Source organism: Bidens hawaiensis, unplaced genomic scaffold (assembly GCF_021521415.1).
Source record: "Bidens hawaiensis isolate Kalapana, Puna unplaced genomic scaffold, B.hawaiensis_p1.1 tig00006781_1, whole genome shotgun sequence".
NCBI classification, from domain to species: domain Eukaryota; kingdom Viridiplantae; phylum Streptophyta; class Magnoliopsida; order Asterales; family Asteraceae; genus Bidens; species Bidens hawaiensis.
The window spans coordinates 114,832-186,920 of record NW_027491463.1 but is presented as its reverse complement, the minus strand read 5'-3'; the positions used below and the strand labels follow the sequence as shown (position 1 = coordinate 186,920).

Below are 72,089 nucleotides of genomic sequence, written 5' to 3'. Positions count from 1 at the left end.
TGGCCACAGGTGCATAAACTTCATCGTAATCAAGTCCTTCTCGTTGCCAAAAACCTTGTACGACCAATCAGGCTTTATTTCTAATGATCACCCCTTTGTCATCTTTCTTGTTACGGAACACCCATTTTGTTCCGATTGGTTTCTTGTGATTTGGTTTCTTCACCAGCTTCCAAACGTTTAGCTTCTTGAACTGCAACAGTTCTTCTTGCATTGCTTCAACCTAAAAGTTCTCCTTCAAAGCAACTCTGTAGTCCTTGGGCTCTACCTACGAAATAAAACAGGCAAAAAGATATCTGTTTATGTTACCAGAAGAGCTGCGTGTTTGGATGCCAGCGGATGGATCTCCAGTGATGTTCTCAGTCGGATGTCGGCGATGAATTGGTAAATGTGGAATTTGTTCGACACTCTCGACTGGCGTTGCCTCAAGCTTAATGGTCAGGCTCTCTATGGGAAGAAAGACCGTGGTCACATCGACAGCGGAATTTGGTTGGGGGTCTCTTGCATCTTCTTCTTGATCAACCAAATGTTCCTGAGCGATGGTGCCTTCCCATAGATTGTCGTAGAAATGTGCGAAGCCAGCAGGTACCGATGATGAGTCAGTGGCGCGAGAAGTTCCAACAGGAACGGTGTCATTTTGCACATTCTCTTGAATAGCTTCCTCAGCAGATCCATGAACGTCTTTTTCATAGGAAGGTGTAGGAACTGATTCAACTATACTTGGATCATGAGCTGGGGAAGTTTCTATTTGGTGGGTTTGTTAATCCGCCGCTTGAATGGTCTGGTCATTTCCCACATTGTCAGCTGACATAAATAAGTCGGTGTCTGAATCGTTTGCGTCTTCGACAGCGGGTATTTCGGTAGATTCTGCAGAAGTTTGCACATTGACTTTCGGGACATGTTGATTAACCTAGTGTGGACCATTGAGTGCGGGTGCGGGTGCAGCAATCTGAATATCTGTCAAACCTTTCATAACGGCGTGCATCAAGATTGATTGATCAACAGTTGACGGAGATGGTGCAGAAACAACAGGAGACATCACTGGTGCAGACGGTGGTACATACATTCCTTGAAACTGCCTGAACAAGCCTTCATAATCAAACATCCAATCAGGACCATTGTGTTCATCGGTAGGGTTTAGTTCTTGCCAATCGATGTTGTAGGACTCCAAAATCACTCAGGATTTCTTGTTGAACACACGATAAGCGCTTTTGTTAGCGGAATAACCTACAAAGTAGCACTCATCCGCCTTTTCAGCAAACTTTGAAGTTGTAGCAACATTAGATTGAAGCACTGTGCAAGGACAACCGAATGTCTTGAAGAAATTACCCTTGGTTTGTTTCCATAAAAGACTTCATAAGGTGTCTTATTCAGTCTTTTATTCAGCAACACGTGATTCTGAGTGTAGAACGTAGTGTTAATGGCTTCCCCCCAGAAGAATAAAGGGAGTTTGGAGTATGAAAGCATGGTTCTTGTAGCTTCAACTAGTGTACGATTCCGTCGTTCAGCCACCTTTTGTTCAGGAGTGTAGGGTGCACTGAACTGATGAAGAATCCCCTTGTTGTGACAGAATTCGTTGACAGCCCTATTGCAGAATTCCGTTCCATTGTCACTTCTGATGCACTTTACTCATTTGTCCGTCTGATTCTTAACCAACACAATGAATCTGATAATAAACTGAGATGTCTCATCCTTGTGACTTAGCAGAAAAGTCCAACTGAAACGCGAGTAATCATCAGTAATAACCAGACAATAGGCTTTTCGACCTATTGCCATTGGTTGAACAGGACCAAAAAGATCCATATGCAACAGTTGAAGAGTGGAGTTCATGGAATTGACCATCTTAGGGCGGTGAGGGAGTTTGTGCTGTTTGCACTTAGAGCAAGATAAACATTTTTCAGCACAATGAAATGATTTTACAGGCAAGCCTCTCACATGATCACCTTTAACCAACGTATTCAAGTTCTTAAAGTTTACATGCCCTAGACGTCGATGCCATAAGGATGAGTCGTTTTCTGAGGCCTTGGACATCAAACAAGAAGCAGTACGCATGGAATAATTGCTTCTCATGTCCAGAATGTATGCGTCATTGTGCCTCGGAGTACGTAACATGATCCACTCTTCCGGGACTTTAAAACCTGGTTTAAGAATAAGACATTCATTTTCAGTGAAAAGAGTTGAAAATTTCTTATCGCAGATCTAAGAGACACTGAGTAAGTTGTGATTGAGTTGTTCCACAAGATTGACTTCGTCGAAGGTCAATGTGCCATTGGAGACCTTGCCTTGTTTCATGATTTCTCCTCCTATGTCACCAGCAAAGGAAACATGTCCACCATCGAAGGGCTTTATATCGAACAATAGGGACTCATCTCCTGTCATATGTCGGGTACAGCCGCTGTCCAAGTACCAAATACTGTTGACAGGCCTTCCAGGCTGACCCTACATACATGAGCAGCTAGTTAGTAGAAGGGTCTTGAGACGAACTTGTCTCGGGAAAAACAAACAGAAAATCACCCAATTTTATTTTATGATTCTTAAAAATGTAATCTTTTGGAGAATCCGAATCTGAAGTGCAATCACTCGAGGAACTGGTGTTGGGATTCCCTCGGTTTTTAAAAGATTTTCTTGATTGTCTTTGTTTTGACTTGGGTTTGATTGTCAAATCTTCTTTGTTTGCTTTTGAAAATGGTTTAAAGGGGTTTTTAGAGTTTTCAACTTCTAACCCTTTGGCTAACCGCTCCCTTTCTCTTTATGTAAGCCAAAAAGGTTTCTTGGGTTTGTCGGTTCTTTTAATTGTTGAATCCGTCTTACTGGCTGAGGTACAAGTTTGATTAGACATTTTCTTAGTTTGAACGTTTAACTCAGTAAATGTCTGACCAAACTTGCTTGTGGCGTCTCTTTGTTGCTTATGCCAGTTCTTGCAGTGTCTCGCAAGATGAGACGGATTACCACACACAAAACAACATTTTCTTTTGTTACAATCATAGACATGTTGATCACTGAAATATGTGGGGTAAGGTGATGTGGGAGAGTTAATGGCTTGAAAACCTCTACCTATGAACATATTTGAATGATTCGATGCAAAGTAATTTGACTGCCGAGGTTTATGACCAGTATAGTAGTAGGAGCTATCAAATTGATCATAAGATTGAGAACTATTTCTATTAGTAGTATTATGTGAAAATAAAGTTTTCTTTGAAGGCATATATTTACACGAAGTGCTTGGTTTTTCATTTTTAAAGACAATTTCTTGTTTTTGTAAGTCCTCAAAATCATGATCAGTTGACAGGCAACTAGACCTTGTTTGTTCATTAACTTCAGTCACATTTGATTCATCAAAGATTGTTTTACACTCAGAATCAGATGAAGAACATTCACTTTCATTACATACTTCTTTACAATTTTCTTCACAAGTGGTTTCACAAAATACAGGCTTTGATTCTGACATTAAACAATCCAACATTGATTCACAAACTTTGTTACAGACAGGGTTATTAATGCTTTTGGTTAGACCTACACATGACTCAAAACGTGGTTCTAATCCCCCATGTTGCTTAAGACCCTGATTAACTTTCCCACAATCACCATTGTTTATATTTCCTGCTTCACAAGACATTGACGTTAGTATTATCAAATGATTGAATTGGAGCAACAGTTTGAGATGCTGCGGGAATAAATGTCACAGGTTTTGGTATCCTACCAACACCATATGCCATTTCCTCATCAGGAGAAGTATTATAGCTAAAGTGGGGCAAACTGGTGCAGTTATCATTGAATGGTGGTGGTACAGCCGTGTATTCGTACCCCTACCCCGTTTTAACTTTAGTACTTCTCTGGGCTCCAATAAGATCATCTAATTTCTCAGATGATACCTCAAACCTTTTGACTTGTTTTTCCATTTCTTTCTTATTAGTAACTTCGAGTCTAATTTCTTAATCTCTTCTTTTAAATCATTGATTATGTCCTTATAGTAAGTGACATTATGTTTTTCTGGAAAAATTTCAAGTCTAAGATTAGCGACATCATCGTAATGAGTTTTGATCTTTTCAATGTAGATCTTATCAGCCTTTACATATTCAGTGTTCAGCTGACGAAGTTTTGCATTTTCTTTCAAAACTTCGTCTTGCAAGTATCTATAGTATGTAACTTTGTTGACACATGCTTCTGTGCAAAGATTTCATTTTACCTCATCAAGGTGTGATGCACAAGAATCGGCAGCAGAAGATGAAGAGGGTTCATCGTTTTAAGTGAAAGCCATGCTAGCCATATTTAGAGGATTCTGCAACTCTTGAAACTGTTCGTCCCAATTCATATCGGTGTGGATTTCTGTTTGAGAAATAAGGGCTCTTGAATTTGAGCTTGAGCTGCCCTTGTGTGAACGATTCCCGATCCTTTGAGCTGAGTTGTTTGCCCTTTGATCCTCAGGCCTCTTTCCAGCAACTTTTGCATCCGCTTCTTCAGTTACTTCTGTCACTTGTATATCGTTTGCTGGTTTGGGAGGATTTGTGCATTCTCTAGCAAAATGACCCATCTCTGCACAGTTGTAGCATCGAAGCTTGCTCTTGTCAAAACCAATTCGCTTTTGATCCGAATCATTGAAGCTGTCTTTTCCGTAGGTTTTGATGAAGTTGGTGGCCCTTTGCACAGCCATGGCCATCTGATACTTGATGTCCATTTTCTCAAGATCCTTTTGATTTATGTCTTTCAGATCACCTATTTCAAACTGAGCAGGTAACAAATTCCTTTGCAACAGCTCTTCATGACAAGACAGAAAAGCTTTAACGATTGTCACATTTGAATCATTTAGCATGGGAATTGCTTCACAATAGCTGGATGGCTTGTTTGCTTGAGGTTTTGTTGCAGAAATTCCATGTGCTTTCAGAGCTTGAGCAACTGCACTGTCAACTGCTTTTTGAAATGAACTTGCACTGGATGGGGTTGATGGGTTGCTGGTGGAGATGAAAGCGGTTGATTGTGAAGGGACAGTTGGTGAGTACTTGGGATTGGTCACGGGATATACATTCGGTTGGGGTTTGCTGACAAAGGCTGTTGGCACACTTGAGGATGTAGAACTTACTCCGGCTTGATTTAGAGAATTCATGTGATTGTTCATCCTCATCTGTTCATCCATTTCGAATGATTTGATGGTGGATATTAGTTCACCATTTGTCATCCCATTTAGATTTGTGGTTCTCTTGATAGTTATTGTGTTTACACTCCAGCTGTAAGGCAAAGAGCTCATCAACTTGTGATTTACCTCAGTATTGGGAATGTTAACACCTGCAGCTCTTACTTTGAACATGAGCTTCTCAAACCTTTTCACTAAGTCAAGCACAGCTTCACCTTGACGATGGTTGAACATATTGAATTCTTCCTTCAACAGTGCCTTCTTGTTTTCTCTAATTTTGGCATTTCCTTCAACCATCTCAACAAGAGCTTCCCATAATCCTTTGGCACTTCTGTGTTCTCGTAGTGTTTCTGTGATTTCATTTGACAGACAGACTGTCAACAACAGAATTGCTTTCTTATCTTGTGCTAACTTATCCAAATCATCTTGATCATAATTCTCCGGTGCCTTTGGTTGTTCTCTAGCATCAGTGCGAGTTGTTGGAACATGAGGACCAACTTCAAAACATCTCATTAAAGGTCATGAACCTCCATTTAAAATCAATGAAGTTATCATCTAAGGTCATAAACTTAGGAGGTTTCTGAGGAGTTCCAACTTGATTTTCTAACAGCAAATAACCCTTCAATAATTCTGAATCAGTACTGGCCGTGGGGTAAATCTTCAAAAGAACTTAATCTTCCAAACAGTTAACTTTTTCGCTTAAATAGCTTCAAGCGACGCGAAAGAAACTCAGGCGAAGCGAAAGACACTCAAGCGAAGCAAAAGAAATTCAAGCGAAGCGAAAGACTCTCAAGCGAAGAGAAAGACTCTCAAGCGAAGCGAAAGACTCTCAAGCGAAGCGAAAGAAACTTAAGCGAAGCAAAATTGTGCAGAAAGCAAATCTTCCTTAAGATCTGTTTCACCCACTTTTGTCAGTTCAAGTATGATGTTTGGTACGATGTCTGAGCGAAGCGAAAAAATTTTCTTATCAACCCAACAAACTTGGAATCCGTAAGTACCACCTTATAAAGTTGTTGCCAATTCTTTTTGTATTTTTTTATAATTTTCTTTGTCAAGAACACTTGAACACTTATCTCTTTCTTTTCAAGATCAAAACCCAAGGTTGTGATCCAAAAACCCTCAACTAGTGAGCCGAGGCTCTGATACCAATTGTAGGTCCCAAGTTGGGTGGATCAAAAAACGTCTTTGGATCAACCTAACTTAGTGCTAGCGGAAATCACACAAGCAACCAAGAGGTCTCGGATCTTGAGTTTATTTTCGGTTAAGGAAAGGAGAGGTTAGAGAGAGAGAAAGTAATAGAGATCTTGCAAGAGATTTTCTTATGTATATCAAACTTCAAAAACCAACAACCCCTTTGCTTCTCATGGCATGCTCCCTATTTATAGGGAAGCATGCATGAGAAGTATGATATGTCAATTGCCCAAGGGGCTTCTTTACAACGGACCGTGGCCCAACAATATACAAAATGACCCGTAGGCCCAAACATATAACTTAAACAATACAAAAGACTAAATATACAAAATTGGACTAACAATAACCAAAAATATAGAGTTTTATACATACATGAAGCCGACCACAATCCTCTCTTGATCACAAGTATCGACCTTCCATCTAATACGATAAAATAAATACAGTTATATATGTTATGAACAAGCATATATACCTAATCATATGTATAAAATGGTTTATAGGGTAAAACAATTACTTGATTTTTGATGGCGAGAAATTTAATGGATTGACCCTAGTTTAGACATAGAGATGATTAGAACATAAGTCTATATATAATGTAAATTATGTATGTTAATGTGTCGAACACATACAAAGACATACATATAAATCAATACCAAAATCCGAAAAAAATCAAGTACCAAAATCTTGATTTCAGTTTAAACTTGCAACGATATAGGCATTAATGTAAACTATTAATGAGGATGAGTTGATTATCTATCATGATCCATATAATGCATCAAAAAGTTAGGTGTGCGTTTCATCAACAATTAAAATAGAAAAAAACGTATGAAACCAAATTGATAACCAAGAATGAAGCTCAAAGAAAAGGTTACAATTCAAAAGGATAAAATGAGATAATTACCAGCTCATGATTTCTTATGTAGTTAGCCATGCTTCCACTGTCATTATTCATAGAAGACCAAGTATTTGTATAATAAGATGACAAATTACAATAAAACTAAATGAGATGAAGTCAAACTAAAATGTCCAGCAGAAAGTAAAATGTTCAACGGCTAATGGGCCAAAATATCGACCTGAAAACCAACCAGAAACCCAACTTGTTTAAACTCGACCTGCTTCACCCAAAACCGAACAATCCATTCATAAACGGGTAGTTCTTTAAGTCAAATTCCGTGAAGCGCTAACTCGATTAACCCAACCCAAACATTTTACCGGGATAACACCCCTAATACACATACCAAAATAAGTAATTGAATAGTATAAAAAATAATAAACGAGCCAATCTTATATAATTTCATGACATTTTTAGCCAATGTCACCTCAAAATGTCATGAATTTTCACATCTTAAATTCTTTACGAACATACCATTGTGGTTTTCCTCGATGCACAACCGCATAGCGCCAGCCCCATTTAATTATATCGGTTTTCTTTCTTCCATTTTTGACTCTGCAACTGAAAGATACACACATACATATTAATAATGAACAAACACGTTTCTAACTTTCAAACAAAGTTAGGGCCAAATCACCTCCTAAATCTCGAGTTTTTCAAAGATACTAATCAAACCTATTTTCCAAACAAATTTAGGGCAAAATTACATCCTAAATATCTATTACCAAACATACTAGTCAAACATATAATTAAAACTAAATTATGTCTATAGTTCAAACAAAGATGCACAAATACAACAATTGTGTGATACCAAATTTGTGAATTGAGACTGACGGCGGTAACAGAGTTGGGATACATCGGCAAGTGGCTGCGCCGGCAGAGGTGAAACTAGTGGTGGTGAAGGCCGGCGGAGGTAAAACCAATGGTGGTGAAGGTTATCAACTACTGCGGAGGTGGAACGAGCGATGGTGAAAGATATCGGCGGCTGCAGACCCGGACATGGCAGTGGCACAAAATAAGTTTGGAGTAGTGGATACGAGATTGTGAAACAAACTGAGAAAGAAATTAGAATATAAAGCTGGGACCTATAGCGAGGACATTTCGTCGATATAGGCCGATATTAAAATATTGAAATTTTCATTCACGCGGCTAAATTTCCCTCCATACCGCCAAACTTAGTATCGAAGACATGTCGTCGATATAGGTCAATTTCTTTTTTTATTTATTATTTATTTATCAGTCAGTATTATAAAATAAATGAAAATAATTTATTTTACCTTTAGCGCGGACATTTCGTCACTATAGGCTATTTTTTAATAATTTGTTTCTTTTCTTTATATACATTAATTATATTAATGATAATGACAATTATATTAATAAAGTTGTTCTTTTATTAAAAATAAAATAAAAATTATATGTATAAATATACTTATACACATACATAGACACACAAACCCATCCATACATACATACGAGACATATAGACCATACAAACATACACACACACATGCATACATACATAGACACATACGTGCATGCATACATACATACATACATACATATACAGACACATACAGACATACCTACATACATAGACGCATAAACAGATATATACATACAAACATACATAGACGCATAGACACATATATACATACAAACATACCAATGTATGTACATAGACATATACATACATATATGCATACATACATAGACGCACAGACCCATCCATACATACATACGAGACACATAGACACATACATACAGATAGACAGACACACACACACATACATACATACATACATACATACATACATACATACATACATACATACATACATACATACATACATACGAGACACGTAGACACATACAGACATACCTACATACATACATAGATGCATAGACAGATATATACATACTAACATATGTTGGTACATGTTTGTCAGTAGTTCATAGTCTAACGATTGTAATCGAGTCTGTAATGTAATTATGTTTTTGATTATGTTTATGTTTATGTAACGAGCGAAGTTGTCAACAAGTTCGCTTAGGCGAACTTGTTGAACAAGCGAAGTTGTTAACAAGTTCGCTCAGGCGAACTTGTTGAACAAGCGAAGTTATGGACAACTTCGCCTGAGGCGAAGTTGTCGTGTTTATATAACTGTTCACCGTAACAGTTGTTAGTTAGTTCAAGAGTTGGTGAGTTCTAGGGTTAGCGAGTTACGTGTTTACAAGTCAGTCTGTAATAGTGACCTCGTGTCACGTGTTCATGTTATCAATATAACGTGTTTCGGTTATTGCTCGTGTGTTTGATTTATACGTATTCTACGCTCGTATCTAGCTACGCAGGGATTCCGCACCTGCGCAGATAGCGACATCCCGTGTACGATCCGTCCAGGAACCTACAATTGGTATCAGAGCCATCGGCTCGATTGTGAGGTTCGGGATTTCACGCGGGTGTAGAAAACGTCTCGTTTGACCTATTCACGGGACGAGTTTTTGTTCGTATTGGGTTCTAATCTGTTGGTACAGTCATTTTCAAGCCTTTACAACGACCGGAAACTGCAGATTCGTCGAAAACAGATCTGAATATTTTCAGTGTTCATCGGGCGAAGTTATTGTTCTTCAGCCGAAGTTGCCGTCACTGAAAGTAGGGTTTCGGCGAAGATATAAGGTTCAGCGAAGTTATTCACAACTTCGCCTGCCTCATAAGTTCGCCTTAGCGAAGTTATCCTCAACTTCGCTTACCTGATAAGTTCGCTTACCTTAAGCGAAGTTATTCTCAACTTCGCCGAGTCACACGAATTTAAGAATTTTTCCAGCGAAGTTAACACTTAAGCGAAGTTATTCTTAACTTCGCCTTTAGTACAATTTTGAAAAAATTTTTGAATTTTTCGGGTTTTTGAGAAGATGTCGCAAATTAACATCTCGGAATTGGTGAAAATGGAAGTCGAAGCGGGGTCAGCCACTAAGGCCCCAAGGCTGTTAAAAGGAACCGACTTTGTTGCATGGAAGGATCGGTTTATCCAGTATATTAAATACCAGGATGCAAAGATGTGGGTGTGCATCCAGGATGGATATATCCCACCGACCATGGTGTACGAAGGTCGTGATGTAGTTAAGAAGTACAGCAAGATGGATGAAGAGGAGAAGAAGATGTACGAAGCCGAAAGCAAGGCTCACGCAGCAATCACTATGGCTCTCCCACAGGAGATCCTACATACTTTCAGAAAGTATACATCGGCTCGAGAGCTTTGGGATGCTCTTGAAAATAGATTCGAAGGGAACGTAGGCATTCGTGCCTCGAAGATTAAACTGTTGAAGACTCAGTTCTCTGTCTTCAAACATTTGAAGAACGAATCTCTGGATGATATTATCACTCGATATTATCATCTAATGACAGAGCTAAACAACTATTCGATTGTTTACAGAGAAGAGGAGATAGTTGAAAAGCTTCTCAATGCTCTCCCACCAAAGTGGGAAATGTACACAGTTCTGATGAGGGAAGACAGAGACTTTCCTAATTGTGATTTGGAGACAGCAGTAAACAAGCTCAGAACCTCTGAGCTTAATATGGTACGTAAAGAGACACCAATAGATCAGATTCAAGACCCTGGTATGTATGGTGCCAAACTTAACTTAGGCTCAAGTTCGAAGCCTGAATCTGCTGCTTACTACTCCAAAGGAGAGTCAGGTTCTAACTCTTCTCAGGAAGGAAACGTTTCAGTAAACATGAACGGTGATGTTTGCTTTGCTGCTGGAGGTTCAAGTGCTTCGAAACCTCAAACATCCAACAGTAGTTTCTCTCCAAGTGCCTCAAGCAATAACTATTCCAAGATGCCTATGAGTGTCAAATCTGCTGAAGAGCAGTTTGCAGTCTATGCTTCTTTTATTGCTTCATATGAGAACTACATACAGGGGAAGATTGTGGACCCTGCTGCTTTGGATGAGGATTATGACCAGATCGATGCTGATGATCTGGAGGAGATGGATTTGCAATGGCAAATGGCCATGATAGTGAGGCGAGTCAAGCGTTTCATGAATAAGACGGGGAGAAAGTTTGTTGGTGGTAGGCCCGGATTCGACAAGTCTAAAGTGAGGTGCTATAACTGTCAACAGTATGGGCACTTTGCTAAAGAATGCAGAAACGAGAGAGTAGAACAGGGTCAAGGCCGGTCAGCACAGCCTACTGGGATTAGTAGAGATGTCAATGCCATGTTGTCTAGAGAAGCCGGTGAATACAACTGGATCTTGCATGCGAATGAAACTGGTGAGCAGGCGAATATGGCTAAGGTAGAAAATGAAGATTGTGAGAAGATGACTGGAGAGGAGAAAGCTACTGGTAAGGAGAAAGCTTTCATGGCAGATAACGATGGTCAACCCTCCGAGGTAAGTCCTAAACCTGTTTGTACAAAATGTGAGAATTTGTCTGAGCAACTTGCGACCATAACTGATCAGTATGTTCGTTTAGATGCTGAATTTAAAAATCTTAAAGAAGATCATCATTTTACTAAGGCAAGAGAAAACAGTTTTAAACTTAAAATAAAAGCATGTGAAAAAGATGTCAAAAGCTTAAAAACTAAACTTGCTGAAAAAATTGATGTAATTGACCTAAGCTATGAGGTTTTAGAAGAAAAAACTAAACTTATTGCTGAACGTGAAAAGCAGATTGCTGACCACCAGGTGAAAGTGGTGGAACTGAACCGAAAACTCGAGCAGTTCCGAAATTCCTCAGCTATTCTTAATCACCTTGTTAGTGATCAAGGTACCTCTCCAAAGAGAGGAGGAATTGGTTATCACGAGGTTCCACCACCGTATAACCATAATTACACTTTTAACCCTAGTGTACAGAAATCTGCTGAGTTTGAAGTTCCTCAGACAGTTCCCATCAAGGTTACATTTAAAGAACCAACTGTTAGTAATGGCGAAACGAGTTCGCCTGTTTCTAGTGTAAATATTTCTGTTACGAGTCCAGTCTCATCGGATTCGGATAAGTTGTCCGAATCTGGTAAGGCGAAAGAGAAGGTAGTGTTACCCACCGGTGGAGATAAAAATAAATCTTCTAAAAAGTGTACTCCACTCAACCCGTATGTCCCACCTTATGTGAGACGAACGGCTGGTAACACTGCCTCTACATCCAAACCAACATTTGAAAAGAAAATGGAGAGTAGGTGTTGCTTTAGATGTAATAAATTAGGACATCTTGTTGCAGATTGCCCTCTGACACCGAGATACAGAGGTGTGAGGCCAAATAAAACTGAGAATAAGTATCAATTTGATACTGCGAAAAATGAGAACTTATCAAAATGCCAAAATGTAACTAATTCAAGTTTTCATAAAAACAAACCTCAGTTTTTCAACCAAACCACAAGATATAACACTTTCAATTCACATAAGTTTGGAAGGCATCACACTCAATCTTCAAGGAGATTTCCTAACAGGACTTACAGGAATCATCCTGATGCTAACTTTGGAAAGCCAGGGTACGGGACGTATCGATCCAAGACCAATTGGTCTTGGGTCCCAAGATTCTAATTCTCTGTTTTATTGTGCAGGAACAGTTGAACAGGGCTGCCCACAGTCTTTGGATTGTAGATAGCGGCTGTTCCCGGCACATGACGGGCAACAAACACTTGTTGCAAGACTTAAAACCTGTTCAGGGAGCGAGAGTTAGTTTTGCTGGTGAAAGCAGAGGAAGGATTACTGGTAGAGGTACAGTGTCAAATGGAAGGATGACACTTGAGAATGTGAACTTTGTGGAGGAATTGAAGCACAATCTGCTGAGTGTGTCGCAGATTTATGATAAAGATTACACTGTCCATTTTACGAAGAATGAAGCGATCGTGTTGAAGCCTGGTTTCCATATACCAGACGAGTGGATAGTAATGAAAGCTCCACGTGAAACAAATACATATGTGATGGATATGAGGTATACTGAAATGGCCACGGGAGAATCGTGTTTAATGACAAAGGCAAGCGAATCAGAATCTGAATTGTGGCACAGGAGAATGGGGCACATTCATCTTCGGAAGATGAACTTCATTGTCAAGAATGGGCTTGTGATGGGCGTTCCCTTAAAAAGTTTTAACTTTGAAGACAAATGTATAGCATGCAAGAAGGGAAAGCAACACAAGAAATCCCATCTCACCAAGAAGGTCAACTCTATTGCCGGTACTCTAGAACTACTTCACATGGATCTCTTCGGTCCCGTGAATGTAAAAAGTCTAGGAGGTACTTCTTACTGCTTGGTGATAACTGATGACTACTCGCGATATTCGTGGGTATATTTTCTGAAATCGAAAGATGAGACGGCTCAAATGGTGAAGAATCTAATTACAAAAGTTGAGAACGTCATGAGTAAATCAGTTAAATACATCAGAAGTGACAATGGAACAGAGTTTAAGAACTTTGAAATGGAAATCTTCTGTCTTCAGAAAGGAATTGAACATCAATACAGCGCTCCGTATACTCCGCAACAGAATGGAGTGGCTGAAAGGAAGAACCGAACTTTAATTGAAGGAGCCAGAACTATGCTGGCAGATTCAAAACTTCCTGTGATATTTTGGGCTGAAGCAGTTGCTACAGCCTGCTATGTTCTGAATAGGGTGTTAACCGTTAAGAGACTTGGTAAAACTTGCTACGAGCTTATGCATGGAAGGAAGCCCAACTTGAGCGGTCTTGAACCATTCGGGTCTCCTTGTTCGATTTTGAAGACTAATTCGAAATTTGGTGAAGTAGCCGATGAAGGAATCTTAGTCGGATATGTTGTTGGGACACCCAACAGACGGGTCTTCAATACGTCGACTTGCAAGGTGGAGGTGGTGTGTAACACCGACATTACTAGTTACCAATCGCCAAAACCAAGCAATGGACCTGCTGAGCTTTTCGACTATGTTAAGCTGTTTAAGTCATTTAACATCCCTAATTTGGAAATTTCTGAAGAAGAAGAAAGAATTGCGTCGAAGATGATACTTGATGAGGAAGAGAATCTATTGCATCGACAGCTTATTGAGAAAAGTCAACCTTCCACATCAAACACTTTTGATACCCCTGCTGCCTTACCTGAAGATGAGTTTATCAATCCATTTCACTCTCAGCCAGAAACAACCATTGATGAGATCTCTTCAAATTTGGAAGATAATCTGCATGTCGGTGCTGTGGGTGAACTAACTTTCTTTCTAGGATTGCAGGTTGATCAGAAGAAGGACGGGATGTTCATTCATCAGACGAAGTACGTTCATGATGTGCTCAAGCGATTCAAGATGGAGGACAGTTCTCCATATGACACTCCAATCTGCGTCAATCACAAATTGGGCGCTGAATCAGATGGTGACGCAGATGTGGATCCAACTCTGTATCGGGCGATAATAGGTTCATTAATGTATTTAACTGCTTCTAGGCCTGATATAATGTTTGCTGTTTGTCTTTGTGCACGTTTTCAGGCAAATCCGAAAGAATCTCATTTGAAAGGTGCAAAGAGGATACTACGGTATCTCAAGGGAAAGCCGAAGCTAGGGTTGTGGTACCCGAAGGGAGGAGACGTGGAACTGGTAGCTTATACTGATTCTGATTATGGAGGGTGCAATCAGAGTCGGAAGTCGACAACAGGAGGATGTCAGTTTCTCGGTGGAAGATTAGTTTCCTGGCAGTGCAAGAAACAGACGTCAGTTGCAATCTCAACATGTGAAGCTGAATATATGGCAGCATCCAACTGCTGTTCACAGGTTTTGTGGATTCAGCAACAATTGCGCGACTATGGTCTGAATTTCTTACTCACTCCTATTTTAATTGATAACACTGCAGCCATCTCAGTAATTAACAATCCCGTGAAACATAGTAAAACCAAACATATTGACATTCGTCATCATTTCATACGGGATTGTGCTGAGAAGAAACTGATTAAGATCGAAAAAGTTGATACGCTCGAAAATTTCGCTGATTTATTTACAAAAGCGTTTGATAAATCCAGATTTCAAAACCTAATTGAGCTGAACGGGATGATCAATCCCGAGTAACCATATTTTTGTGTTTATTTAAAAAAAAAAAAAAAAAAAAAACGTCACTATTGCTTAAAATTAGTCGGTTACCTCCGTTTGATGGACATATCCACGGATATGTTTTGGTCCTCGTTTCTACTTAGAAAATGAGGGTCGCCATTAACCAGATGACTGAAAGTGACCGGGGCAGTTATGATGTGTTTTCTTTCTGTCGCTGAAAATTAGTCGGTCATACATAGTTAGAAGGACACATACTTGTATGTGGTCGGTCCAGTTGATCCTTTGGATCTTCAGGATTGCCGTTTACCTGAAGACTTTGACTTGATCGGGGTGACTGAAGTCAAAATATTTTATGGGAAATGAAATTACTTTTCAAGTCTGTTACTTCGTAAGAAGTTCGTTAGCTATGTTAAACGGAAAATTGATCTAACCATGGAAAATGATATATATACTGATTGTGTGTGCTTAACTGGTGAAGTTATTAGGCTTAAAAGGCTTTAGGACAATCATTGTATGTCATGGTAACTTTTTATGGTGCGTAAAAGTAGATGTGATACAAACTAATTTTACTTGATTTTACGTGGAAACTCCTTAAGAGTTTTGCGTGTCTTCATACATATCTTTTCGAATGATAGGCAGAAAAGCGATTACCCAGTCATACACGAGCCCATGTGTGTTCTGATTCCCGTGAAGAAAGCGTTTCAAGACACTGCAGTGATCCAGATTCGGGACTTGCAGTAAAATTCTACTTTGAAGTCTATGTTAAAAAAAAAAATAATAAAAAATAAAAAAATTTGAGTTATTGTAACATATTAGTGATCATAAATTCAAGACTTCTCTATCTTAGAGCAAGATGAAGAACGGGAAACAGAAGAAGAATACATACAAGTTAATCAGACACTATGGGTCGAAGTCAATTCGGGGTGACTTGGGAAAAGCCAAATACGCTTTGAGGATAGATAGGAGGCATCAACATTCTGAGTTGTTGCCCACTTAAATTTTAAGGATTAATTGAACCTAACTCGTATCACAGAAACGATGAAAACCATCTTAAGTATATTACCTGCTTACAACCTGTCTCTATATGTCATAATACAGCTAAACACGGATCTATGTGACAGTCACGTAGTTAGTATGATTCCTGTTAGGATCTTTTCTAAAACATAGATGTCCCTACCTAGACTGAAATTTGATCCCTTATTTCGTTAAATTTTTATAAGTTTTTCTATTTTTGTAGTTGTATTATTTTATATCTGGTTACTTAGACTTGATCATTTTTGTTTAACTCTTTATGAAACTTTCAAATGTTAATTGCAAAATGTTCAAACTTAAAGGGTTGATTCTGAAAATATAGGCGAAGTTGTTGAATCAGGCGAACTTGTGCTTAACTTCGCCTAGGCGAAGTTATCCTTAACTTCGCCTGACCAACTCTGACCCTATATAAGGTGATTTGTCAACAGTAAACATCATTATATCAGCGAAATTGTTTTCTTTCCGGCGAACTTGAGAGCTCCGGCGAACTTGATTTTTATCTCCGTTTTCGATCTTTGATTCTAGTTTCTATTATCATTGAGGGTATGTGTTGTCGATATCTCTCACAAACTCGTTCGTTTCTTGATCGTTTTTACCCGGTTCGAGACCTCGGGTCGTCGGACCTTCAAAACCGAAATCTTAAAAACTTGTGTTAACGTGTGCATGGACGTCCTTTTCAACTTCACATCCTTAATATCTTGTGTATTGATGTTCTTGATCGTCGGAATTAGCCGACAACACCGGAATTCTGATGTTGGAATTCTAACAGTCGCCGTTAGGGTTTAGGCGAAGTTAGGTTATTGGCGAAGTTATCCGCAACTTCGCCTGGTGCTTAATTTCGCTTGAGGCGAAGTTATCCACAACTTCGCCTGAAGCTTAATTTCGCCTAACACTTATCTTCGCCTGAGGCGATGTTGTGATAAGGCGAAGTTATCTTCAACTTCGCCTAAATCAATAAAATTAACCGTTACATTAGACGAACTTACAGATGAAGCGAAGTTGTTCCCAACTTCGCCTCACCTTTAATTTCGCCTATACAGTTTTAATCACAACTTCGCACATGGTATAACGCGAACTTGTGAGTTGCTTAACAGTTATCTAACTTGGTTCGTTTAGTGCAGATATGGCTGCTGTTGGCGGTGCTGGTGGTGATGACGGTGATGATCAAAGACAGTTCTTTCCAGCGCATAACCAGTACATCATGTTAGACCCAGACGCAAGTGGCGTGGAGGACTACAGGGAAATAATCTCATTTCTCCTGCGCTCAAGGATCTTCCATGCAATCACGAATACCTTGCCTATTTCACTACCTAACATTGAAGACTTTTGGCGGTCGGTAGAGTATGATTGTCGGGTTGAGCCCCCGGTGATGCGAGCAACCGTAAATGGTCATGTTGTGCAGTTCTCTTCAGAAGATATACGGTTGGCTTTGCAGTTCGGAGAAGAAACGAGGGATGACCCAACGGAGTTCGTCGCTCCTTTTCGTGATGGGGCATATCTCAGGATGGGTTATTCAGGTCCGTTGGGGGACACGCAGAGGAGAAAAGGATTTTTGTTAGATCAGTGGCGCTTCCTAATGCACATCTTGATCGTGTGCATGTCTGGGAGGAAGGCAGGAACTGATGGAATGGGCGCGACGATGTAGTCTGCCATGACTGCCCTGACTTACAACAGAAGATATTCATTTAGTCAGCTGATATTTTACGAGATTAATCGTCAGAGGAGGGCTGTGGCGCGTGAGCGATTTGTTATGTATCCTCGATTCTTACAAATGATTCTCAATCATGTGGCTCCGTTGCTACCTCAGAGACGCCCTATTAGATACGTTGAATGTGTGACGAAGCGTATCTTTGCTCAGTGTCGCACTTCTAGCGCACGAAGCAAGCCTGAGCTGCGTCCCAGGCATACTCCACTGTTCGGGTATCTTGTCAACCCGGAGTATGTTCCTGCTGGTGGGGACGAGTTCAGAGATCCAAGAACACAACAGGCGGCAGCACCTCATGCTGTATCAGCTGCGCCTGCTGCTGAAGACGTCGACCTTGATGCTGCTTTTAGCGGCCAAGGAATGTTTGATATGGATGTCTCGGGTTCTCAGGCCATGGATGTTACTAGAGCAGTTACTTCGGTAGCTGACTCCGATCTTGATGAGACATTTGCTGAAGCTAGACGATTGATGGTGTCTAGGGAGAGAACGATTGGGAAGAGGATGAGAACGGTTGATGACGATGTCGAGGAAGATGATGAAGAAGAAGCAGTTCAGCTAGTGCTCAGACGTTCAAGAAGAGAACAGACAGGTATGGGTTCGGGAGCTAGAGAAACTTCAAGGCTGGTACGTTTTGCTCCACCTGCCTTGTCTGGTATGTCTCTTATTCCTTCTACAGCACAGGTTACTGCTGTCCAGACGTCGACTCCAACAATTGTGTCTCTACCACCTCAATCGCTTACTCCATCGGTGGTAGCAGCACGATTTGTTGAGTCCACGGTCACTACTACTGCAGGGTTACCAAGTGTACCACCTGCGGTCACTTCTGCTGCTGATGTCCCGCCAACTCCAACGCCTACTTCAGACTCCGAAAGGATAGCTTCACTAGAGAGGATTGTAGCTGAGCAGTCCAAGACCATTCAGAGCCTAGTGGAAGCAAACCAACTACAGGCCTCCCTCCTGGTCGAGCATGGGAAGATCATAGACGCTATGAAAGCGTTCTTGGGATCTCAGGGGGAGATGAGCTGTATGGGAGATGAGTTGAGGACAAAACGGAGAGAAGATCATGACGATAATCCCAATGCACCGGAAGGTGCAGGTGGTGAGCTGCCAAGAACTTCTATAGCTCTTGGTACCTCCACAGCTGAGGGGGAGTCTACAAGCGCAGCTGGTGATGATGTGGTAGATATGGATGCTGGTAATGATGTTGATGATGTAATCGACGCGTTGAAAGAGTTAGATGATGATGATGATTTTATGCTTGAAGAAGATGTGCTGCCGAGTGATGAGATTGAGAAGATCGGTGAGCAAATTATTGTTGAAAGTGTGATAGAAGAAGGGGAGATCGTAGATGAAGATATTGAACACGAGATTCCAGAGGTGGAGATGCCCGATATGGGTGATGAGACAGTGGTGGAAGATACTGAATGGGAAGAGCAGCCAAATTGGAAGGAAGGTTGTGCTCAATGGTTCGTAAAGACGAAGAAACCGGCGGTCCCTAAAATGTTCAAAAAGAGTTACAATATTAAGGGATACGCTGAAGCAAAGAAAGGTATTATCAGCTGGATATATGATGAGCAGCTGCGGCTCTTCGTGATCAAAAGATATGACGGGATTCAGTACTTCAGGAGAACTTTGAGATCGATAAACACACTGCCTGAATGTGAGGTTAAAGACTTAGCCAGATTGGGGTTGATAAATCGAAGTGACAATAACATGGCTAGAGTCATCGGAAAGATCGTATGGAAAGAGAGCATTAAGGAGAAGAAGTTTGAGCTGCTGAAACCACAAAAGGGGAAACTTGTCGAAGACAAGGATAGAGGTGTGAGAGCTGATGGAAAGCCTTGGATGGTTATGAAGTATAAACCGATCCGGTGCCTTAAAGAAGTACCGATGAAGCTTATGCCCAAGGACGTGCTCAAAGACCTAAAATGGTGGTTCGTGGATTGTGAAACAGCGGAGGCGGTAATGGAAGATGAGGATGAACAAGAAGTGCTTAGGGTTTACGACCCGATGCATCTTGTTAATCTATCGCAAGCTGATCTGAAGATGCTCAACGAAAAGAAGATCTTTTACATTCCTGCTTGGAAGGATCAAGCAAGGAAATATCAAAGGGTGGTGTCGGTATGTGTTAGAGAAGGAGCGCACGCGTAAAGGTACAAGATTACAAGACTCAAGCTTTGAAGATCAAGATATGAAGCTACTGCCAAGGGGGAGTCTGTTGGTACATGTTTGTCAGTAGTTCATAGTCTAACGATTGTAATCGAGTCTGTAATGTAATTATGTTTTTGATTATGTTTATGTTTATGTAACGAGCGAAGTTGTCAACAAGTTCGCTTAGGCGAACTTGTTGAACAAGCGAAGTTGTTAACAAGTTCGCTCAGGCGAACTTGTTGAACAAGCGAAGTTATGGACAACTTCGCCTGAGGCGAAGTTGTCGTGTTTATATAACAGTTCACCGTAACAGTTGTTAGTTAGTTCAAGAGTTGGTGAGTTCTAGGGTTAGCGAGTTACGTGTTTACAAGTCAGTCTGTAATAGTGACCTCGTGTCACGTGTTCGTGTTATCAATATAACGTGTTTCGGTTATTGCTCGTGTGTTTGATTTATACGTATTCTACGCTCGTATCTAGCTACGCAGGGATTCCGCACCTGCGCAGATAGCGACATCCCGTGTACGATCCGTCCAGGAACCTACAACATACATAGACGCATAGACACATATATACATACAAGCGTACCCACGTATGTTCATAGACACATAAATACATAGACGCATACATACATGCATACATACATACATACGAGACACATAGACACACACATACACACATACATACATACATACATACATACATACATACACATACATACATAGACGCACAGACCCATCCATACATGCATACGAGGCACATATATACATATATACATACAGACAGATATACACACACACACACACATACATACTTACATACATACATGCTTACATACATACATACATAGACACATACCTACATACATACATAGACGCAAAGACAGATATATACATACAAACATACATAGATAGACACATAGACGCATACATGATACATACATATATACACGCATAGACACATATATACATAGACACATGCATACATACATACATACATAGACACATGAACACATACATACATAGATACGTACGTATGAGGCGAATACAATACCAAAAGAAAATAATTAGTAATAAAAATTAATACACACACACATATAATAAAGTAGAAAGTAAAAATGATTATTTTTTTTAATTACTCTATGTCGAGGACATGTCGTCGATATAGATTAACTAAAAAATTAAATTAACCTTATATCGACGACTTGTCCTCGATATAGAGTTGGCAATTTTCTTTAAAAAAAAACTTATTTTATACTTTTTGTTATTTTTTTTTATCATCAATAAGAAAATAAATATATTAAGTTAATTTAGCCTATAGCGAGGAGATGTCATCGCAATAGCTTGTATATTTTATTTTATTGATTTTTTCATTATTTATCTACTCGGAATAAAATAAAATTAAAAATGAAAGTTAATTTAGGCTATGGCGACAACATGTCGTCGAAATAGGGTTTCAACTTGACGCGCTTACTTTTGGTGTCCCTTCAAAATTTTGCTGCAGCATATCTTGACGACATGTCGTCGAGATAGGGTCCAAAAGTGAAAAAAGCTTGACCAACCCTATATCGACGAAATGTCCTCGAGAAAAGGTTGGTAATAGCGACGACTTTTATCCTCAATATAGCCTTTGTCGCTATAGGGTTAATTTCTTGTAGTGTCTGCCTTCTCATCAGTTAACATGAAGGCTCGTTGAAGCTCCCCTGAGCTCCACCACATCAGTCATGGCTACAACTGCCATTAACTCATTCTCTGTCCCTATCGGCTCCTACTTACACGAACTGCCAGATCCTGGAATACCCTGAGAACAAACAACACTCTCCATATTGAGCAGGTAATCTTCTGGAGAGACTTTAACCGCTAAAATACTGGTTCTCTTAACCATGGTAACTCTGGCTAAAGCTTTGACTGGTCGACTACTAGTGCTCCCATTGCCACGAAAACCCCTGGCTGGTTTCTCTGAACATTTTCTAGCACGTTAACCTGAATCTGACCCGTGGCTCTGGATTTATCTCCTACAAAACAAATCTTTTTCTGCCCACTATACTCTGCGAACCGGACTTTGGTCTTCTTCTGAACAGGGTCGCTCACTCCCTCAAACGATAAACTGTCCATATACAATGAACCCCTCTTTCTTCCTCGAGCTATGACAAGATTTCCCTTAACAACTTTCCACTGTCCGTTCCCAAATTTAACCTCATGTCCCTGTTTATCCAGCTGCACAACAGAAATCAGCTTTTTCTTTAAGCTTGGAATCACTCTGACATCCTTTAAGGTCCATGAGCTGGCTAAAGTAACTAAATTCATGTCACCCATGCCCGTAACATCAGGAAGTCTAACCTTACTAAAATCACCTTCCTTCAAATTCTGCAATACTTCACTGCTGTGGGTAGCATGAAACGAAGCACCAGAATCCTTGACCCTGGAATCAACATTACTCTCTACACTTATGTCACACCCTCAAAATCCACTAACGGAGTTTTACCGTCAGAGGGTGTGAACTAACAGGATCGGATTCATTAGTTATAATCAAACAAAAAAACGTTTACGAGTAATTAAATGCGGAAGCGTAAAAACCATAAAATGAATGTTGCGTCACGCAGGACGATTTAAACCCAAAGATAACAGTTTTAAAATAGTTTGCATAACAAAAGTGTTTTCAAGCAATGCATGATCCTATACCGCGCGCCCGCCTCGGCTACCTGAGAATAACATACTAAAAGTGTCAACACAAGGTTGGTGAGTTCACAAGTTTAAATAAAATAAAGCGTTTAGCGTTTGCGTTCAGCGTTTCGCGTTTAGCGTTTTGCGTTTAGCGTTTTGCGTTCAGCGTTTTGCGTTACCAGATAGTGTTATGTCAATTATATATCTATAGGTAGCTAGCCTATAAAACAAGTATTGCTAAGTGTTCGACACCGAAGCTGACTGTTTATCAAGTGCCTTGTCACCAAGTCATCCAGACCATGGTACGTGTTAGCCAAAATTACACCCACTCGACCTCCAGTCGAGTTTAGCGTTGGGTGGGGTTTGTCAAACCCAGTAGTACTACTCAACAGTGACTCGCTATTCCAAATATTAACCGGTTCGATGTGTAGGACTTCAAATGTTTCGTTTGCCACTTAGCCTTTACAAGTGATATATAATTTACTAACAAAATCTTAAATGCGTTTATCGGAGTATGTTATCTCCCCCAAGTGAAAAGCGTTTAAAACAGTTTAAAAGGGGTAAGTGAAACTCACTCTTTGCGAAGAATTCCCAAAAATAAATCACCAAAGGATGCGCGTCACAGAAAAACTCTCTCTAGCGTTCTAAAACAACAAAGAGATTTTTCTAAGTGTCGGAACTATTATCGAGTCTCTAGACTCGGCACATAATACCTATGCACACAATATGTTTCGTGTTTCGTTTGTGAATTGTGTGTGACTTTAACAAGTACATTTGTGATACACTACATGTGTGAGCAATTATTTACGTGTCATGTATTAATAATGTACATCACTAGCAATTACTCCCCGTAAGGGCAATTTGGTCACACATAACAATTAACTAGCAATTATTCCCCGCAAGGGCAATTTGGTCAAAACACGACAACTATTTAGCAAGTATTCCCCGCAGGGGCAAATTGGTCAAAACATAACAATTAACTAGCAATTATCATGTTTCATGCATTTTCACAAAATTCAGCAGCTAGTTTCACCGAGACAGAAATTCTACTTGAAAGATTGTACTATTCCACCGATCATAGCATCTCAATTAATTTACCAAAAATCATCACTAAAGCATGCATGTGTTAGGTTTCCAGAACATATTTTATTTTATTTTTATTCCACATAGATTTCTCATAATGATCAAAACACTACAGCAAGCTCAGAACAGTCAAATTCATGCGCAACAGAATGTTATTTGAAATTCCCGTTAAATGAAAAATCCAAAAAATGCAAGACCACTTGGGTTAGGTTCCTAACTCAATAAGTCAACTTCCAGAAGTGGAACCAACCCAATTGGTCTCGTAGTTCATGAGATATAACATTTACAAAAAAACCTAACAGCAGGTCTAACAACTCAGCTTTGCACAACGTTTTTGTAAAATCATAAAGGTTAACTTTTACACGTCCAAAAATTGCAAATTTATATTCTTTAGAAACTAGACTCAACCTAGTTTACTGTAGTATCAATAATCTCAACTAATTTTCACATTTACACCCCGTTACAGTCAATTGAACATCAACAACACAATCTGTCCAGAAACTGTTTGCATCCAAACTCAACATATTAACTATCTATGGACCACAAATCATTCATATAACATTCTAGACACTATAACCACTATCCATGCATATCAATTACACCATACATACATGGTTAGGGTTTTATTTGAATTCAAAATCAAGAACACATCAATTAACATGTAATAATATCAATTCTAGTTATCAAATCATCATCAATACATCATCAAATCAAACAAAGATCATATGAACACAATATATGAAATTTCCAGATTTTAGGGTTTATAATTAACCCATTCAAACTCAAAATTAAGCATGTAAAATACATAGGATAGTTGTTTATACCTTCCTAGCACCTTAATCTTCGATTAAACTTGAAAGATCTTGTGTATATGTGTGTGTGTGATTGACGGCAGCCAAGAACAAGGGGGGAGGGGGGCCGATCGGTCTAGAGGGAGGGAGAGGGAGTGTTAGGGTTTAGGTTTATATTATTATTTATAATAACATGTTACATCTAGGTCCCTCAACTTCTAATTTGCACTTTTCTAGCTTATTTTAACTAGCTCTTGTTTCTTGTTTAGTATCATACATAATATAATCAAGTAACACATATGTCTAACACATAATTATCACATAATTATTGTTTTGACGTTTTTCGTTTATTCACCAATCGTTTGCGTCAACTCGTTTGCGTTTCGGTGCAATTCCTGAAAGACTACACATGTAGTAAGTGTTAAGCGTCATTTAAACCCTAGTTTAAATGTAATGAGGTGTGCGTTATAGATTCAGTAATCTTTAAGTTTGAATTGACGGAGTTGAGTTAACGGAGTTAACCTGAAATTGACAATTGTCACAACTTAGAACTAAAGCCTCATCCTCTGAGTATTTTTCTGCTGTGTTGACTTCTTTCTTTTCATTCTTATCATTCGGACACTGATTCCTAAAGTGTCCCACCTCATTACAGTTCCAACATACCACATCCTTTCGAGTCCTATACTGACTCCTTTTTCCTGTTCCCGCTCCCACTACCTCTGTTATTTTTTCTTCCTCTGCCGACATGCATTAAATCACCCGATGATTCTCCTGAATTTCTTCGTCTAACGCCTTCGCCTAGAATAAGATCTCGAATCCCATCAAAAGTAAACTCACTGGTAGAACTAGTAATCGCAATAACAGTCCCTGACCAGCTATCAGGCAAGGACGATAACAGTAGTAGAGCCTGAACCTCATCCTTGAATTTGATACTAACTGACCGAAGTCTTGACAAAACGGACTCGACCTTCAACATTTTCATCAAGCTTTGAAAAGAGTGACCGCTCTTATGTCATGTGATTGCTAGCACCATTATCGAGGTACCAAATCCCTTCTTCCGGTCCTTTGGATTCGTACTGACTCGGTAAAACTTTCTCCTTGTTTAAGTAGACCGACTCATCTACTTGTTGTAACATCATAAGGGTCTCTTTGCCCTCAGTTATATTTTTCTTCCTTCTTTCGTTCAAGATAAGAGGGGGAGAAATGACCCATCTAGTCACATCAGTAACATTGTAACTTTGACCGATCTTTACCCTTTCGTTTTTCATCGCTTTGTTGTTTGGAGTTATCTCGGATTCCCCAGTTTTGGCCATTGTCTCAACCTTAACCTCGACCCTTACCCCGATTCCCACTGGCTCCTCGTCCCCTTCCTCTACTTGATTCACAATTCCGATTATTAAATGAATTGGAATAATGAAACAATAGTTTACCTTGGTCCACCGATTGGATTTCTTCGTCTTTGGTTCGTTCATAAGCTTTGAGTCGACCCACTACGTCTTCAAGACCAACCGTCTTTAGATCTAGGATTTGTTCAAGTGTAGCAACAATATGAACAAAACGAAGAGGTAAGCTTGTGAGAAATTTCTTGACGATTATTCGTTGCTTGAAAGTCTCCCCGACCGTGGCATAATTTGAAGAGATCTCCGATATTCTGTTTACATAATCATCAATCTTTTTTGAATCTTTCATCTTCAAACCATCAAACTTAGCTATCAATGTTTGAAGCCTTGCTTCTCTTACACTTTCGGCTTCTAGATAACGGGTCAGATTGCTTCCCACAACTTTCAGACTACCGACCTGCAAATTCTGTTGTTCGTGTATGGATTGAAAAAGTACGTTGATCGCCGCATTATCTATTTTTGAATCAGTTGTATCGGGATTTATCGCATCCCATATGCTATGCACATTAAAAATTACCTTCATGCATAATGCCAGTACTGTGGTTTTTGTTGTTGTTTACATCGGGCATTGAAACGAGCCCAAGCTGTGCCCTACTTGGCTAGCAACGGTGGTGTAGTTGAGTCACCCATGACTGATCAAACCAAACTTGTTTGAACAATCTCTGATCTCGTTCAACCAAAGTATCAACAACTCGCATTCTCTCCTTCTTGGCAGCTTGGATCGAAACACCTTCTTTGTTGACTTGATTCATTAATTATCGTGTTCTTGAACCAGGCTCTGATACCAACTCAAGATTGATGAACGATAACTAATGGTCGATATATGTATTAACCGACTTGTATTATAACCAGAAACTAACTCAAAACTGATTACAATAACCTTTGGTTGTGATAGTGGTATGTAGTGATGGTGATATCTAACCATTACTTGGTAGATCTATTTATACTAGTTAGCCAATTTGCTAACTATATTTATTTATGTTCAACTACTTGACATAAATGTCCAAACACACTAGTTATGGCCAACTGCATTAGTTAATGACAACTGCCATATAACCTCTTAATCCAATACACCATAATGAGATACTTAGGCCCGGACTCAACATGTCCGACTCGGTTAATTACCAACAATTTGCAAATCAATTTTTAGGTTCCTGGAAACAGAAGTTATAAAATTAAAACTCTATTTATGTGTTATTCACTTCACAAATCGATTTCTAGGTTATTAAAAATAGAAAGTCATCAAAATAGAAGCAAACAACCACATTTTATTGTTTATTGGAACAATGGCTGATAATTTTATTTTTATTCCGTCCAATTTGCCGGTAGTGTAAATCATCTCCTATTAGATGGTTTATTTTTAACTTTATGCGATGTGTATTTATAAGTTACAAGAATTCGTTTTATCCCCGGCGTGTTGTACCAGTGTACGTTGGTTGTAATTGTTTGGTGCGACTGTTTAGTTATTCAGTGGGTTTGCAATTTGCATATAAGCACTTGTTTATAAATATATTTACAAAGGATTTATGATTTTTAGTTTAATATTTACATATAAATATTATGGAAGACTCAAATTACAAAGACTAAATGGTGTTGTAATAACTCAATGGACTAAAAATACACAAAAGAAAACATTACTCTAGCAATAACTTCTCCTATTATGTTTGTTCAAAATTGTGTACCAGTTCATAGTTATGGTTTATGCCACTAATGAAAACTAGGGCATTTTAGTTTTATTTGGATTTGGAGATGCAAAAGATATCTCTTTCTAAACAAACATATAATCATCTTGGGTTGTTTTAGGGTTGTTTCACAATCTTGTGTTAATTAAAATGTCAGCTAACTGATTAAGAGGCATCATCTGAATCATTCATTATATCGCTGAAACTTAATTAATAAAAGACTCAACAAACATCAAGAAGTGTCTTTCAGTGAACTAAACACATTCTATTTCTGACTAAACGCAACCTCTCTTAATAGAATCATTAAGTAGCTTCATACTGCCCCTTAGTTTTAAGAAATTGTGATTTAACTTGATTATGTGTTTGGTGTTTTCATGCTTTTTTTTAAATACTAAACATCTATTTTGATTTGATAAGTGAAACGTATACAAGGGTAGGAACTAACCTTACAGATGACAAGGCCTAAAAGTACTGTTTTTAATATCAAACCAGATAGCAAACCGATCATATTGTCGTTTCGCTTGTCAAACTGAATATAGGAAACCGAATGACATAATAAATAATTTAAAAAATTAAATATTTACATTTTGGTGTAGATTTGTCATTTTACTTATATTTGGTATATGCTTGTAATTTTAATAAACTATAAATACTTAAATAAAGAAAATTATGGCACGTGTAGCAGTTAGGGCCTGTTCGTTTCACGGATTTTAATGGAATTGGATGGAATGGGATTTTAAATCCCACGGATTCCTGTTTTCGTTTCACTATTGACTAGAGTTGGAATGGAAAGAGAATCCCACGAAATCCTATTTTCATAGGATTCTAAAATCCCACACCTTTTGAAGGGATTGTGATAAGTATTCATGGGATTTTAAAACCTAAAGCATCAGACGCCTCTCTTTCTCTTCACACTATCCTCTTCACATCTCAGCCTCCACCACCGTCTACTCCCGGCCGCCGTGCTTCACCGCCGTGCTCCGCCGTCGTGCGGTGCTCCGCGCCGTTCTCCACCACCGTGCTCCGTCTCCGTGATGCACCGCCGCCGTTCTCATCCACAATCAACTTCTTCCACAGGTTTTTCCTTTCTTTTATTTCTAAAATACCAAATCTGATATGGGTTCTTTGATTCTTTGATTATGGTAATTATTATTATTATTATCTATTTATTTTTTTAATTTCTTTTATCAATCAGTGCATTCATGTCACTAAAATTATATGGATTTTATGTGAAGAGGTGATGAGCTACAGTATAGTTTCTGATTCATTGATTTTTGTAGCATCTTGTGGTTTGATGTAAAAAAATTTGGTAGATACACTATTTGTTATAATGCTTTGATTAACCTTTGGTAGAAAATAGTATTTTGTAGGGGTGTTCACGGTCCAGTTTGAATGGTTTTTGGGTTAAACCGTGACCAAACTGTTAGTACCGGTTTTTGGTAATTGAAAATCGAAACCGAACCATAACAATCAAAACCGAACCCAACCGAACCGTTACTAACGGTTTGGTCCGGTTCGGTTTCACGGTTTAATGAATAGCTTAAAAAGGTTTGAAATGCACTTCAATTTGTACTTCTGTTTACACTACATTTTTGTTTGTAATGTGTAAATAGGAAATGGCTCAACTTAGTTTACAAACTCGCAAACATATCCAAAGGAATAGGACACTGATTATGGCATGGTGGAACCAACTTATTACAACAGTTTCTTTGCTTGTACTTTCACTTTACATGTTGATAGTCAAATACAAAATGGATAAATCACGCATTCGACACTTTTCAACAAAAACAGATCGATATTCCATATTGTATAGGTATGTTTATGAGAGTGACATTATGTCTATATCTCAAATTAGGATGAATCGAGCTTGTTTTAGTAAATTGTGCGACATGCTTAAAACATTTGGAGGATTAAAAGCAAATCGGAATATGGACATTGATGAACAAGTAGCCATCTTTCTTCACACCATAGCTCATAATGTTAAGAATCGGGTCATGATATGTCGTTTTCATCGGTCGGGAGACACAATTAGTAGATGTGTTTCTCGAGTTTGTAATGCAATGATTAGATTGCATTCACGTTTGCTGAAGAAGCCCGAACCTGTTCCTGAGAATTCTACTGATCATAAGTGAAAATGGTTCAAGGTATTATGCAATCATTATACTTTTTTTTTGATAACTTGCATTAGGGATTAGATATGTATAGTAACACCTTTTTTGTACGTTTTGATTTTAGAATTGTTTAGGGGCTTTGGATGGAACATATATAAAATGTTTAGTGCCCAGTGAAGAAAAACCTAAATATAGAACAAGAAAAGGAGAGATTACTATGAATGTGTTAGGCGTGTGTTCACAAGATATGCAATTTATATTTGTGTTACCCGGCTGGGAAGGGTCGGCGGCTGATGGTAGAGTTCTTCGAGATGCTCTTGACAGGCCACATGGATTGAAAGTTTCAAGGCCGGGTATGTAACAATATAGATATTATTTAGGTGTATAGAATAAATATAGTAAATTGAGGTAACTTTGGTGTTTATTAACTATAATGTATTTTAGGTTATTATTTGGTGGATGCGGGATACACAAATGGAGAAGGTTTCCTTGCCCCTTATAGAGGCCAAAGATATCATTTAAATGATTGGCGTGATGGACACCAACCCACTAATCCAAAAGAATTATTTAACATGAAACATTCGTCAGCAAGAAATGTTATAGAAAGATGTTTTGGTACTTTAAAGGAAAGATGGGCAATTTTGAGAGATCACTCGTACTATCCCATTACCCAAAAAAATAGGATCATAATGGCATGTTGTTTTCTTCATAACTTTATAAGGAGAGAAATGCCAATAGATCCATTTGGTAATGAGGACGATGACGAGGACGAGGATGAGGCCGAGGGCGAGGAAGAGACCGAGGTCGAGGACGTAATTGCGGATGAAGATGGTGGGGAAGACGAAGATAATATAACTTATATTAGAACTTCAAATGAGTGGACAACATTTAGAAACAATCTTGCCCAAAGCATGTTTGACTCTTGGAGTGCTACCAATTGATTAAGAATGTCTTAGAAACTAATTGCTTATGCTATTTTTGTGTTGATTATGTTATTTGGTGATGTTGAATTATTAAACACTTGCTTATGATATTTTGTGTTGATTATGCTATTTTGGTGGTATTGGATGACTAAATACTTTTTTGTAATGTTTTTTTTTTGTTTAGCTTTTTATGATATTTATGTGATGCTTATATTATTGTGTTATTGTATTGTTTGTGCTAATTTTAAACACTATATATATATATATATATATGTTTTAGTTAATGTTTTTCTATAGAAATGAAGAGCAGTGGTCGAAAATATCGAGAGTGGAGTGTTGAAGAAGATGCAAAACTTATTGAGGCCTTTGTAGACATGATTAACACGAAGGGATTTAAATCCGACAATGGCTTTAGAACCGGGTACTTGCAACATCTTGAATCATCATTGAAAGAATCACTTCCCGGAACGGACCTTTTGGCTAGACCGCACATCGAATCAAGAGTCAAAACAATGAAAAGAGATTGGGCAGTCGTTCATGAGATGCTAAACACTAGTGGATTTGGTTATGATAAAGAACATAATTGTGTAACCGCTGAAGCTCCCGTGTGGGAAGCTTATGTTGAGGTATAGGTTACATTTTTATGTTATTAACATTTTTTATTTGGTTAATCATAAAATGTATTGATGTTTTGTTATTATAATATTATCTTGTCAGTAGAAACATCCAACGGCAGATAAATGGAAACGTAAAATTCTTCCTCATTATGAAGAAATGTGTGTTATTTTTGGAAATGGTCGAGCTCAAGGTAATATAGCCAAAAGTGTGGCCGAGATGGAAGAAGAGGCGAATAGAGAAGAACTAGAGGACCAAAGGGATGATGAATTTGATGAGTTTAGTCATAATGAAGGCACTAATGCAAGTGTTCAAGTTGAAGAAATTTCAAGTGGTCGAGGTAAGAAGGGGAAACGTGCAAGCCAAGCTAATTCTTTGTTTCAAAATTTCAATGATGCGGTTGTTTTATTTGGTGATCGTCTTAAGGAAACGTCAACCAAATTGAGTGAAGGGATAAAGTATGAACTTGAGAAAGAAAAGAAAACAACAATGATCACTTCCGAGATTAAAAAAATGACATCTTTGTCTCAATTGAAAAAGTTTAAAGCTATTGAAGAAATCAAAAGTGACTATAATAGGGTGTCGACCTTTTGGGATTTGGGTGAAGAAGAAAGAGAGGATTGGGTAAGGTTTTTGTTGTCTAAGTGAAAGTTTGGTGATGTCATATGTTCATATTTTGGTACTTTTATTAGTGGCGTTTACAACTTGTCGTCATATGTTAGAACGACTTTTATTCTCATTTTAAAAACTTTCTAATCGTATGTTTGAATATTGGTTTTAGTATGATATGTTTTAGTTAGTAGATGCAACAATATGCAAAATTATTATTGGTCTAGACATGTATGATGAAGATGGGTGATAAGGGTTTTTGGACTTAACCGAATCAAATGTTTATTTATGGTGTTGTTATGATGTTTTATTGTGTGATAAGCATAAAAACATGTATATTCTTTTTTTTATTATTTTTTAAAATTTTTTTAATAGTTCTATATTTTTATATTAGTTTTAATTTTTTTAAAATTATTTTTGGATTTTTTATATATTTTTTATTTTTTATATATATTTTTATGTTTATTATTATTATCTTTTTGATTTTTAAATATATTTTTTTATTTTTAAATAAATTTTTGATTTTTTAATCAAAATTTTTATATTTATTTTTTTAGATTTTTTTAAATTATTATTTTCTTTTTGTTATTTTATTATTTATATGTTAGTAGTTTGAAGGGAAATGAATACCAATACATATTAACCAACCAAACACATGATTGGGATTCTCAAACATTCCATTCCATTCCTATTCCAATTCCAATTCCAAATCCTTTAAAAAAAGTCCGTGAAACGAACACACCCTAAATGAATTCGTAAATAAAATTTTGAGATAAAAAACAACTACTAAAAAGTGGTTCACCCCTAACAAGATTGGTCTCATTCCAGGTTCCCATCGATCGGCCGATCATGAAAACCATATATGTTTACAAGGGACATTTAATCTGAACCTGTCATGATATTTACCTAAAATTGTTTATATGCAATCCAGTTTCTAATCGACATTTCAATTTATCCCGCTCATTTTGACCCTAGAAATCCTCTAGCAAAAATTCTTGAATATATTAGAGTTTACGTGCGATTTTCACCTTAGAAAAATGATACGCACTTTGATAATAATAATAATAATAATAATAATAATAATAATAATAATAAGGATTATCAAAGATTTGTACCCTAGCCGTCATGGGTAACCGGAGGAAACCTCCTTCAGCGGAGTTTCAGCGGAGGATCACTAAGATTTTTATCTCTAATCTACTGGAACGCTGCAGCGGGAATGACTTGGCCGGGGTGCTATGGGATTACGGAACCATATATGACATTTACATAGCAAAGAAAAGAGATCGGGGAGGCCACAAATTTGGTTTTGTGTCGTTTCTAGATGTCAAAGACATAGCGGAGTTGGTTAGATTGACATCAAAGATTCGATTAGGAGATTATAAGTTGGCAACCAATGTGGCGACATACGTTCTTGAAGATGGAGAAATAATTGATCGGATTCTGAAGAAACCATCTGTGGAGAAACCATCCAAGCCAAGTGGGTACGAGGAACAAAATTTGAAGTTTGTTAGGAAAGGAGTTCTCTCATATCAGGAGGCGCTAACCGGAGAGAGGAACAAGGAAACTGTGAAAAAAAAAGACGGTGGTCCTGGCCGATTGTTCGAACGGATTCGAGGCTCTTCATGGCAGAACCTTATGGTTAGAGTCGGATCTTTCGAAGTTTTTCGAAACTTTAAGTCGGTTCTGAAAGAGATGGGTCTAGCTAGCGGGGTATCACGGTATTTGGGAGGTATACGTTTCTTGATTTCCTTCAAATCAAAGGAACAAGCTATAATGGCTCGTGATGAGATGCTTGGAAGGCACGACTATTTCACATCCGTGGAGATATGGGATGGTCAGGAATTAGCCTTTGAACGAATTGCTTGAATCAAAATCCAAGGGATGCCTTTACAGATGTCTCGTATTATTATGTCGGGATAGTGGTGACTGATGGGAGACGAGTGCAAGGCGAGGTCTCGGTGGTGTGGAGAGACAAGATGTTTTCGGTATGGGTTTCGGAAATTTTAGGCGAATGGACTATCGAATTTTTGTATGCAGGCGATAAGATGCCAAAGAATCATCATGCAGAGGAGGAACCGGTTTTAATGGAGGAGCCGCAGGAAGTGAATAGAAGTCCGATTTCTAACATCGTCGGTAACGGAGATATCTCACAGGTGATAATTATGGAGGATAATAATGATTGCGGGAATCTCGGGAATGTTGAGGGTCGGTCTCCAAAAAATGTGGATTCTTTCCACTCTCAAGAAGTTACACCTTCTTTTTTAAATAATGTGGGTAATGTGGAAGGTGGTAAAAACAACAAAAGGAAGAAAACAAAAAACGTTACTGTATCGGGGCAATGTAATAGTTCCAACGACAGGCCCATTAAGGAGAAACGTGTGGACTTTGCTACAGATGATCCTTTTGGCCTTGAGCCTTTTATTTTAGGCTCTAATATAACAACTAAGAGGGGTGGAAATGAAATGGACAAACAGAACATAAATTTTAAAGATCTTGAGTCTGCTGATTTGGGAATAGGCGTTGAGTCAGAGGGTGCAGAATGGTCTGATAACGAAAGGAATCTCGATAACACGGTTACATTGGAAGAATATCAATTCGGTGATATTTTCACAGAAGATATTACTGAAGAAGTCGATGTGATGAATGCTGTTGTTGGTCTTTCCGAGGGTCCGAATTTAGGTCAGGAGGTTTCGGCTACTATATTGTTAGGGGAGATGCTTGGGGCTCGGCTTACAAATTTTAACGGTTTGGTGGAAGAATCAATTGTTCAAGAAGGTTTACAAATAGGTAAGATATGAATATGTTGTCTATAAACATCCGTGGGATTGGAGTTGTTGGGAAATCAGGTTGGATCAAGAGTTTAAAAGAGAATTTTTGTCACACCCCAACCTAAGGCGGAAATGCTGGGGCATGATCCGATTGCTCACAGCTCGAAGATACTACCATTGAATATAAGTGATATTATCTAATTAATTATTTTATTCAAATATACACACATTACTCAAATACAATAAACAATTTACCATATGGATATAAGTTCAAATAAAGTTTAACTTGATAATATCCTAAAGTCTTGTCTACATGTCCAACTTCAATCTTCAATACTAACAACCTGCATATACGTAGAAAATGGAGTTTGTCAACAACAAATGTTGAGTGAGATGATAACCAATTATGAAACAACAAATAATACTATATATATATATATATATATATATATATATATAGATAGATAGATAATTGAGAATTGATAAATGATAAATGCGCAAACCAATATATGTGGTAATAATCAATCAAACCTTAACAAACCAAAATCAAGTATATTCGTGTGCCAATGAATCGTTGCCAAGCAAATCGGGCATTGATTACAATGACTAAATTGTCGGTTTACCTTTGCCAAGCGAATCGGGCTCCGGTTACTAAGACGGTCGTATGATCATACTAATAAGAACCCTATACAAAAGGGGATATGGTGGACCTCTCCGAAACGTTATCAAGTAAACAATTAAGCATGTAGCAATTAGCAAATGACATTCAACTGATATTCACACAATAGTTATGTTTGCGATTTTGAGTATATATATAGAATAGAAAATATGAGTAAGTACGCATATGTCCCCAAAACGTTAAAAAACAGTGTATAAAAAGGGGAATGATCAAACTCACCTGGTCGAATAAGCCAAACGAGAATTAATACGACAAGAAACGATATCACACTCCTCGAGAATTACCGACAAGAATCCTAATTAAATAATAGGATAAGTGAATAAAATGTATAACGAATTTAAGACTTCGATGTGATTTGAGTTACAATTGGTACATTATGGATTGAACGATTGATCACTACGAATTATTGTTATTGTAAAAACAATGTTACTAGTTATTACTTAATTATAGGAATCATTGTTTTATTATATAATCGAATCTACGAATAATTAGTTTAAATAAATATGAGTTGAGATATATAATGATATAACGTTTAAATATATAATTAACATAAAATTTATATTTTAGAATCTTTAACAAAATTCGATGGTGAAAATATAATTAACACTTTTAAATACGTTTAATATGTTTATTAAAATTTTTATTTAAAACGACTTATATGTGTGTGTGTATATATATATATGTATATATATATATATACACAATACATATATAAATACGAGCAAATTTACGAAGACGTTTTAATGACAAAAACATTAATACTGGTCTCGAGTTTTAATAAAACAATTACGGTTTATTATTAATACGATATATGTATATATATATATATATATATACATACTAAAATTTGTAACGAGATTAACTTACACAAAACGTTAACTTATGATGTCGGTTAAAATAAAATATTATATTAATATTAATTCTAATATATCATAATTCATTAAAACAAGTTTAAAACAATTAACTAAAAATAAAACCAAAAATAGGGGCTGCCCGGGACTCGAACCCGGGCCAGTGGCCGGAATACTAGGGAACACACACACCCTAGCCAACTGGGCTAGGGTGTCAGTTGGTTAAGATTCAGAAACAGTGGAATATATACAGAACCTAACTAAGACCAGATTGATTATGAACCCTAATTTATCTATCGTTCAATCCGTTGTATGTTTAATAAATTAATGTTAGGGTTAATGATAACTGATGTGCGACAAACTGAAACATATAACTTATTACCTAGATCGTTGATTGAATACGGGTTAATTGCGTGTTAACATGGCCGGCGATTAGGATGACGAACCAAGCCTAACCAGACGTCGATAATCTAATTAACCATGGGGCTTCGGTTTGCACTGGGTCTAGTGATGTGCAGATAGGAGGAATTGTATTATTATCAATCCGATGTTATATAATCAATTTAGGTCACGGCGGTTTATTAAATAAATCAATTCGCGTTATAAAGGATCTTGTTTCCAAATTTCCAGTGTCGGCTAGGCCGCATATAGCAAGGAGGATCAAAAACGTGATTTAATTCCAACTTTAGATCGACAATTGTGGCTCAAGTTAACTAAACGGGTACGGTTTATAGTTAAACGGGTATGGGTTAACGGTTTACGAGTTTGGGTGATGGGTTATAAAAGGAATATGTGGAAATTGAACTTTAGTCCCTGAAGAATTTATATGGAAACAACTAAGGATTAAAGTATACTTTTGAGTTAAAAACGTATATTTTCCATAGTTAATTATATATTAAATCAAATATAAATCGTATAAGATTTTCTCGATAAACGTGAAACTTTTTAGTGATAAATTTCCCGAATCATAAAACGAGTCAGGTTATGGATATAAGTTCATTCGTTTGGAAAACCCGAGTTATTACAGTCTCCCCTACTTTAGGGAATTTCGTCCCGAAATTAAGGAAAACCAAAACATCATCGTTTTGAAACCAGTTATAATCTTAACGAAAATTTCATAACATAGACCTTCCAATAACCGAAGCAACGCTTCAAATCGCAATCCGATAAGGGCACTTATATATAGGATGTACCAGCGGCGTATCCACCATGTCCTGTAACGTCCGTTAATTTCCGATAAAAGGTTTAACCTGGTAGTGTGGTGTGCACCTCCCGGGCTTGACCCGGCATTCTGTTGATGCATATTTTGTCCGTCTCGATCTTTATCAAGACTTTAATGTAATAGGTTAAAAGTATAGGGGTTATAATGTAAATATGGTAAACATGCCATTCGCTCAATTGTAAGTTACATTCGTTACCCCGTAACGAATGTAACATATTCGTCTAAATGTAAGCTCATTCGTTAACCATGTTTAACGAATGAGATAACGAATGAGAGCCATTCACTATCATTTAAAGTATTAACGAATTAGCGTGTTTATTCGTTAAGTTGTTATAACGAATGACTTATTCGTTAAGCTTAACTTAACAAATAAGAGTCATCGTCTATATAAACTCCTGCAATGTATTTCATTAAATGGTTCTGATTATTTCCATCTATCCTCTCATTACTCTGTCTGATTGTCATCTCAATACACACACTACACCTACTAACGTATATCTAGCCTAATCGTATAACGAATCAACATGAACATCGATGTAATCACAAGATCTAGATCCTTATATATTCTCACAAGTGGTATCAGAGCATGAGATGATCTGATCTTCGGTGTTAATTCGTTGATTAATCGTTTATTTTATCAAGTATTAGATTCATATTATGAAGAATTGATTGGAATTGAGGTTTAATTGATTCAAATTGAAACATAGACTTATACATCTCTGATAATTGAACTGTTCTAAGAGTATCAATTCGTTATTAAGGTATTAATTGACTGAGTAATGGAGGTTTGTGATTGAATTGAGGTTGAAATGAGGATTAATTGAGATATGGTTCTTCTGGACTGAGTTTGAATTGGTTTTGTGATTACTGAGTGTAATTGATAGGGTTGGTAATAGTTTGAGATTACGGACGAGTTTGGAATCGTTATGCGAGTTGATTGGTAGATAATTAGTGAATTTCAAACTAGTTTCAACTGAAATCTGGGGTTTGAAAAGTTTGAATATATGAGTTCTTATTCGCTACTGGTGAAGACTGATTCGTGGTGTTGGTTCGTGAATTTGCAACGGGTTTTGATCATTGGGTTCTTTTGACGGTTGTCGGGCAGTTTAACCGGATGGTTTTATGGTGATTTTCGGGGTTATTTTGTTTGTCTGAGTTTTTCTTGATATTGTTACCTAGATCCAAAGTTGGGAATTCTTAGTTTGAGATTATGGCTGAGAGCGAGAAACTTCAGATTGAGAAGTTTGATGGTAAAGACTTTGGTTGGTGGAAAATGCAAATAGAGGATTTGTTGGTTCAGAAAGATTTGGACATGGTATTGGGTGAAAGACCGGAGAAGATACAACCAAACGAGTGGGAAACTTTGGATAAGAAAGCCAAGGCAGTTATTAGATTATCGTTATCGAAGGATGTTGCGTTCAACATCTTGAAGGAAACCACAGCGCGTGGGACAATGAATGCTTTAATATGTACGAGAAGCCTTCGGCAGCTAATAAGGTTTTCCTGATTCGTGAATTGGTGAATACGAAGATGAAAGAAGGAAGTTTAGTTACAATACACATCAACAACTTTAACTCGATTTTGTCAAGACTTGGGTCAGTTGGTATAAAATTAGAGGATGAGGTTCAGGCTCTACTACTGTTATCATCTTTGCCAGATAGTTGGTCAGGAACTGTTACAGCGATTACTAGTTCTACCAGCGAGTTCACTTTTTATGGGATTCAGGATCTTATTCTAGGCGAATACGTCAGACGAAGAAATTCAGGTGAATCATCTGGTGATTTAATGCATGTTGGCAGAAGGAGGAAAAATAGCAGAGGTAGTGAGAGCAGGAACAGGAAAAGGAGTCAGTCTAGGACTCGGAAGGATGTGGTATGTTGGAACTGTAACAAGGCGGGACATTTTAGGAATCAGTGTCTGAATGAAAAGAATGGAAAGAAAGAAGTCAACACAGCGGAAGAATACTCAGAGGATGAGGCTTTAGTTCTTAGTTTTGAGGGTAATGTTGATTCCTGGGTCATGGATTCTGATGCTTCATTTCATGCTACCCACAGCAGTGAAGCATTGCAGAATTTGAAGGAATGTGATTTTGGTAAGGTTAGACTGGCGAACAATGATGTTCTTGATGTTACGGGCATGGGTGACATGAATTTAGTTACTTCAGTCGGTTCATGGACCTTGAAGGATGTCAGAGTGATTTCAAGCTTAAAGAAAAAGTTGATATCTGTTGGGCAGTTGGATGAACAGGGACATGAGGTTAAATTTGGGAACGGGCAGTGGAAAGTTTTAAGGGAAATCTTGTCATAGCTTGAGGAAGAAAGAGGGGTTTATTGTATATGATCAGTTTATCGTCTGAGGGAGTGACCGACGTTCAGAAGAAGACCAAAGTTCGGTTCATAGAGTCTAGTGGGCAGAAGAAGGTTTGTTTTGCAGGAGATAAACCCAGAGCCACAAGTCAGATTCAGGTTGAACGTGCTAAAAGAGGTTCAGAGAAACCAGTCAGGGGTTTTCGTGGCAGTCAGAGCACTGGCAATCGACCAGTTAAAGCTTTAGCCAGAGTTACCAGACATTGGGTTAAGAGAATCGGTTTTTCAGCGGTTAAAGTCTCTCTAGAAGATTATCTGCTTAATATGGAAAGTGTTGTTTATTCTCAAGGTATTCCAGGATTCGGCAGTTCGTGTAAGTGGGAGCCGGTATGGACAGAGAATGAGTCAGTGGTAGTGGTAGCCATGACTGATGTGTTGGAGCTCGGGGGAGCTTCAATTGGCCTTCAAGTTAACTGATGAGAAGGCAGATGCAACCAGGAAGACGAGGAAGATTACAAGAGGTACAAGTGATCATAGTGGAAGGCAATTTGAAGATTATCAAGCCTCCAAGTGGGAGATTGTTGGGTTGTTGAGGCTCGATTGTTTTGGGCCCGGTTCAAGAGAACTATGGAGCAGGAAATTAGAAGACCAAATGGGTTGGCCCGCTTTGTTTTAATTAAAGCCCATATTAGTTTTCTTGGTGAACTAGTAGAAAACCCTAATCTTGTATCTATATATATTTAGACTTGTACTTGTAATTCCTCATCACGAGTGAGGCAGAGGCAATAATATATAAAAGTATCCTGGTTGCAGCCCGTGGACGTAGGTCAGCCGACCGAACCACGTAAATCTCTTGTGTTCATTTTCGTTTATTATTTTTCTCTTGCAGATTATTGTGTTTGTGTGTGTTTTGCAATACCCGAATCCCTAACAATATGTGCCATAAACAATTATATATCCGATTTGAAACTCACAATTACAAATTCGAAACAGGCAGCCATGATTTTTGTTAGGTTTGCTGATTCAAAAAAGAAAAACAGTGATTTGAGAATTTTTTTGAAACTCCAAATAAAGCAGGACATGATCGGTGTCTTGATGAATTACCCCATCATTACCACAATCACATAGACACATACAAACTTAAACAAATAGAAAGCATTAACATTAAACTTTTGCATGTACATTAAGCAATGGGACTTGCACATTGCTTTGTGTTTATCGGTTTTAACTTTGAATATTGTAAAAAATAATTTATATTTGCTAACAATGAAAAAAATCGACTCTAATTGAACTTATAAGCTTCGATAAGTTCGGCTTAGCATTGACTCGGTTTGGGTTTAAATTGAGTATATAATCAATTGTTGTTATTAAAAAGGGGATATATGTAAATAGTTTTTTAATTAGTTCATTTAAGGGAAATAGTCATTTAATTAGAAAATTTTAATAAAAGGGAAGATATGTAATATATGTGGTTTAGGAAGGAGAAATATGTAATTGATTTTTAAAGAATGGATAGACATGTAATAAGGGAATTTAAAAAGGAGATATATGTAAATGCTCCATATTATTATTAGACCACCTCATGACATGAACATGAATGTAGTTATGCTAGATTTATGCTATATTATTTATAAAAACCAGTTAATAATAATCCCTTGACGATCAAATTCATTTTTTTTCATTATATCCCCCTTTTAACCCTGCATCACCTCCGTGGCTCCGCCACCCTCCAACCACCACCACCGACCATCACCGCCCTGCCACCCACCACCACCGACCATCACCGCCTGCCACACACCACCACCACAGCACGACCAACCATCATTGCCACCACCGCCAACACCCGCCGCCCCTTATTACCAAAACCACCACAACCTGTCATACCACATGCCACCACCAACTACCATTGCCTACCGACAACACCCACCACCTCCGTCGCCACCAACACCCACGAACCACCACCATCTACCACTACCGCCACCAACACCCATGGGCCACCACCACCTCCACTCACTACCGTTTTATTTTATTCATCCGTCTTTTCTGTCTTTCAAACAACGTAAAATTATGATTTGTTTCATTCTCACATGGTAACAAAAAAAGACAATGAGTTGGTAATGATCCGTTCCATCCATTTGTTAATTCAATTACCCCGTTCATTTCATTCTCACATCCATTTCATTATCCAATGTCTAACAGTTTATTTTACCCCCTACCGCCGCCACTCACCACCAACTGTTAGACCAGCGGGTGGCTCAGTAGAGAAGGGAAAATGAGGTGATATGGCACTATCTTCATTCGCGTGAGCGAAGGGAACCCCCCCCCCCCCCCTTCATATCATGTGTGGCTGAAAAGCGAATGAGCCCGGTCACGTGGGTCATTTGGCTTTTTATGTGGGGCCAGCAGCTTGAAACAGCTACATTTAAAAAATTCATTTTATTTTATATTTAAAAAAATCATTTCCAAACCAAAACAAACCACATCAATATACCAAAACACTCTCTATTTCTCTACTATTCTACACATTCTCTTCTATAAACTCAAGAAAACGGATCCCAACTATAACCCAATCATGGAGGTAATGCAAGGTTTGGTTTTAGCTTATGAAGAATGGGTCAAGTATAACGCATACCTCGTTTCACAAGGTGTTTCAAGTCAAACCCTTCAAATCGGAGAAGATTTTCAAGTCATGCATCGCAACCCAAGCATAACCCGCGAAGAAGAAAAAGTCGAAAAAGCGGGCCACTAAAGAAATCGTTGAACCACCGCTTAGAGAAGGGCCCTCATGTGGAATTCAGTCGAAGAAGTCGCTTTGGCAAAAGCTTGGATTAGCAAAAGCGAGAATGCATCTAAGAGTATTGTTTTTCATTCATTAATTTTTTTTAACGATCTCAATAGTTTTAATTTTTGGTTTTAAAATAGTCGTGTGTTTTAGTTTTATTTATACGTTATTAGATAACGAACAATTGGGACCGTGCTTCTGGGAGGTCGTCACGATCAAGTTTCATCAAAATTTACAAGTATCCACTTATTGATCACATGGTTCCCTAAACAGGAAGTGGAGGGAGATGGGTAGAAAGTGAGGATAATTTAACTCGATTTACCTCAACGCCAAGAATCATCCAAAAAGTGGTAATAGTGATGTTAATCTTTACAACTTGGCAAACAAACGATATCTTGTGAACATAAGCATGTTTTTCCCTACCCACAAGTTTCGGAAGTTGTTCGGGTTTATTCGAAGTGGCATTCGGTGCCAAACGAGGTAGAGTTGACGAAGCGGACAAAAATGTCCGAAAGTGAAGAGTTTAGCACAGGTGGTTCGGATGCTCATTGTAACCAAGATCTTAATATGGATTTTAGCAATGACGATCCGGTTGAACCGGAACGTCCAATTGGGATGAATAAGGCAAAGGAAAAGGGAACGTGATCGTCTGCAAACACAATTGACTATCTGAATTGGTGGTTATAAATGATGAGTTTACAAAGTTTTCTGAGTTGCAAATCGAGAAGATGAAAACGAAGAAAAAAATAAGTGAAGAAGCGGCTGAGATCGAACGGGAAGAAAATCATTTAAAGGAGGCCGGGCAAAAGGACAAGGACGAGTGGGAAGATTTCGATCTCTTGACGCGAGATCTTAGCCATCTTCACGGAGAAGAGCTCGAATTGGCGTTGGCATTGAAACGAAAAATCGACAAAAAAATATAACATAACTTTCTAGTTTTTTAGTTTTATTTTTAAGTTATTTATGTTTTACTTTTTACTAGGTTTTTTTTTTAGTTTTTTAGTTTATGATTTGTAATTTTTTATTTAAATTAATTTAATCTATTACGCTATTTTAATTTATGTGTTTTAATTTATTTTACAAATATTATAGTTTTAGGGATATATTTTATATATATAATTTGTATTAAATAAAAAAAATAGAAAATGGAGAATAAGAATATGATCTATACCCCTAGTTGAAGGTTGAGGAAAAATGAAAGAGCCAAAACTGACGTGAGACATAAATGACAAACGAGAAGAAATGGCTCAAATAAACTATACCCATTAGCCTGAAGTTTGAGCGTAGTGGGACAATAAATCTCCAACTTTGGGCGATTTTAGGCAGTAACCCCCACCGGCGATATGTGGGGCGATAGGGGGAGGAAATAGATTTGTCGCGCGATGATGTTGTTTGGAAATATTACTATTTTACTATTATATGTGATATATATATATATATATATATATATATATATATATATGAAGGTTAGAATAAAAAATTCATATTTCCTAAGAAGTGTAAGAAGTAATTCAGATTATTGGATTAAATAAAACACGCAGGGATAGGATGGTCTATATTGATTTTATTTATTTTAGGAATTAAGTTCATTATATATTATTTTCCTATTTTCAAGCTTGATTTAAATTAAAATCATTATTTATTTGGATCTCTATTTACGGATTTATGGTTCTATCTTTTGACTTCATTCCATTATTAAATTAAAGAAATTACACATATATTTAGACCCTCATCCCTTCAATTGCAAAGATTACTTTTATAATTAATCCATCAAAAGGGATTTCATCATGACGTCTATGGAACATTCTTTGACAAGGTTGTGAAACAATACTCACCTCCTTGGTTCATGTAAATATTAAAGGTATATTATAATTTTACGAGTTAGAATTTTTTTTATGAATATATTTTTTTGGTTTTTTATTTGTTGACAGTGTTGTTTTGATGATGGAGCGGATTCGGATTTTGAAGCATGGACTTATTCTTTTAGAACTTTTTTTATATTTTTATTTACTTCTTATTTAAGCGTAAATAGACAGATACAGACGGCTCCAAGAAATCCAAAGAAAGATGTTTCACCGCCGGAGAACATTGAAGACATGATCTGTTGCTCGGATCTTTGTGTTTTAGTTAATCTCTTTTGTAATCTGAATATATAGTTATTGTGTGTTTAATATTGGTGTGTTTTTGTTAATGAAAGTGTGTTTTTGTTCTTGGTGTTGTGTTTTAAATTTGGATTAAAATTTGGTGTTTTTTTAAATTTTGATTATTTTAATTTAAAACACACTGTTATATATCTTGTTATGTTTTTGGTGTTGTATTTTAAATTTGGATTAAAAATGATAATTATAGATTGATAATATTTTCATATATAATATAACACACTGGACGATTATGCCTCTGGAGTGTTATAAAGCAAGTATTAAAATAAAACACACAGCCTACAAGACACACTTTTCATCTAGACCATCAAATCACTAAATTTAACGTACCAGATTACTTCTTACACTTTTTAGACACATCCACTTCTTATTATAACTCTACCATATATATATGTGTGTGTGTGTGTGATGAGACAATATTAGACTACAACATTACTACACCTTAAAATGAAAATTACCTTTTTTCTGATGTAGCGTCACATATCGAAAATCTTCTATCTTGTAGCCCTTTTTGTACATATAACCTAAGATTTAAAAGTTGGAATCGAGCTTATGAGAATCTAAAAAAACAAATAACTACTCATATTTTGTCTTTTTGATAACACAACACGAAAAGGGCAGCTCCGTCATTTCATCCCGCTAATCAAAGCCCACGGATCCCATTAAATTACCATAACACCCTTATTCCATACAATGATTCTCACATTCACCTGCTCTTTCGATAAGACGAAAGAATCTCAAAACACGAACAAATTCATCCTTCATTTTCATCACACACCATTTCCAAACCCTAATTTCACCAATTCATCTTCTTCTACACTGATCGACCCAAAATGAGTGACGTGGCCGACAAACTGTCCTACTTTCAAGCAATCACAGGCGTAGAAGACGTCGATTTGTGCACTGAGATCCTCTCCGCCCATGGCTGGGACCTCGAATTAGCCATCCAAACCTTCACTTCCTCATCAAACCCCATCAATAATAATAATAATAATGATAACAATAATAATACTCCGGCCACCACTTCCTCTGTCGCCACCGTTGCCGATACAAGTGACGATGCAATCGAGAGAGTTGGCCGATTAGAAACAGTCAACAACGTTGAGCCAGGTTTATTGTGGAAGATCATTACTCTTCCGATTACGATCATTTCAGGTAGCCTAGGGTTAGTTTCCAGTGCGATTGGGCTAGGTTTTTGGATTGCCGGTGGTGTTTTATCCTATTCGTTAGGTGTGTTAGGGTTTGGTGGTTCCGGACGGAATGGCGAGTCGTCGTCGGCAGCTGCTTCCGAGGCCGTGAAGTTTATATCGATGTTTGAGAGGGAGTATGGGGATAGGCATCCGAATTTTGTTCCCGAGAGTTTTATGGATGCGTTGCAGCGGTCGAGGCGTGAGTTTAAGCTGATGTTTGTGTACTTGCACTTGCCGGACCATCCGGATACGCCGGTGTTTTGTGGAGAGAGTTTGTGTTCGGAGGTTTTATCGGGTTTTATTAATGAGAATTTTGTTGCTTGGGGTGGGAGTATCAGGACTACTGAAGGGTTTAAGATGAGTAATAGTTTGAAGGCTTCGAGGTTTCCTTTCTGTGCTGTGGTTATGGCGGCTACTAATCAGAGGATTGCTTTGCTACAGCAGGTTTGTTGTCTAGTTATGCGATTTAAGTTAACCTATTCATGGTACTACTAAAATGTATGGTTGTCAATTTGGTTATGTGCTTCTTGGGTGAGTTTGCAATATACATGGTCAACTTGACAAATGATGTCTGTATAGTGCAACTTAGTGAATGAACTACTTATTGATTAGTGGATCGTGAATGAAAAGAACCCTGTGTATTAAACGAACATGAGGATTGAGAGGATTAGATGCTAATGTATTAAGCGTGAGACCTTGAGTTTTTTGAATGAGATTTATTGTATGCATGTCTTAGGCATATTATATATGCTCAGAAGGGAGGTTTACCTGTTTGCAATATACTGTGGTTGAGGTTATGTTAATTGTTGAACTATTGATCTTTCTTAGGCCGGTTGTTGATTGACTAATGGAGTATAACATAACTTGTGTAAGTGTGTAACATTGTGTAGTTATAGGCTTTTGATGGTGACAATTGTTGCATTTTAAGAAGCTCACACCTAATTATAAGCAGAAACCAAATACGTATGTGTTGTTATCCACAAATTATTTAGCGTGTTGTACTTTGTATTTAATAAGAACTTCAAGAATTGGTATGCTCATTTCCGCGTAGAGAGGTGTTAGAATGAACTTTGCCATGTGGATAAGTGTGACTATGCATCGTATTTTTTCAAATTTAAATAGTGATTATCTACAAATCAACTTACTACAGCTTAACACTATATGATAGATTAGTTAAACCTTTTAAATACGACCTCTTACTAATCAATAGGAAACCATAAGTTTTACTAGAAAAGTGATTGCTTTGAAGTGTGTATCCAATATCTTTAAAGGTTTTGTCATGGAATAACCGCATGTTAAATTGAGGAAAAGTGGCTGCCCTCAGCTAATGCTCAAATATTTAGTGTCTTGGATTTCTTTTTTGTATCCATCACAAGTCTATGCTATTTTTTTTGTTTGTTTTATAGCTCTATCGTTAATTTATACTTTATCATAGGTTGAGGGGCCCAAATCGCCCGAAGAAATGCTTACGTTATTACAGAGAGTTCTAGAAGAAAGCTCAACAGTCCTTGTTGCTGCAAGACTTGAAGCCGAAGAGCGTTTAAACAACATCCGTTTGAGAGAAGAACAAGATGCTGCATATCAAGCTGCACTTGAAGCTGATCAAGTATATTTTAATCCAATCATTTATTTAATGCAATCATCTGTATTTTAAGTTTTTAACGTTATTATTACTTTTAACAATGACCCATCAGGCTCGGGAACGAGAGAGGAAGGAGGAAGAAGAAAGATTAGCAAGAGAAGCTGCTGAAGCTGAGAGGAAGCAGAAAGAAGAAGAAGAGGCCCGTGTGAAAGCAGCCCGTGAAGCTGCCGAGAGAGAAGCTGCATTGGCTAAATTGCGTGAGGAGAAAGGTTTGTCTTTGGGCCCAGAACCCGATAAAGGGCCTGATGTTACACAGGTATTCCATTTTCCCTCATCTAACTATCTTTTTTTAAAAGTGGGTTATTTTCAAAAGGCTTGATGGCAAATGTTTGATATCTTAAGTTTTGTGAACTCCAAGGCAAAAGTCTATAAGGGGTGATTGGGTTGGCAGGTTCAGCCTGACATGAACCCGAAAATATGACAAGATCCTGAACAGATACAGACACTGAAAATCGTGTCAGACATATGAAACTACATGCTGCATGAATACTCGCGAGTTGATATGAACTTGACTCGTTTAACTCGTATGTTTCTATTTTTAAGTTTTATGAATTCTTTATTCAATTATGACATGTTTTCGCATATTAATATTTAACAGGTTCAACCCGACACGAATCTGAAAATCTGACCAGAATGGAACATGAAACGAACCTGAAAATCGTGTCCTATGTACGAATCTGGACGCGACATAATCACTTGCGAGTTGACATGAACTCAACCCATTTAACCTGAATTTTTTTACTTATATTTTTTGTTTTTCGCATATCTTTAAAATTATAGTTCTACAACAAAAAACAAGTGTTTATGACGCAAATACGTTTTGTTGTAACATCTTATGTAACATAACCCATTTAGCTACATGGGTTCGTGGGCTTGACTAAAAAATGGCCTGAACCCGTCTTATCTTAAACCCAAACCCACAAATTTCATTTTAGGTTTATGTCATGTAGCAACTAACCCGTTATTGAAAACAAAAAATTGAACCGTTTGCCTTCAAGACTGTAAAAGTTAACTCATTTTTGAAAAAATGTTTTTTATTTTACATGATTAAGATTTCATAGAATGACTTGATGTATGTAAGGTAACTTTGTTATGGGATGAACTCAGGTAATGGTGAGATTACCAAATGGGGATCGCAAGGGTCGGAGGTTTAATTGCACTGCTACAATACAGTCTCTATATGACTTTGTTGATTTTTCAAGCTCCTTAGAAATTGGAAATTACACTCTTGCCACCAACTTCCCTCGTGTTCTATATGGTCCCGACAAACTATCTTTAACTCTTAAAGAGACCGGGCTACACCCTCAGGTCAGTCTTTTTGTTGAATTGAATTCATGAGACTTTGAGTAATCCTTTCTACTGCAAGACCACTTCTGTTTCATTCATATGTCTAGTTATAATTGACACCAAATTGAAAGTTTGCTGGCATTCTTTTGACAGTTTTTATGGTTAGGTGACTTGTTTGGAACCTTTTTATAAACTTCTACATATTATCTGCGTATTTCTTTTCAATATATCTGCAAGAGCTTCTCTATGTGGTCATGCTTGTGCTTCTTATCGTCTGGGATAAAAAATCTTCTTGTAATAAGAGATAACCGATGCCATTAGCGCTTACCTGCATTAATAATGAATAAATCTCATATTTTTTAAAAAAATATTGTTTATAAATAATTATAAAATTTAATGTTAAAAAATGGGTAATTTTGAATATTGAAATTAGAAAAAAGGGTAAAATGGTCATTTCTTTAATTGTTTTAATCGGATGAGTAAATTTGATATTTGAATGGGTTTTAAGGGGATTTGTGATATTTTAAATTTGGGTTGGGTTATATATGATAGTTCAGAAGTCTGTAAGGATACACATCAAATTTTCTCAATAAATTAATATGTTGTATTTATATATATGTAACAAATAAAAATATGAGTTTTTTAGAACTTGAATTTATTAAAAATTTGGAGTTATAAGAATTGTACTAGTCTTTGATATTCCAAGCCAGATTATTGGAATGAGTTGAGATTTGAGTCTTGGATGATGACATTCTTAATGAGTAGTCTGAAACCATCTAAGATCATAACCTAAAATCTTAAACGTGTAACATTTAACCATATAAGATGATAAGCTACATCCCAATATATATATTTTTTTTTCTTAACCAAAGATTTTTGTTTATGTTTGTTAATTAAATAAACCAACAAAAACGAACATTTCACCTAATGGTTCACGAATGATCCAACGAATGATTCACTAATATTTGGTTTGTTTAGGAGATGGTGTGTCGTGCTTGGTTTTAGTTTGCATGATCTTACACCCGTGTGTTGTTGTTGAAGCCCCCTCCTCAATTCATCATGTAATATTGCTGCTTGGTGTTGAATATTGTGTCACCTGATGCTGACTGGACGCTAATTATACGTTCGTTGAAGCCCCTATTGAAGCCACTGAGCCTGTTGTGGTTCAGGTGTATGGGGCTTCAACGGATTTTCTTTTTCTTTTTTATTTAATATTCTTTTTCTAAATTTTTAACTAATTAATAAATTAAAGATAATTTTTCTAATAAAAGATAAAAGATATATACCAGTTTAAAAAAAACAACCTAAATTTATATCTTATAAAAAATTAAAAACCCAAATTTTAACAATTCCAATTATCATAAACATAATATATATAAAAAAAATGAAAAGAAAAATAAAGCTTAAAAAAGCCCACAATGCACAAGCCCATCAGTTTTCACATTTGAATTATATAATAGTAGGGTTGTCCAGACGCTCGAACTCGCTCGGAAATTACTCGGAAAATGCTACCTCGTTTTTCGCTCAATTGTAAACGAGCCGCTCTGCTCGGTTCGGTTCGGCTCGAATATTATTAATTTATTTTATATATAATTATATATGAACAAATATATAAATATATAGACAACACACATAAAGTATAAGTATACAATTTTTTAAACCCTTTTAAATCTTATCTATTCCGTCAATTTTTTAGTTTTATTAGTTTGATTCAAGTTTTCAGAATACTAAAAGTTTGTTTCTATATTCATTATATCTCACTTCAAACTTCTTTGTTCTAAAAATTTACAACCTATTATACGTTTCTACTAATTTGTTTACAAAACATATTATTTACAACATTTAAACTTGTTTCTTATTGAATTTTTTAGACTGAAAAAGAAATGAATAATACTCGATATCGCTCGATATTCGATCGAAAAATGCTCGATTCGATTTTGGCTTGTTTCGTTTTTCGCTCGGTTCGAAGTTTAGCCGTTCGGTATAGTTCGGTTGTAAACGACCAAGCAACGAGCAAGCCTTCGCTCAGTTCGGCTCGGCTCGGCTCGTGAACAGCCCTATACAAGACCCTAACAAAAATCTGTTGTCCTCTTCCTTTTCAGCCACCTCCAAAGTGGCTGGCGAACACATCTCCTTCAACTGCATGACAAAATATTTTTATTTTTTTTTAATTTCCAACGGTCACATGGACCAAAGACCAAAACATTCAATCATCCAACGGCTAGAACAAGGTGTGGACTGGCTCACGGGACCTTCATTGCGCCCCCATCGCTGAAGCCTATTGTGGTGTTCGCGGTCTACATGGCAGCACGCACGGGATAGCGCCCCCGTTTGCTGCCCACAACGAGTAGTCTTATATGATTATATCATGTAATAGTGTGAATCTGTCTTATCATTATGTATTTACTCATGTTCCAAAGTTCATTGTTGTCCCTTAACATGTGATTTCATTGCTATCACCCTAGCTTTCTCTGTCTCTGCCTTTCTTTCCTAGTCCTGAGTTTTTCTTCTTGACTATTGCTTGGGATTGGGTTTGAAACTATTCAATACTAAATATCTACTCGTGGAGGGAGGGGAGGCAATAGATTCATCTTAGGCGGTAAGCAAAGGAACTGTAGGGCTTAAGACAACGAGTGAGCCTCGGATATTTCTTCAATAGCTCTAGGGGAGGTGAGAAGAGAGCCGATAGCTATTAAAGAAAGGACTTAACAATTCATGGCATGAATTAGAGTTGAAGGAAGAAAGACATGAAATGCTAGAAAGATGGAATCTATGAATGAGCTTTTTCGTCTAAGCCTAGAACTAGGCAAGAGCAAGGAATGGACTTTAAGTGAGTGAAGGAAGGAGGGGACAAAGGTTAATTCTATAAGGCAAGAAAGCAAGATAAAGAAGGAGCAATGTAGAATAACTAAGCATGACAAGGAGAGGATACCTAGACTTTCAAAGACAGTAGCAATGACAAGGAGACTAATCCCAATATTCTTTTAGTGCTGTATCTTCCAAAACCAAGTCGTGTACCGTCCGGTTTGCAACCCCTACTGCATCTGCCTTTATGCTATTTACTAGATTTCGTACGTTCGGATATAGCACATCCCCTTTCGTTTTTACTATATGAAATCCACACTTTGACACCTGAGATTCCGTAACGAGTAGATACTTCCGCAGGAGCATAATCTATTTTCTGGTTAAATACATTACTAGATGTTTTTCCATAATTTTCGCATTCAGTTCTAGCTATTTCTGCACCTTCTAATCGACCTGAACAACGTATACGGATCCCCTCCGCCCCTTTTTTCATTACTAATCGAATATCCTTCACTATTTGACTAAAAATGGAGTGAAATGATCTTGTTTTGTTCCTCGGTTGAAAGCAGATATCTTGAGCAATCGGAGAAGCACTTTGATAAACAGATTTGATCTTGACCGACTCAATTAATTTAAGATGTAACAAACTTTATAAAAACATGCTATCGTGTTTTCGATATAATATAGATAACTTTGACTAACATCAAGTCCTCCACAATTTTATCACTATATGCAAGTTTAAATAACCTTGTTAAAAAAGTTAATATAGCCCGGCTAAAAAAGTTATCAAAACCTGGAATTCCACTTCGGCTATGAGGGAGTCCGAGTAAAAATTTAGCAAGACTTGGTTGCTAACCGTAGCCTTAACTAAAATAATCCGATTTTTTAAGATGAGACGCACAAACTTTATATAGCTAGTTATTAAGATGGAACCAAGCAATATTACTTAGTGGTGTGAAACTTTCTACATGACACCGAAACACGAACGAACCTAATAAGTAATATAGGGGTTTGGGTTTGGTCTGAACGGGCTTGTGAATCAGCAAACATGTTTAGCTGAAGCGGTTGTATTCTTGTCAACCTAAACAGGTTGTTGGTTAACTTGTTTAGCCAATTTATTTATTTTTTTTAGTTTTTAAAATATGTTTTATATAATAATTAACTACGGGTATTCTTTCGGTCAAAAATTTTTATATTCCAAGAATAAATTTGATTGGTATAAACATAATTGGTTAAAAAAATTAAAATAATACGCCAATGTGTTCGTATCAGCCTGAGACAACATATATTGTGTTTGTGTAACACAATTTTAAGGTTTATGTCGTGTTCAGCCAGTTCAGGTTTGTGTCAGGTTCAGTCCATCTACAAACACAAACTGTTTAATAGACTTACTATTACTTAAGATTTGGGATATTGGATTTTAATAATTCAAACTTTAGTCTATTGGCCGATTTAAATCTCAACTTAACAAATTCCCTAGAATAATCCCAACTTTCACTTTATTAGCCTCCACTGAGCCTTTTCTTAACAAGAACTAACTCGGTTAGTTTTAGGGCAAAATATGTCATTTCTTCAAGTTGAAGGGAATAAATGAAAAATGTATTTTAACTTAAAAACTCACCACCACGGTTGCCGCCACCCTACTACCACCGCCGCTTCCGCCGCCATCAACACCGATACCGCCGCCACACACACCGCAGCTGTCAACACCGCGACTGCCGCCGCCGACACTTTTGCCACCACCGTGATCGCCTCCGTCGATACTGCTGCCTCAGCCACCACGTGGTCCGCCTCCACTGACACCACCATCGTTGCCGCCACCACCGCGACCTCACCGCCTCTCTAGGTTCACTAATAGACCTAGGGAGAAGTCATTTGACTTATTCACATCCAGATCATGAATGTTTGGAATCCATATTATGCAAGGAGACATTGCTTTTGCTAATTCGAAATGAAGGGTGATCTAAAGTAGGTCTTCATCTTCAGGCATCATATTCATAGTTAGCACATTCATGCTAGTTAGCAGTTCCGGCTCCATATCAAGGGTATCGTCACTAGCATCAATATCGTCAAAACCTTGAAACTCTTTATCCAGGAACTTGTTCAGAAATACAGTAATGAAAAGAAGATAGGAGTTTTTCGCTAGGTATTTGACCAAATAAGATTGTCCAGTTCCTATAGAACTTATCACTAAAATACCGAAGCTAGTTACGATACCCTTGATATGGAGCCAGAACTTCTAACTAGCATGAATGCGCTAACTATGAATATGATGCCTGAAGATGAATACCTACTTTATATCACCCATCATTTCGAATTAGTAAAAGCAATATCTCCTTGCATAATATGGATTCCAAACATTCATGATTTGGATGTGAATAAGTCAAATGACTTCACCTTAGATCTATTAGTGAACCTTCTCGTTGGGGATTATGAAGCTAGAAATATTCTTGTTATTGCTTCGACTCATATTCCCCAAAAAGTGGATCCCGCTCTAATAGCTTCGAATAAATTAAACACGTGCATTAAGATACGAAGGCTTCTTCTTCCAAAACAACGAAAGCAGTTTTTCACTCTTTCATATACTAGGGATTTCACTTGGAAAAGAAAATGTTCCATACTAATGGATTCGGGTTCATAACCATGGGTTTCAATGCACGAGATCTTGTAGAACTTACCAATGAGGCCCTATCGATTAGTATTACAAAGACTCCGTTTTTTCCTCTTTCGGATGGTAAAGATTTCTCAGAACATGGAGTGTAAATCAAACCCATGTTTGAATTGAAATTGAGATACTGATACAAGTTCTTCCCTTTTGAATTAGATAGATTCATATATGAAAGAGGTTGACAATAAGTTCTTTCAAAATTGACTATTTGTCCCTTTGTTAGAGGTGTTCCAGAAATGTCTGTGATCGAATAAATAGCTCTACGAACGAATGGATTGGATCGAGTTGGAAAATGGAAAGAGTTGTACAAGTTATACGTTTCGTCACCACTTTGTGGAAAAGCATTGAACTATCCATGCGGCTGATATCCAGGCACAACGACGCAATTATCAGGGGCGCGCTCTACCCACAGAGCTAATAGCCTGTCGTGCAAACCCCCCCATCGGGGGCCCACTATGCCAAAAGCGAGAAAAACCCCATCGCTCTCTTTCCTAAAACTAATCGGGTTAGTTCTGTTAAGAAAAGGCTCAGTTGAGGCCAATAGAGTAAAAGTTAGGATTAATCTTGAGAATTTCTTAAGTTGAGATTAATATTGGCCAAAAGGATATCATACCACTAGATCAACATGTCATGACTCATGATATGTATTAAAACTTGGTAAAATAAAAAATACATAGTTTGGTATATATATATACACACACTAGGATATTGCCATGTTACACACGGGCATAACATATTTAAAACGTAATATGTATGTGTATATTATAAATTTAGTAAAATGCAAATGCCATATTTATATAAAAAATGATGCCTTTACATAAATTATGAGACATTAAATTGTTACTTTAATTCAAATACAAAACCATATAAATACTAATAAAGATAAATAAAAAGTTAAAGCATGTTTATAACTTATAACATATGAATAAAAAACACATATTAATTGAAAGTTAAATCGTCTAATTAAATCAACATCCAAAATATCATGCCTCATATACACTAACTGAAATATAACAAAAATAAACATTGTATAAATTTCAACACAGATACATTAGAAAAAAACAATAAACAATTAGTGATAAGAAAATTAATTAATAAAAAGAAAAACTTTACATAGACATTATTGAAGAAAGCATACCTTGATGGTGTTTATGTTATCCAAAGCAATTTGGAATCAGTAAAATGCCAAAACCTATGACTACAACACCTCAAATTAGTTACAAATTCAAACAATACCCAATTTATATCCTAAATTACTGCAAAATTAATAATAATGAAACTCGTATTTGAATTAGTTACAAATTAAATATTTTGTTAATTAGATTTCATATGTAAGTTGTTTCAAAAGATTTTGATTTTAATAATTTCTATAAATAATTTTGAATAAATAGTAATGAAAGTTTTCATTCTATTTTGAGAAATATTTATTTTATGGTGAAACCGTTTAAAACTTAATGAGTTAGTCAAACCTAAAAAACAGACATTTATTTCAAAATTTTAAGAGTTTTAAAAGAGCATTTAAACAATTTATAAGATATAAACATTTGTTTCTAAATTTATAAAGTTAATTTATTAGGTGTTTAAACTTTTAAACTTAACATATTAAATAAAGTCAGCTACTACAAAATGAAAGATTTAAAATTTTTAAAATGAATTATGATTGACTTTTTTGTGTGTATTAATTGATAAATGCTCGTTAAATCAATTACTATTGTTTGACTAATATTATACTAAATAAAGGAATGTGTTAAATATAATAAACTAATATTTTAATTATTATAACAGTTAGGTTCCTATCCATATATAATAAGATTTTCAAATTTTAAATTGATAGGTGATAAAAATAAATTAATATTAGTGAAACTTGGAAAAAGGCGTATTAGGAAAAAAAATCACAATATATAAACATAATTTTCAGTAACAAACATATTAAACATCATATCGATTAACTGATGATTTAAAAAAAAATTATACCTTTAAACCAAAAATAGATTAAAACATAAATCGATTAATAGGAATAGATTAAATATTAAATCTATTAACCGTTAGTATAAAAAATCATGCAATTGAACCCTAAATCCAAAAATAGTGAATCAATTTGATGTTGTTTTTCACAAAAATCGATTAAACACTAAAATATAAATCATACCTGATAATTGCAAACGATGAACATATTTGATGTTGTTTGAATTATGAAACCGACAAGTCATGAAAAACAGGTTATAGATGAGGTGAATAATTTGGTTACAAACGATGGGGAGCGTTATGATTTTTTGAACGAAGCATGTGCCTTTTAAAGAAGAAACGATTGAATAATTTAAACCTAGTAAATTTAATAAGTTTTTTAATTCTAACAATAATTAGAATAATTAATATCACAATTACATTGATAAGTTACAAAACAATAAAAGTCAATATCATTGATTAATATTTTGTTATGAATATGGAAATTAGATTTATGAAAGGTTGATGACATGGCATCCTATGTGGACAACCTAGATGAAGGACATGTGGAAAAAATTGTGTTGCTTTAATATATTAGTTAGATATATATGTTTAAAATAAAAATAAATAGTTTTCTATGAATACTAGGAATGACATAAAATTTAGGGTTAGAAAACTATGTGAGCCTATCTAGGAAACAATGCAGCCTAAATCCTAGATCCTATGAAACTGTTTGTTATTTTGAAAACTACTAATCTCAACCACTAGTTCCTAGATCTAAAGACCTAGACCTATTCTTACTATTCCAAGAAAACTATCTTTTTTTTTTCTTACTTTAACCCACCCTGAAATTGAAAATAAACATTGCAATGAAAACCTAAAGCATGATAATAAAACCAAAGCAACCGAAGGTGCGTTAAAGAACCCGAAACGATTGAACTTCTCGAACTATAATTAAAACAAAAACAAAATCTAATTAATGGGATTGAAGAAGTTAAGAAATTTGGTTTTAGGAAATACACATTATTTTAATATATTTTATTAGTATTTGATGGCAGTTTATAATATAATATTATTTTAAGCTTAACGGAATTTTAACGGTTTATATTATTATAATATTATAATTTTAACACTCATACGAAAGTTATGGTATTTACGGGTCATATCTTGAAAATAATTATGTTATTGGATTAAAACTAACAGAATATAAATCTAACGAATTATAGTTAAAGTTTGACGATTTACAAGCTAATGAATTTAAAGTTAACGAATGAAAGTTTACGAATTATAGGCTAATGGTTTAAAGTTTACGAATTATAAGCTAACGGAGTGAAGTTTAACGAATTCAAGTTCAACGACTTAAAATTAACTAATTAACGTTTAATGGATTAAAAGCTAATAAATTAAAGTAATGAAAATATAACGAGTTCTAACGATTTAATGAAAGGAGAAGTTAGGTTTTAGTTGAGAAATGATAAATTATAATTTACAAAAATTTTATTTAGTTTAAAAATAATTTTATTTGATTTATTTATAATTTTTAATGATTTTATTTAACTTATAAGATTAGATATGTTTAAAAAGAAAGTGAAGAAAAATTTATGTTCTGATCCGGGTTCGAACCCGGGTCTCCACACCCATACTCTTGTGTCTTAACCAACTATCTTGACCTAATAACTGATTATAATTTAGAAGAATATATATATACACACACACACACACACACACACAGGGTTAGGTTAGAATAAAAACTCACTTGAGTTATGAAAACTCTAGAAACTCATTCTCAACCACATGTTTTTAATTAAAGATTAAATCTTGTGTTACACATTTAAAGTTAATAAAAAATGTAAAAGTTAATTTACACTTTCCCTCTCGTGAAAACATATATAAAAATTAGTAAAAAATATAAAAAAATAGCAAAACATTTTTTTATGTTTTCGATGTATTAAATGTAACAACATGTATTACATGTAACAAAAAAAATGATGTTACATAGGGTTTTCACGGGTTTTCACAACTTAAGTGGGTTTTCATTATATACTTTGCCTATATGTATATATATTTATATATATATATGGGAAAGTTATCATACAAATAGAATTCTTGTACTAATCATGTGAACTAAAGAAAATATGAAAAAAGTGGCAGTGGCAATTTTGTAATTTATATCAAATCTAAAGAAACACAAAAGTGACTCGGTGATCTTTCATCTGAGTGTTGCGTCATGTTGCGATCAATCAAAGATAACTTGCTAATGAAATAAAAGTTTTGCGAATCATTGATTGCTTAATTGAACCAGGGAATCACACTAATCATTCAATTGAAGCTACTAAAATAATCACGTAGAATTAGAAGATCGGATAATTACTCTACAGTAGTTACATAACTACTCTAAAGTAATTAATCATAACTAGAGTAATTATTTATGTAACTAGAGTAATTATGAAATCACATATTTCGAATCTGATGAAGTTTTGAGTACGTATTTACATAATCACTTTGCTTATAAAAACAATTACTCTAGTTATATATTTAGTCTCAATATTTAGTACATAATTACTCTACTTATAAAAATAATTACTCTAGTTATGAAAATAACTACTCTGGTTATATATTTAGTCATAATATCCAGTTACATAATTACTCTATTTATGACTATAATTACTCTACTTGTTATAACTTTTTATCTATTTAGGCAAATCAATGATACTCTACGATGGAAGAACCGATGAATATGAATCAAACAAAAACAAATAGGTTATTTCAGTTGAAATCGAGCTTTGTTATTTAAATTGATCAACATATGTTATTTCAATTGATTGATTTAGTTGATTTCACATAAATCCTTTAAAAAAATTCATGCTCTGTTTTTTAATATCAAATTCTATTATAATTGAATCATATATTTCAATTTATTTTATCAAACAATGGGTTTTCGGTGGATGATACAAAGAAGATATGTGGAAGTGATGGAGAATTAAAGAAGGAAAGGTCAATTAGTAAAGATTTTGCAGAAGAGACGTGGAAACGATGAGTTGCAGATGAAGGATGAAAGAATCTTTTAATTACAAAATTGCCACAGTCTAATTCTTTGATTTGTACAATTAGTACGGTTTTTTTATTTGTATTTGATCCATCTTCTATATATATATATGTATATATATATATATGAAACATCATGTTCATCTTCTTCCATCAACCCTAGAACTTAAATCGACAAATGGGTTCCATGTTTGATCAATTAAGGTTAGGGGTTTTATTAATCATAGAAAAACGATTCAAAAGCATGTAAATATTACCTGTTATTGTTACTAATTGAGGATGAACCATGGTTCGCCGGAAAATAACTTTGACAGATCAACTACGGATTTAGAGAGTTTATCAGTCAAGGAAGATGATTGGGACGAGTTTAGATACATGATAGGGACCTATTTATACTATCAATTAAAGTGTATTGCGTTTAATCATCATTATTGCATTTTTAAAATAATGGCTGGCGGTCACGGCCGTTTTAGGCTGTGATTGGCTCATTTTCGGATGTTAATACACATTATGAACAAAATTATGGTTTGCGTTAGTGATTTAGGACGTTTCATGCTATTAATTGGATTAAAACGTGTTTTTAAATGGTTAAATAAAGGCGGCCGGATTCCTTGCGCGTCGCCGGAATTAGTGGCCGGAAAAACGGAATCAGTTGGGAGTGTGACGGAAGGGTTGGGCTGATATATTAATTTAGGGATTTTTACATATTCCCCCTTCCTAAACCTTTGAAATTACATATTTCCCCAAAATACAAGTGTTTAATGCAAAATGTACAATGCTCTTTAAGCATTGTCTGGGGAAATATGTAATTTCAAAGTTTAGGAAGGGGAAATATGTAAATGCCCCAATTTAGGGGTTTTTACATAATTTAATGGATATGTTTCCCTTTTGCCTCCTGGACTTTCAAGTTTCTTTTAAAACAGATTTTAAATAAAGCTATACAAATAACCCTTGTAACATGTATCTGTTTCAAGATTAGTTTTATATATAGTTACACTTTCAACCTAGAACTTTGACATTTGCTTTAGGACTTAGAAAAATGAAATTTACGAACTGGGTTCCGAACATTGAATCGTAATAAGAATTAATAAAACTTGGATGTTTATTATATTATACTCGTATAGTTGCAAATCATTTAATTAAAGACTTTAAAATCTCGGAAGTTCATTAATTGAACAAAATGAAAAAAGAACCAAACGAACGATAAACGTAAATCCTCGAATATTATAATAAATAAAAATATATTGAAATGATAGCACGGGTCGGTTTAATGCAACTACAAACAGTAAACATTTACGAACGTTAAATAAAATATATGAAACGAAAATTGAGAATATTATATATATATATAAACAAAACTGAAAATTTAAAATGGGTTTTCGGGTTGAAAAGTAACGAATGTTACATTTAATCTGTTGGTCAAAATCAGCCCTAAACCCTGAACCTTAAACGTTTAAGGTATGTAATAGTATTGGTATTGGTAGTGGAGTGGTCGTCGTCTTCGTCGTCGTAGTGGCGGTGGTGGTGGTAGCAGCGGCAACAAAAGCAGCAGTAGCAGTGGCAGTACTTACTACAAATTTCATTGCATGTGGAACTAAGAAATATGAGTATTTGCAGAGAAGAAGCTATATATAATTTAATAACATGTCTTAAGAACGTTGACTCGCTCATTGGTAAACTTGCGATTGCTAACATGCTTTTGGTCCAGAAATGATCAGAAACTATGGTTTGTAGTTGCTTGATGGTTTTCTAATCTCGAAACAATTTATTTCAATCTATATGTGACATTCTATTTTAGGAAGAGGAGAAACTTTATAAGAATGGGAGAAAAGATGGTGTTTTTGTTGGTAGCCATGAGGCAGGGCTTATTTTTTAGGCATTAGCAGAATGATTAAATAGTAGACATGGGGATGAATGCTTTTGGTGTTTTTGTTTCTGCAACATGGCTTCTAGGCATGCTGACTCATCTTTCTGAAACCGGGGTTCAAGAAATGGCGCAAGTTTGTTTGCTTAAACGGTTTGTTTCAATCTTTAAGTCTGCGAAAGATACAGAAGATAGAACTATTTCACTGCTTGCACTTAGTAGCTTCATCCGTGATCCTGGTTAGCATCTATTTATCAATAACTTCATATGGTTAGCATCTATTTATTAATAACGGGGGACCATCGAGAGCCAACTTTTTTAAATTTGGGATTACCAAAATCCAATTTTCCTAATTTGTTAACTATGGTATTTCATCTGGGATTCTATGTTGGTTAAAATAAAAGATATGACAACACTATTTTGGTAAATAGTTTATAAAAAGCAAAATATTAACAGTATCTTTTATAACCAATACTCTTTTGAAACAGTAAAACTTCACATCAAAACGTATTTCCAATTAAATTAAACATCATAACACGTTTTTTAACAAGTGCATTAATGTAATATTGCGTAGTAATAAAGTATATCTTTGGCAGTTAATATATGTGGCTATTTAAGAAGTCTTATGACCGTAACAACTATCATCATTCTCTACACTGCAACAATATCAAGAAATATCAAACATTATATAACTAATGGCATTCATGTCGAAACGTTTTGTTATGTTGGCATTTTTTGTCATGGAAATTGTTCCGTCTGATGGTGTGTAAGATTTCTTTACTTTTCCATAAACACTTCAATGGTAAAATGTACTAATTGATTGTTTCTGCTTACAGCTATCTCTTCACCATGCCCAACACGATGTGATTCACATACGTATTGCCCGCGTCTTTGCCGAAGTGTAGGTTTCTTTGGTGGTAATTGTAGAGGGGGATATCCATCACTATGTTGTTGCCATTATTATTCCATATATTAATTTACAAGTTTCTTTTCACTCACAGTATCACTGTTCTTTGTATTTAGTGCTGAAATTTGTTATATTGTTAGCTTTAAATATTGTACGTATGCTTTTTCAAAACACTTTTGTTTTGCGTGCATTTCTCATTGGACCGCCAACTCCACTATAAGGGGGTGTTTGGGATTTCTTATTTTCATCAACTTATAACTTATAAACTTTTTGAAAAGTTAATAAGGTGTATAAGGTGTTTGGCAAACCATAAGGCCTTATGGATTTTAATTTATGGAGAAGGCAAAATAAATGGGTTTGATTTACCTATTATACCCCTCTAACCCTCAAACTCATTACACTCCTTTAAAAAAGAGTGTACTTTTTAGTCATTTTGGCTTTCCCCAGCACATAAGCTCATCCAAACATTTTTTTTTTTCAAAACTTCTTTTAGAATATTCATAATTTAATAAGTAAAAATTCCTTTTTCTCGCAATCCCAAACACACCCTAAGCCTCTTCCTTCTCCATTTTCTCAAGAGTCCGTCCAAATCCAAATCCAAATCCTCTTTAGAATATTAATGATGATGGCGAAGGCGATGACAAGGACGAACCATCGTTACCTCTCACCGGTATGTCTTTCTTTGAGCCTTAATTAATCTTAATTTTGCTTCTACGATTAACTTTCTCAGTTTATTCTGCTGTAATTTTGATCGGAGACGAGATAGTCTAGAAACCCTCAATTCGCAGCTTCTATTTTCAGTTCGTTCAACGATAGGTTAGGATTCGGCATTGACAGACACGAAGAGGAAAATTAGGAGAAATTAGTGCGTAGAAAGAAACACCATGGAAGCAGGCTTGAGATACATGCTTCTATTTTGAATTTCACTTTTGACTGATGATTTGGGTTTTTTGGATATTGATTTGCATGTGTGGTTTAGTTAAGTTTTTTTTAGCCTTAAGCATTTTCAATCTCTTAAACCTTCTATTCTTAGAAATTTATATATTCTCTTTTCAATGAAAGAATAAAATTGATGATGTTGCAACAACATAAAAAAAACATATAGAATGACATCTTTTACATTCTTTCTAAACTTGACAATCACTTTAAAAACTGCTATGGAGATTGGATATTTAAAAATAATTTAAATTGTTGTGCATTTTTACTTTAGGACACAGAAGATAAATAAATATTCAGAGAGGTTATATATTTGGATGATATAGCGGCACCAAGGCAAAGCATACTAAATGATATTATCTTTTGTGGCAACTTACAGCTGTTAGCTAATGGCAATTTCATTATTACGTCACTAAAGTAGGATGCAAATGGTGATTTGGACCTCATGACATTGAGGCTGCAACTCCACTAGAAGACCAAATGTTGACCCTTCTCAAAACAGGCAGACGCGTTTACCGGTTTACCCCGGGCCAGCGGTACGTTGTGGAATACGTCATTGCCGGTGGTGTATGCGGTTAACATTTGGATTATTTGATATTTCAGCAATCTTTGATTGCATATCTCACCTGATTTTGTTGCTTGTGCAGGTGGTGTAGATCGAATGAGTTATTCTGATTTTAATATAAAGTTAATGGGGATAAACTTTATGCCATCTAAAGCTGAAGAATGAAGCGATGATAAGCCGCGTACATTCATGTAAGTGGCATCCCTTAAAACTACTGTTTGGTGACCCGTTATAAAGCAGCAAACGGGTCAATTGGGTTTTATTTATGAACCAATTTTGGCCCGTTTTAAAAATACAAACGGGTTGATTTGCATTAAGGTTTACTCTTGACCCAAGCGACAACACCCGCTTTAACATGGCTTTTTTATATATTGGTGATCAGGCATGTTAATAATAGAGAGCCTATGAATACAATGGTTGATTCAGATGGATAGCTTTCTATATCAATATATTTTTCACAATTGCACAAGTTGAAAACTCTATATACTTCAATGGTTTAATTTATAATAGTATTCCCAAAATTTTCTGTAGTATACATGAACTGATATGCACTAACTCCACAAACAACAAGGTAACAATCCGTCATTAAAATTTTAACATTCCTTAACTTACTATACATTACAATATCATGTCAATGACACTCCTCTAAAATTGGCAGCATTATTCATGGCCCGCATCAAAGCATGGCACAATGTACATTGCTCATAGTCCAAAAGATCTTCACCAGGAAGACGGTAACTTTGTTTGCTTCGTCTATGAAGATCATGACAACATTGAACCAATATTGAAGCATAGATAAAAGCCAAGGTGAAAAACAAATGAAAGGATAAAAGACATCCGCCTCAACAAAAACACGACTCTATTGACAGTAGAACAACACTGTAGCAGTAGACTAAATACAATATGCTTTGTACAACTAAGGCGTGTCTGCATAATATTCTGAAGAATGCACTACCTTTTTGTATAATGCAAAATACGACTGGTCAGAATTTTTTTTTGTAAACTGCAATATTATAAAACAACATTAAATGTGAAACATTCAACTTTGAATTACTCTGTCATTTTTCAAAGCCATGATGACCAACATTAAAAACTTTCGATCGACTCTCGATCACCAAGATCTAAGCCTCGACTATGGTTTCACAACCCCCGCAACGCGGGGAGTCGAAATACTAGTTAGTTTTTAAAATTAAATGCTGGTAATAATATTTCCCGCAACCACAAATTAACGGTTATGTTGTGTATACCGTTTCTCGAATGCTTTTGATGTTCAATAAAACGACCAAAGTCTTAAATAAATATCAAATTGGTGGGTTTTTTTTGTTCTTATGATCTAGTCGTTGGTCTTTCCATTAGACTTTCCATAATGTTGGTTTTCATAATAGAGAAAAAAATGAGATGAAGGAAATATTTGAGAGGGTCGTGGAGGGAAGAGGCGGGTAGTGTTAAGGGGTAAAGTTGCTTTGTGAGGAGGAAAGAGAAAGAAAAAGACATGAGAGTGAAATGTGATTTTAGTGGGGAAAGAGAGTGTGTGAGTGTGATAAGTGTGGTGGTGTGTTAGGAAAGAGATAAATCGTGCTATGTTGTCAACTTAAATAAACGGATAAGCTTGTCTTTCGTGTCATCCGTCAAAGAACGGTATTATAAGGTTGCTAGGCAATGTCAAATCGGTCGACAAACGAGTTGTGAGTACCGGCCTATGCCAGAAGTAGTGTGGGAGTACTCAGACATGGTAAATAGTAAATAAATATTTTTTATGGGAATTTATATATAGGTCAGACGTCAAGTACAAGAAATTTACTATTATTTATAACCACATACATGAATATTATAATTAACTAAACGGACACGTGTTCAAAATTGACCAAATCGGAGTTACTCTGAGTAATCCTTGAAAAGTTCCAGTTGACCACCTAATAGATACGAGTAATTTCCCACTAGATCCATATGGCTCTCAGTGGCTTCCAAAATCCGAGTCCGGGCACTATAGGAGAAAAGCATTTCGTCTAGCGAGTACTCGCCGACTATTCGTCCAACTTTCACTACACTGAGTATAATGTCATGTAACTTTAGCTAAATTTTATAGAATTTTTTAGCCCTATCTTCTATAACCATACAAGTTGGTAATTATTGTGTTTTTAGTCAATAGTGTTTTAATATTGTAGTATCTCCTGGGTAGTAAGTAATAACACACTAACAAAAAGGTCATTGGTGTGTGGGGGGTTGGGTAGACGTCAAGAAATATGACATGAACACCATGAAAGCTCTTTTTTCAATATAAACTCTAAATTGATGTTTACAATATTTTAGTGTCAATTTTTTATTTCGTGTGTTAAACCCGGTTCTTGGTTTCATGAGTACATATTATATAAGGGTTTTTTTTTAGAAAATCATGTACGTCACAGTGGCCCAATAGTGCCGAGTATCAACACAGCTAGACCATCTCTTTATTGAGTTGCACTATCCTCTTCACCATATTTTTATTAAATTAATCTTGAACAAACGTTTGAAACTCGATTTCACTACTTGCTTTCAAGACAAGTACTTTTTACGACGTAAATTAGTTAAATGTAAACAATTAAAATGATCATTTTCTATATGTTAAACTTGGTTGCCACAAAATCTCTAAGACGCCGATGTGTTTATTCAAATTGGGTTCAATGTTTATATGTTATTTTAAATAATGAAAATGAAATCAGGGTTCTTACATCAACTCACGTGTTTTTGACAGATTGCGAGTGCCATTGATTGGAACTTGGGACGGCTTTAAAGTCGATTTGAGATTGTACGGTTGAAATTTTTGTCCTCTTGTAGTACTTGTGTGTTATTAAACTACGTAAGTGTTATGATGTTGGCCCCATTTTTTGCGTCGGCGTCGATACTTTCATTGAAGATACCTTTTCGTCTTCATGGTTTAGTCATTATTGGAACTTTTACTTAGTTAGGAAGACGGTTTGTATGTTATTGTAATGGAACGGGCCAAAGGATTAATTAGGTTTGATATTTAGGATGGAATGCCCACCAAGCCCAATTGCCCGATTGGTGTCCTCAAATATAGGAGTGAATTCTTTGGTGGAATTCCCTAACAATTGATAATATCATTTTGGTTCTTCTAGGTTCTACTTTAAGAAATCGACCGTACAATTGAAAAAATCCGGCGTTCGATTTGGTGACTTCCTGTATCCAACATCCTTTCTTCTACTCCGTTCTTGGGTATATCATTGCTTGATTCGTTCGTCATTTTCATCGGCTTCCGCTCTCGAGCTCGCTAGATCCGAAACATGTTAGATCCGTAAACTAAAAGAGACCTACAATGAATGTGTGATTATTATGAGAAGTAGAACTCATTTTGCAAAGCTGACTTTTTATATGTACATCGGGTTAGCATGTGTTAAATGATTGAAGGCAATGGTAGATATGAGGCGGGACTACCTAGCTAAAGACTGTTTATGATATAATTCTGACAACGTTTCCTATTTGTATAAAAATATTTACCATGGGTATAGATGATAATAATTTGGAAGTGAACATCGGGCATAAAAAGTGCAATTTTAATTAGGACATACGTTTGAAAGTCTACACTCAAGACACGAAACAACACTTTTGTTCTTGAAAACCTTGTTAATTATTTTTTATCTAATCACAAGTCTGCCATTATTAGCATGCACCGTTGTTGACACTTAATCAATGATCTAATCTTATTCTTGCACTTCTTGTTATAATCCCATTCTTTTATTATCTCACCAACACGTGTGTGTGCACGCACACACGCGAGCGAGCGAGCTTGCATGTAGTTTTTGTTGAAAATATAAACTAAATATTAGGGGTCTTTTAGTCATTTTAGAAAGTATAGTTTATGTCTAGTCTGTATATTTGTAAAGTCTAGGGGTCTGGTATGTAATTAGTATGGTTATAAAAACCAAGTAAGGCTGTAAATCTGATGATCATTGTACGAACAAGTTTATCTATTTAAGTTGCAAGTTTATCAAATTCATTGTGTTTATTCTTAAATTCCTATTCTGAAAATTCAACAGTGGTATCAGAGCAAGGTTAATCGATCAAAGAGAAGAAGAAAATCGAATTCAATTTCTTAAAATCGTGACTCACGTTTGTTGTGATTTTTTCTGAACTGTTTCAGAAAAGTTTAACGATTGAAGGCAATTATCGTTGTTATTAGATCAATCAATCAATTGCGTTTGTCCATTGGAAAAATCTATTTAATCAGATTTTGTTATCTAGTCTGTTGAAGTTGCAAATCAAATTGATAAGAGGCAACAATTGGTGTTGTTATTAGTTCCGATAAGAATTGGAAACAAAAAGAAAACAATCAGATTTTGTTGATTTGATTCACGGTGTAACACAAATTGGTTTTGTGTTTACATATATTTTTTGCAAAACAATTACTTTGGTTTTGAGTGGATAGGCAAACATAACACCATTGTGTTGTGGTGATATTGTTCACGATCAAAAGGAACACAGAGTGTTTTTTTTTTTTGTTTGTTTTGTTCTTTAAGTGTTGACCTTCAAAACAGGGGCAATTACCCTTGGGTGTTATTGAACAATCTAGAAGGACAGAAAAAGACAATTGATTAACCCTATTTTCTGATTTAAATATTCGATCAAGAAAGCATTGTGTTTCTTGGGTTTGTGAAATAAATCAGAAAGGAGTAACAGGGTCATTTGGAATTTGTGGAGAAATTCATTTTTCTGTGTAAGTGCAAATCCTTCTTGGTAAAAACATAAATCCTTCATGGTAAAAAATTCTTTGTGGTACGTAAATCCTTCGTGGTACGTAAATCCTTTGTGGTACATAAAAGCCTTTGTGTAAAACATAGTAAGTATGGCAGGCGATAAAAAGAAAGAAAGTGTTTCAACATCAACTCGTGAACAAAGAAATATTTCACTTCAGTGTCCCAAACTAAATGAAAAAAATTACACGACTTGGGCTTTGTTGATGGAAACAATGTTGAAAGCGTATGACCTTTGGGAAATAATTGATGCAAAGGTTGATACGGAAATTGTGGATGAAAAGAAGATGAATACCACAAAAGCCATGATCTTCCAAACATTACCGGAAAATGTTTTAATGCAAGTCGCACAATACTCGATTGCAAAGGAAGTTTGGGACTCGATCAAAGTCAAATATCTTGGAGCCGATCTAGTTCAGAAGGCATGTTTACAAACGTTGAGAAGTGAACTAGAGGCTTTGAAGATGAAGTCAAATGAAACCGTAAGTGACTTTACGGGAAAGTTAAGCAGTTTGCAAACCAAGTTTAAAACTCTTGGTGGTACTTTGAAAGATAAGGCACTCGTGAGGAAATTGCTTATCTCGGTTCCAAAGAAATTTCTATCAATTATGGCATCTATCGAACAATATCAAGAGATAGACATGATGCCATTTGTAGAAGCGGTAGGAAGAGTAAAGGCCTTTGAAGAACGTCTCAAAAGTCAAGACGAACAATAGATCATGATCAAGGAAAACTCTTAATGGCAAGTTCAAATAATTATGGAAGAGGGCATGGTAATCAAAATCGTGGTAGAGGACGAGGCTCTTTCAGAGGAGGAAGAGGACGTGGAAGAAGTACGAGTCAACGAAACAACAACAAAAGCGACAAAAGCGAGCTAAAATGCTATGAATGTGGTGAATACGGTCACTTCGCATACGAATGCGTAAGACGTAAAGACAAGGAGAAAGTAAATGACCAAGAAGCCCATCTCATATTGGAAGATGAAGAACCGATGTTGTTGTAAACGCAAGTCAAGAAAGTTGAAGACTCTCGTTGAACTATATTTAGTTTAAGTGGGAGTGTTGAAAATATAAACTAAATATTAGGGGTCTTTTAGTAATTTTAGAAAGTATAGTTTATGTCTAGTATGTATATTTGTAAAGTCTAGGGGTCTGGTATGTAATTAGTATGGTTATAAAAACCAAGTAGGGCTATAAATCTGATGATCATTGTACGAACAAGTTTATCTATTTAAGTTGCAAGTTTATCAAATTCATTGTGTTTATTCTTCAATTCCTATTCTGAAAAATCCAACAGTTTTAGTTTTAATTTGTTAAATATGGTATTTCATCTGGCATTCTATGTTGGTTAAAATAAAAGATATGACAACACTATTTTGGTAAATAGTCTATAAAAAGTAAAATATTAACAGTATCTTTTATAACCAATACTCTTTTGAAACGGTAGAACTTCACATCAAAACGTATTTCCAATTAAATTAAACATCATAACACATTTTTTAACAAGTGCATTTATGTAATATTGCGTAGTAATAAAGTATATCTTTGGCACTTAATATATGTGGCTATTTAAGAATTCTTATGACCGTAACAACTATCATCATTCTCTACACTACAACAATATCAAGAAATATCAAACATATAACTAATTAACAAGTGCATTTATGTAATATTGCGTAGTAATAAAGTATATCTTTGGCACTTAATATATGTGGCTATTTAAGAAGTCTTATGACCGTAACAACTATCATCATTCTCTACACTACAACAATATCAAGAAATATCAAACATATAACTAATGGCATACGTGTCGAAATGTTTTGTTATGTTGGCACTTTTTATGTTGGCATTTTTTGTCATGGAAATTGTTTTGTCTGATGGTGCGTAAGATTTCTTTACTTTTCCAGAAACACTTCAATGTTAAAATGTACTAATCGATTGTTTCTGCTTACAGCTATCTCTTCACCATGCCCAGCACGATGTGATTCACATACGGATTGCCCGCGTCTTTGCCGAAGTGTAGGTTTCTTTAGTGGTAATTGTAGAGGGAGATATCCATCACTATGCTGTTGCCATTATTAGTTTTTAAAATTAAATGCCGGTAATAATATTTCCCGCAACCACAAATTAACGGTTATGTTGTGTATACTGTTTCTCGAATGCTTTTGATGTTCAATAAAACGACCAAAGTCTTAAATAAATATCAAATTAGTGGGGTTTTTTTGTTCTTATGATCCAGTCGTTGGTCTTTCCATTGGACATTACATAATGTTGGTTATCATAATAGAGAAAAAAATGAGATGAAGGAAATATTTGAGAGAGTGTTAAGGGGTAAAGCTGCTTTGCGAGGAGGAAAAAGAAAGAAAAAGACATGAGAGTGAAATGTGATTTTAGTGGGGAAAGAGAGTGTGTGAGTGTGATAAGTGTGGTGGTGTGTTAGGAAAGAGATAAATTGTGCTATGTTGTCAACTTAAATAAACGGATGAGCTTGTATTTTGTGTCATCCGTCAAAGAACTATATTATAAGGTTGCTAGGCGACGTTAGGTAGGTCGACAAACGAGTTGCGAGTACCCGGCCTATGCCGGAAGTAGTGTGAGAGTACTCAGACATGGTAAATAATAACGAAATATTTTTTATGGGAATTTATATATAGGTCAGACGTCAAGTACAAGAAGTTTACTATTATTTATAACCACATACATGAATATTATAATTAACTAAACGGACACATGTTCAAAATCGACCAAATCGGAGTTACTCTGAGTAATCCCCGAAAAGTTCCAGTTGACCACCTAATAATACGAGTAATTTCCCACAAGATCCATGTGGCTCTGACTTGCCTCCAAAATCCGAGTCCGAGTACTATAGGAGAAAAGCGTTCCGTGTACCGAGTACTCGCCGACTATTCGTCCAACTTTCACTACACTGAGTATAATGTCATGTAACTTTAGCTAAATTTTATAGAATTTTTTAGCCCTATCTTCTATAACCATACAAGTTGTTAATTATTGTGTTTTTAGTCAATAGTGTTTTAATATTGTAGTATCTCCTGGGTAGTAAGTAATAACACACTAACAAAAAGGTCATTGGTGTGTGGGGGGTTGGGTAGGCGTCAAGAAATATGACATGAACACCATGAAAGCTCTTTTTTCAATATAAACTCTAAATTGATGTTTACAATATTTTAGTGTCAATTTTTTATTTCGTGTGTTAAACCCGGTTCTTGGTTCCATGAGTACATATTATATAAGGTTTTTTTTAGAAAATCATGTACGTCACAGTGGCCCAATAGTGCCGAGTATCAACACAGCTAGACCATCTCTTTATTGAGTTGCACTATCCTCTTCACCATATTTTTATTAAATTAAAATCTTGAACAAACATTTGAAACTCGATTTCACTACTTGCTTTCAAGACAAGTACTTTTTACGACATATATTAGTTAAATGTAAACAATTAAAATGATCACTTTTTATATGTTAAACTTGGTTGCCACAAAATCTCTAAGACGACGATGTGTTTATTCAAATTGGATTCAATGTTTATATGTTATTTTAAATAATAAAAAGAAGGTCCTGAAATCATGGATATTACATCAACTCACGTGTTTTAGACAGATTGCGAGTGCCATTGATTGGAACTTGGGACGGCTTTAAAGTCGATTTGAGATTGTACGATTGAAATTTTGTTCTTTTGTAGTACTTGTGTGTTATTAAACTACTTCATAAGTGTTATGATGTTGACCCCATTTTTTGCG

The 72,089-nt window shown here is 36.1% G+C and overlaps 4 protein-coding genes across 4 annotated transcripts; 3 read left to right on the top strand and 1 right to left on the bottom strand.

Moving 5' to 3' along the window:
• Nucleotides 1–25,631: 25,631 nt before the first annotated feature.
• On the bottom strand, nt 25,632–26,776 carry LOC143633558 (uncharacterized). Its single transcript, XM_077101836.1, has 4 exons — nt 26,667–26,776; nt 26,330–26,521; nt 26,055–26,275; nt 25,632–25,996 (listed from the first exon to the last, which is right to left on the bottom strand). Exons 1-4 carry the CDS (start codon nt 26,774–26,776, stop codon nt 25,632–25,634), a joined length of 888 nt encoding a protein of 295 aa, XP_076957951.1.
• A 4,332-nt stretch (nt 26,777–31,108) lies between these two features.
• On the top strand, nt 31,109–32,003 carry LOC143633538 (uncharacterized). The gene is made up of 2 exons (XM_077101821.1): nt 31,109–31,366; nt 31,461–32,003. Exons 1-2 carry the CDS (start codon nt 31,115–31,117, stop codon nt 32,001–32,003), a joined length of 795 nt encoding a protein of 264 aa, XP_076957936.1. The 5' UTR covers nt 31,109–31,114.
• Nucleotides 32,004–45,549: 13,546 nt separating this feature from the next.
• LOC143633537 (plant UBX domain-containing protein 10-like) lies at nt 45,550–49,131 on the top strand. The gene is made up of 4 exons (XM_077101820.1): nt 45,550–46,365; nt 47,357–47,527; nt 47,616–47,819; nt 48,671–49,131. The coding sequence occupies exons 1-4, from the start codon at nt 45,565–45,567 to the stop codon at nt 48,899–48,901; spliced, it is 1,407 nt and encodes a 468-aa protein (XP_076957935.1). The 5' UTR covers nt 45,550–45,564; the 3' UTR covers nt 48,902–49,131.
• A 19,293-nt stretch (nt 49,132–68,424) lies between these two features.
• Nucleotides 68,425–69,048, top strand: LOC143633557 (uncharacterized). Its single transcript, XM_077101835.1, has one exon. It carries the CDS (start codon nt 68,425–68,427, stop codon nt 69,046–69,048), a length of 624 nt encoding a protein of 207 aa, XP_076957950.1.
• Nucleotides 69,049–72,089: the final 3,041 nt, after the last annotated feature.

What these genes read in the sequence shown, in the direction of transcription:
- LOC143633538 (XM_077101821.1), top strand. Translation starts at nt 31,115, where the DNA reads ATGATTAACACGAAGGGATTTAAATCCGACAATGGCTTTAGAACCGGG. An exon ending in TGTGGGAAGCTTATGTTGAG is followed by an intron (nt 31,367 to 31,460) that starts GTATAGGTTACA and finishes TCTTGTCAGTAG; the next exon opens with AAACATCCAACGGCAGATAA.
- LOC143633558 (XM_077101836.1), bottom strand. Translation starts at nt 26,776, where the DNA reads ATGAATCAAGTCAACAAAGAAGGTGTTTCGATCCAAGCTGCCAAGAAG. An exon ending in AGATTGTTCAAACAAGTTTG is followed by an intron (nt 26,522 to 26,666) that starts GTTTGATCAGTC and finishes TAATGTGCATAG; the next exon opens with CATATGGGATGCGATAAATC. An exon ending in AATCCAATCGGTGGACCAAG is followed by an intron (nt 25,997 to 26,054) that starts GTAAACTATTGT and finishes TGAATCAAGTAG; the next exon opens with AGGAAGGGGACGAGGAGCCA.
- LOC143633557 (XM_077101835.1), top strand. Translation starts at nt 68,425, where the DNA reads ATGGCAGGCGATAAAAAGAAAGAAAGTGTTTCAACATCAACTCGTGAA.
- LOC143633537 (XM_077101820.1), top strand. Translation starts at nt 45,565, where the DNA reads ATGAGTGACGTGGCCGACAAACTGTCCTACTTTCAAGCAATCACAGGC. An exon ending in CTGCACTTGAAGCTGATCAA is followed by an intron (nt 47,528 to 47,615) that starts GTATATTTTAAT and finishes ATGACCCATCAG; the next exon opens with GCTCGGGAACGAGAGAGGAA. An exon ending in AAGGGCCTGATGTTACACAG is followed by an intron (nt 47,820 to 48,670) that starts GTATTCCATTTT and finishes GGATGAACTCAG; the next exon opens with GTAATGGTGAGATTACCAAA.